The 72,089-nt window shown below is 43.1% G+C and overlaps 1 protein-coding gene and 1 pseudogene across 5 annotated transcripts; both read right to left on the reverse strand.

Moving 5' to 3' along the window:
• Positions 1–10,503: 10,503 nt before the first annotated feature.
• On the reverse strand, positions 10,504–39,258 carry TFAP2B (transcription factor AP-2 beta). 5 transcript variants are annotated; one of them, XM_067752731.1, is made up of 10 exons: positions 38,953–39,258; positions 35,766–35,792; positions 34,153–34,611; positions 29,309–29,369; positions 21,831–22,050; positions 20,175–20,293; positions 17,906–18,047; positions 14,769–15,028; positions 13,644–13,706; positions 10,504–12,420 (listed from the first exon to the last, which is right to left on the reverse strand). In XM_067752731.1, the coding sequence occupies exons 1-9, from the start codon at positions 39,031–39,033 to the stop codon at positions 13,645–13,647; spliced, it is 1,431 nt and encodes a 476-aa protein (XP_067608832.1). In that variant the 5' UTR covers positions 39,034–39,258; the 3' UTR covers positions 10,504–12,420; position 13,644. The 5 variants fall into 5 exon arrangements, 4 of the variants coding, with proteins under 4 accessions (XP_067608832.1, XP_067608834.1, XP_067608833.1 ...); XR_010946779.1 differs by having other exon boundaries at positions 13,644–15,028; positions 38,953–39,257; XM_067752733.1 differs by lacking the exon at positions 35,766–35,792 and having other exon boundaries at positions 10,504–13,706.
• Positions 39,259–64,579: 25,321 nt separating this feature from the next.
• Positions 64,580–65,255, reverse strand: LOC137233015 (large ribosomal subunit protein uL1 pseudogene; annotated as a pseudogene).
• Positions 65,256–72,089: the final 6,834 nt, after the last annotated feature.

A 72,089-nucleotide genomic window follows, 5' to 3' on the forward strand; every position in this document is an offset into this window, starting at 1 on the left:
TGGAGAAAAGACTTGCTGAACAATTGGCCAGTGTAAATACAGATTACAGGGAGAGTTCATAAACTGCTTAAGAGAATACACTGTCTTTAGTATTCTTGAGCACTTGAGGAGCACTTATTTACATACAAATAACTGAGAGTATGCTTACAGAGCAATCTTATTATTAACCAGAGTACTCTTAAGAATTGCTGAAAGGATTCTTTAATTATTTCAAGTATGCTTCTTCTGTATACTTGAAAGAGGTAAAGCTGCATCCTTTTAAAATATTCTATAGTTCCAACTTCTCACAAATGTATACACCTTTTTGTCCAGTTGATATAAATTAGTATGTGTTAAAATATGTATCATGCTATTATACAATAAAACACTACCATTGTCGTTTTTGCATATCAAGTTCTGTAACAAAACTTAGTACAGTATTTGTGAATTTCTGTGGTTCCTGTAGATACAGCCTCCTGTTAAGTATGGCAGTATGGAATGATAGAAAGAGCATGGACCTTATCTGCTCTCCGACTACCTGCAAGTTGACCTTGAGTCTCAACCTGAGCCTAGGTTTCTCATCCGATAAAATCAAGAGAGGTGCTTTTGCATCCACTTTACATCTCCAACTTGTTGCGAGGACCAAATTACATGATGTTACTTAAGTCAATGAAAATACTTCATAAGGTGGAATGCAAATGTTACAACTATTTTATCTATATAATGGATACTTTGATTGAGAAGGAAATGTTGATGAGGCATACCATGTTAAGATATGCAGATATAAACTTCAAATTCATTATTACCTGAAAAATATACTGTGTCCTAGCTTGGGGTGGAACTAGAGTAAAAGAAATGGAAACAATCTATAAATATCAATACATACTCATTCTATTTACCATCTAAAGTGCATCATTAGGAGTTGAAACCACCAGGAATTTTAGCAATCTGTCGAAAACTTTTAGATTTTAAAAATCTGAGCTACGTTGTGTAGGTAAGGGTTAAACAAAAATTTCACAAATGTACAGGGTTTAGGAAACACAGGGTGGGTCAATGCAAAGCACAGATAAAACCATGTCCAAACCGAGAGCCCTTACAGCCTTGTGCATCTGCCCTAACCTAGCCAGGAACTAGCACAGTGGCTGGCACAGAGAAGGCACTCAACAATTACCTGTCATACTAAGATGCCTCTTGGCCAACTATCAGATAACCCTAGATAGATCCACAAAGGCAGGGTCAACATACTTGCCTTCCAGGACTAAAGATTGTACATTTCACAGGTAAAGGCCCATGTCTGTCTTGTTACTGATGTGTCCCCAAATTCTGCAATTTAGTAATTGCTCAGCAAGAGTTTGCTGAATGAATAAGAACTACATGTTTCATGTAAGTTGACTAAGACGTGGTCTTTACACTTGGAGTTTATCATATGAGGTGGCCAGGGAGAGACTTTCATAATAGGACAACAGGAAGTGTCCTGTTATGAAGTTAGTGCTCTGAGAGCATAATGCATTGATTGTTATCTCAGTTGTACCTTAGAATCACCTGAGGATCTTTTGAAGCAATACCAGTGTCTCAGATCAAATCCTCAAATCAGAGGATGGGGCTTGGACATCAGTATTTTTTTAAACTCTCTCTGGGTGATTTTAATGTGCAGCCAAGCTTGAGAATCTTGGGACAAGAAGTTAAAACAAGTAATTATAACAGCAGGTAAAGGAGTTAGGAAAGAAGTGCTTCTCAGATGAGGTGATATTTGAGTTGGGTCTGTTTGTCCCTATGATCCATCAAGCCCAGAAAAATGCTAAGATTTCTTCCCCTTCCAAATTTCCAACACAGCGTCTCTTCTCTAGGGAGTATGAAGACCTGCTTCTCCCACACTGCTTCTATAGACTCTTCCAAGTTATAAATCTCAAGGACTGAAAGGGGCATCAGTGAGGCTTCAGAGTCCTAAAGTCACACCTCCCTGGAGGGTAAGATTCAATACCTCAGTCTGGAGCAAGACTGGAATAAAAGGCAGAACAGAGACCTTGTGATTCTCAAATGGATGAATTGGCTAATAGTGTCCACTTTTCTTCACTTTGGGAGTTCTTCACATGTGATCATATTAAAGGTGTGTGGTTTCAGATTTAATCGTGACTGGCATGATCTGAGAAGTCAAAGCATCATTTTTATCTGCCACAAGTTTCAATCATGTTCACACTGAGTTCTGTTAACTTACACTCACTTTTATTTAAAATAAGTGAAGAACCTGGTCCACCACATCAGGAGGGAAAAACAAGGGAGTTCTTTATCTTATGAACCTGACCCTCCAATCCCAACTAAGTTGGAGGAACAATTTTCACCTTCCTTTTGTAACTAATACAAAAAATTGTAATGCCAAGAGAGTATCTGTCGTAAGGGATCTGTCTTTAAAATACTGTACTTCAGTCCCATGGGATCAGAATTTTTTAAGGCCTCTTCTTCAAAGCTACTGAAAGATATGTTAGAAAAACAAGTTGACACTTATTTAGAATAAAAACCAAAGTCCTAAGATCTTTTGTAGAGGAAAGAGCACTTTGAAACTGAAGTTCTAATGGCAATCTGCCAGGAGCCACACGCATGAAACTGGACAAGCCATTCTCTAAGCATCTGTAAGATGAAGTGGTCAGGCTGATGTCGTTAAAAGGAACTTTTCCATGTTAACATTTTGTCCTACTTTACATTCAACACATTGACAATAGTTTCCAAATGCATCCAAGGCAAGCAAGAGACTATCCTGAGGTAAGAAAAAGCCAAGCCTCCCCCTAGTGCTTTCAACATTTGTTTAGCGATTTCCACATTAAAAATCCTCTGAGGTTTGATCTCACCACCACCACCTTTGGACAGGGCCTTTTTTTGTCTAAGCATATTAGCACCAAGGCAGTTCTACCCTGACCAAGTTCTGAAGAATCCTGGAAGATTACATCTATATAACTTTTATGAGTATAGGCAGCCCATATGGACTTTATTGGTCCCTAGAAACTTCTTCCTACACAACTATGCTCATTTAAATGAAAGAGCTACAGCTCACGTGCTTTATTTCTCTGTGTAAGGTAGGCTGTATGTGAATAAAAGGAAAGGGCTGCGAGGCAGTAGAAGGCAACATACAAAAGGTACTGTTACAATTACTGTTTTCTGTCTTATCATACTTATTCAGGGACTATAAAGCAATGAATAAAAAGGATACGTGAGTAGAATGACAGGGCGGGTCAGTTCTAAAGACAGTCATACTTTCAGGCCCACCACCAGTGGATCCAACAGGTGTATTCAATACAACTGCATTTACAGATCTAACAGAGCTGGAAAGAATTTATGACCTCCATTGCTTGTGTAAACAAACCAAAAAAAAGGTGCTTCTGGGGGAACATAAACTTTCCCTTCACATCTATATAGTTCATAGGCCCTTCTCTCATATTAATGAGATTTTAGATATTACCTATAGGATCTCTAAAACCCTTGCTATATGTATTTTTGTGGCCAGGTACTTATAAAGCCAAAGACTTGTCAAGGAACCAATTGGACAGAAAGGGAACTTAACGTGCATTTGATCAGCATCATGAATTATCTTATTAAACCAACCCAGGGTATGAATGACGGCAGGTCCAAAGGAGAATTAAAATCACCCACATCTTCCCCAAAGCTGAGAAGGGCCACAAAGGACCTAACTGATTATGAGGTTAGAAATTATGTTTTCAAGCTCCCATCTGGAGGCATGTTTGTTTCTTACCGTGTGAGTTTGCTCCTGAGTTCTTCAATGGTCTGTTCTGAAAGGGTGAGACTGACTGAAACAAATGCCTCTGTCTTCAGGACTTAAAAAAAAAAATCATTGAAAACAATGTAGGGATATAAATGTCTGTGCCCACAGCCAAGATAAAAAATGCAAAGTCTGGGCCACCTTGCCTTTAATTTTCTAACTGCTGTTTTGTAAGGCTGTGTCATGCTTCTCAGTTCAAACACGCTTTGGCTCTTTATTATTCATGGACCTTTTTCCCAGTCAGTGGTGTTGAATAATAAAACAGCCCAGGATCAAATGGGCCAATTCTCCACGCCTGACACCAACTGCTACTGTTCGCTGGGCTCTGCCAAGCGTTGCCTCTGATAATGAGTGGGATTTGGTTAAACAGTAAATTAATGAATAATGAAATATCCAGGTTGATCAGTTAGAGAGCACGCTTGCTTTGCCCTGGGCTAAACGCTTGGGGCAGAAATTACTCTCAAAAGGCACTTGCCTGGCTGCTGGTCTGGATAACTATTTTACAGGCTATTGCTTGACAGAATGCTGGGGAGGGGGGAGCCAGTGGGGGAGAGGAAAGGAAGAAGGACAGAGTTATTAACAGCCAAAAAAAAAAAAAAAATGAGAGAGAGAGAGAGAGAGGAAGAATAACCTAGTTATCACCTTGTAGGTTTCTAAACTGCATGTGTGATAACAAAGTCACAAATATGATCTGGAGAAGTCTGAGTTCTAAAATTCCCAACACATGTTTAACATCAAGGAGGAATGATGAATGAAAACAGTCTTCTGCGTGTGCCTGTGCACATATGAGACTAAACGCAGAACGACTGCCCTGCAGACACATGTTCCTGGGTACGCGTTCGAGTGAGGACATGCAGAGAAGCCATCCAGTGTCTAGTTGACAGGAAAACAATACCCTCATTTGAAGGCTTCATCCTCTGATTCTTAGACATACCCCTTATACGAATTTTAGAATATTAAAAATAGGACTTTTCCAAAAACCTCCATTAGGAAAAATGTTTCACTGCAACTGAGATTCTATATCTGTGTATGTGCATGTGTGTGTAGTTTGTCACTTTTCAACTTTAACTTCACGCAAGAGTCTTAAATTGTTATGTAAGTTTATGCATGTATTAGTAATAGGTTTGCTCATTCAAGATCAGATACATGTCCTTTACAAGAAACAAGCTTTGAATCATCAAAAACCCACAGCAGAGTGCCACAGGGACACCACATACTGAGAAAAACGTGTTATTTCACTCGATATTTGTTTTGGAAATAAATTTCTCTAATTGGTTATCTCTGGAATATCTTATTCTTTCAGAACTTGAGCCCCTTTCAAATGGCCTCAAGATGGGTGGACTTTGAAGTTTTACACGGTGGAAGCTGAAATACTTCTCAATAAATTAACATGTGGTAGGTGTTTGTGTTTTGTCAAGTTGTTTGGGTTTGGTTTGGCTTTAGTTTGTTCTTAGGTGTAAGAGAGAGAAGGGCTTTCACAAAAGTAGGAGGAAAGTGAGGATGTATTCAGGAACCTCATTAACTGTTCTCACAGCTGGAAGTAAACTCAGAACAGTGCCGGGGAGAGGTGGACATTATCTTCTTCTGGTGCAGAGGTGACAGATGATAGGACTGTAAGAAAAAACTGCCCACAGCCTCACTGAGAAAGGAGCAATATGAATCACCTACAGCTTCAGTGTACACGATTACCACACTCCACTCCTCAGGGCCTACAAAGCAACAAGGCCTAACGGCTGCTACTCCCCTAGTTTCATCCTGCAGACTAGTATCATAAAGTTTTCACCTCTCCACACCAGCATCCAAACCCCTCCCCCAAGAAAAAATAAAATGCTCTAATTGTCTTTATTACTTTCAGGCACTAGCCACCAAACACAGATGTTCACTATTGAGAATTAAAGGAAGGGTAAAGGTCACAGGGACTCAGATCAGCTTGATCCTTCTTTGGACTATTTGACCCCATTGTCTAGAATGGCCCTTATCTTTGAAGAAGAAAAGAATATTTATATTGCACATAAAAGGGAATGAAATCATTCAGTGGGCCCATTTTGTTGGCAAGGCTCAGGCCTGTGCCGTACCCACCCCTTCCCTAACCCTAACCCCTTCTTAAAAACAGCAAAAGGGAAAGTGCGTGAAACAACCCATAAAACGAGTCAACTGTGCTTCTGCCTCAAATCTTGGTAGTTTCCTATCTTTAGGAATCTCTGGCCAAAAGAATTCTCTTGAATGCAAGAGCCCTAATACCTAAAAAACAAACAAACAACAAAAAAACCTTTCCTGGGTTCCTTAACACATAGGACTCCCTTGGAAAAGAAAATTCACACTGGTATATGTTTTTTTGTGGATGTTTTTGTAGTCCTGCTATTAGGGAATTCCCATATTGTGTGTGTGTGTGTGTGTGTGTGTGTGTGTGTGTGAGAGAGAGAGAGAGAGAGAGAGAGAGAGAGAAAGAGAAAGCCCTAACTACAACCCCCAAAAAAGGTCTCATACCTTGTTTCTGGTAGAATCATTTATCAATGAGTTTAACATATACACAAAATTCAACCTAGTCCAAGATTGATACTTTGATCTCAAAGTTAGCACTAGCACCTTTTTTGGGGGCGGCAGCGGCGGGGGTAGTTGGTTAATGGAGCACTAAGATTTGGTTTGGTTTTACACTTGTTTTCTCTGCATTGATTGGCATTTTCCCAGCCATTTTGTACAACCCCTCCCCACCCCTTCCCAAACCTACAAGGGTGGACCGTTTCCCAGTAAAATCCACTGCTGTGTAGAAGCTATCTAATATCCTGTTTCCTTAGAAACTCAGATGATGGTCGCACTCACTTTGCCCACTTGAACAGCCACCGGCGCTTCCAGGTCATCAGGTGTTTCCGAGCTGCCCGGCCTCTACTTGCGCATCCGGACGCCAGGTTCTAGCGTTCAGGACCTGATGGTTCACGCAGGGAGCGCTAGAACTCATTGGGGTGACTTGTGTCCGATTTGGGTCCGAGTTTCCCCAAAGACTTGCAAGCGTCCCTTCCACGCCTCTGTACCCCAGTGCTCACGTGCCAGCTTTTCTCCAGTCATTTGATAAATGTCTGTACAAGAAGGAACATTTGACTGTTCCAGAGGTCAGATTCTGACCTCCCCAGAATATTCTACGCAAACACGCCCTGGACGTGCCCTCCTCCCGGTAAAACGCGTGGGCTAATGACAGCTGACAGCCACATCCTTGAAACGTTTGCTAATACGTCAGCGAACAGGTACGTCCCGGACGTTGACTGGTAGTCCAGACACAGATGACTGCCAGGCCTGCCCTCCGAGCGGCCTGAGCAGGTCACGCTTTGCTAAGTCCATTGGCTATTATGCTGCTTTTTAAAATTTTTAAAGAGCATTTTTATGCAGAGGCCTCTCCCGGCAGCATGTGTGACCCCTATTTGAGTCTGGACGCCTCTCGCCTGAGTCAGCTCCAGAAGGCTGCAGCCCGTCCGAGAGAAGGGAAAAAGCGAAAAGCAGCAGAGTGGGAAAGAACAAATAGGTTCCGAACAAATGGGCCAAAAATCGCCGCTTGACCTTGCTAGTTTGAGACCAGCGGCAGCGTAGAACGTGTTGAACTTGTGTGACAAAAAGGCTCCCTCAATCTCAGCATAAACAGTTTGAAAAAAAAAGAAAAACGTTGCCCACGCCGCAGCCGTTTGCAAACTTAACCTCCAGGACGCGGAGCGAAAAGCCTGACGCGCCGACCGCGCCCTGGGTAGTCGCTAGGCCCGGAGTTACGCCCCGGGGCGCCGTGGCGCGTGCGTGCGTGCGCGTGCGTAGGCGTCCGCGCGTGCGCGCTCGTTGACACTCGGCCCAGCCACCCGGAGAGCGTGCCTAGTCGCGGGCAGGGGCGCCGCGTGCGTGCGCTCCGCGCGGGCAGGGACGGCTTACGCGCGATACGTACGCACGCAGACTGGGCCAGGGTTGTGAATGGCTCAGCGCTGGTGCCTAGTCTCCGCGTTGCTGTCCGCGGTTGCGTCCTGGAAACGTGAGAAAAGGCGGTGGGAGTGCTCCAACCTGTGACCTGAGGGAGGGACCCGTGCCAAGAAAGTGGACCCGGGGAGACGTTTGACTGAACTCGCCCTCAGGAAGCGCTGGGATTATTTATGAGGCCTGATTTAAAAGTAGTGGCTGCCAGGGATGTGAAAAAGGAGCTCACCCCAAGCTATGAGAGAAGTTATAGTCGTAAGAATGCTGTTTATGACGGTATAAATCAGTGTGGAGCTTGTGATGGGAAATAACGGAGAGCATGAGTTTGGGATAGACACAAGGAAACAAAGTCAAGAAGGAAAATTGAGTTTTCGCCCTCCGTGTTCTGCCCCCGCGCAGTTCCTCCTTTCCAAGGCGCCCACGATTCCTGCGGGGAAGCTGGGGAGGGGTGAGCCCACCCCGTGGCGGGTCGGGTCGGTTCGGGTCTTCCCCAAGTTGAAACGAAGCTTGTTAGAGGGCGAGGGAATACATGTAAATAAACAACTCAGAAGATTTATGGGAAGGAGTTCAACTTTATAGGACTGTATTTATAGAGCCATTGCTGGTTCACTTTTTAAATAGATTAATGGGAAGCTAAAATTAATGGACTTGTGAGCTGCACATTTAATTTCTGAGGCTTCGACATGACAGACAACCGCCTTCGAAGTCCACGCACGGAAGGTAGCCTGCGTCGGGAGTCATGAGCGCCCCCAAGAAGACACACGTCCCATCGGGCCAGTATATCTCTGGTGGCTCTAAGCTCTGGCTGCCCGGGGTCCCAGGGAAAGGACCCCATGGGGCTGTTTTTGCAAATGAAGAGAAACAATGTGGCCTCATAAAAAAACAATCGGCTCTTCTTCCTCCTAGCATTATTTTTAATCAGGGCCCGTAAGCCGCTAATGCGGGCGGGCGAGCAGGCGGGCTTCTTGGCCACTGGAAGCCGCGCACCTGGGCTGGCTGCCTCCAGGTCACCTCCTCCAAGGTCACCCAGCGTCCCCGCGCTGGGCCTGTGGTCAGGGTCCACGGCCTAGCGGTTCCAGCTGCCGTTCTTTCCTTACTCCTTCTGCAGCCTGGTTAAGACAGTAACAAAAGGGCCGGCGAGGAGCTGTAACTAGCAGCTCTGGGCCATTTTGTTAGACAAGGCTCTCTCTGGCTTCGTATCTTTCCTTCCCTCTCCTCAAGTTCTTTCCCCACATTCAGGCCCCTCAGGATCTTGAGTTTGGGGTGACTGTCTCAGATCCTTGTCAAATGGTGGTGGAAAGAGGAGGTGGTCTGGAATTTACCTATGGAATAATAGATGGAAGGTCTGTTTCTCCAGAGCTGGTGTTAACCCTTCAGTAGGAAAACTTGCCATAGGGTATGGAAATTACTCATCACCGCCTTTGTATAATCCTAGTGGTAACCAACCCCTCACTCTCCAAAAGGCAAATGAAAAGGAAACTCAATGTAAAACATTTGAGCCAGAGACAAAGGCATATACCTATTTTCTTTCTAGATAAATGGATTGCACGCCCTCTTAATCACACTTCCCTTGTGTATTTTTTTCTTCCTTCTACTTCCCTTCCCTTTTTGATTCACTCATTTATAATTCTAGCCATGATACCCCCCCTTTTTTAGTTAATAGGGAAGCCAAGAAGTGGAAAATCTCACATAAAGCAGATTCCATTGTCCTTTCTGTCTTTCCCTATAGGGAAGTCCAACTGGGAATGAGTCATCTGAAAAACAGAAAATTGATATGGGAGGCATATTACTAATTACCTGAGTGCCAACTATATGCTAAGCACTCTCCTAATCCAGGGTTTTCGAGATTTAACTTTGCCAGTTATCCTTAAATATATACATGTTGCTGTTCCTGCTTTTTACAATTAAACTAGACAATGTTGGAAAGGACCTTAGGAGGCCCACATTTTACAGATAAAGACTGAGGTCCAAAGAGAAACAGTGACTCGTGCATACCGTTTAACAGCTTGGACGGATTTACTTTCCTAGCCTCAGGGAAGACACCCAAGCCTTGGGATGAAATACAGATTGAGAAGATGTTTGATCACTGCAGCCCATTAGGGCTGGGCTGCAGCCCATTAACCCAAATGAGAAAAGCTCTGGCTTCCCTGGGCATCCTCTGAGCCTAAGGTAGGAAACCTCCTAAGACAGCCTCTTTCCTCCTCTGGTCAAGGGAGTTTTCCTCATTTGTTTACGGAAGGCCTTGCACTGCTGGTGAGGTCAGGGTTGGGTTCAGTCCTGAAATGAGCCAGTTAACTCCCCCAGATCCCAAGGTGTGGGGTGCAGGAGCCCATACCTGGCCCTGTGGGCTTCTGTCCTGCACCATCTCCGTCAAAGACATCATGGCAGAATGCCATCCCACCAGCAACATGAAGGGAGCATCATCTTTGACTTGGACCCAGAGGCCCTTCGTTCCTGGGACACGGACTCTTAATAACCTGGGAAGTAAGTAATTTGACAACCTCATTTTTTTAAAGGGCAATATAAACCAAGAGATGCAGTTAACGTGGGCTTTTATTGCAAATCCAGCTAGAAATAGGAGAGAAGAGTGTCAATTTAGAGTTTTAATGAATCAAAAACACCTAGTGAAAACAAAAGTGTCCATTTTTTCTGGGAGGCAAAATTTATTGTATTTATTGTAAGGAAAACACTGCCTGTGTTTCAATGATTGGGGGGGACAAAAAGAAAAAAATTCTTGGCCATAAATTGTTTCTGTCTGTAGAATTAAACAATATCTATACTCAAGAAACTGAAGATGAAAACACAACAAAAACACAACAATCTTTTTATTTATGTAAATCAGGTCAACACTGGACAATAAACCAATTGCTACCCATTACCATAACAGCTTGTCTATAAAGAACAGAAAAATTCAGATAGGATTCTACCTAGGGTCAAGCGGTTTGTTTTTTTTTTTTAACCACCCATTCACAGAGGTATAGATTCACAGATAAATAATCCCAAACTACCTGCTCACCATATTTACACATTCCCATTAAATTAAGCATAAATAAATATATACAAACTTAACATGGATACCCTCCAGAGCTCTTCTCGTGAAGAGTCAATAGATTGATATTTCTCAATTGTTGTTAAAAACAATGTTAGTGAATTAGAGACCAACTCAACAGAGGAGTCGATTTTGGCATTTCAAGAAGAATAGTGTTCATTCTACTTTTTAAAAGAAAACAAAACGAATTTTGTTATTTTTTTTTAACCTGATCATTTAACATACATCAGCACAGGAGGGGAAACACTGTTTGGGCTCTTGAGGCAACATCAGATGGTTTAAGGTTAATTCCTTTCCACAGAATGTATTACGCATACAGGATATCAAATGTGAGGACAAACTCCCTATAAACACTCTAAGTAGGGACGAGTTGCCCTTTTAAGTAAGGCTTTGTACCGGAGGAACAGTGTGTAGATAAGTTTGGGGTATTTCAGGTTTTCCATTCGACCGAAGTTTTCATAGGATATAAAATAGTTGCTTGAGAAAAAGTGGTTTCCTTGGCCAAAGAAAATAAAACAGGCAGGTCTTTGAAAGGTTCTTCAGTTCTTTATGTAGGGCTGGAGAAAGCTAAGGATGTGGTGCCAGGGAGAAGGAAAAAAGAAAGCGAGCTAACTAGGGGAGAATCCTCGCCCAGAACAGCCCTTTTCTTCTCTCTTTGCTTCCAGGAGAGCCACAATACGTGCAAGAGGAGGCAGGACTGGACAGAGAATGGTCAGGAGACCTTTAGAACCTCCAAAGGAACTTGCAGAGTGGAAAGTGTGAGGGCAGCGCTGCCACGTCCTGACTCTTGCTTTCTACCTTTAGCTCTTTTGGTTTGGGACCGGGCACTTAGGAGTGGGCACGCGGCTTGGATACAGTGTCTTAAGAGTGCAGGGGTGGGGTGGGGGGAGAGCTGCAACTCACCTGTTTAGTTTGGAAACAAGAGTCAAAGGGGCTTGCTTTAAAACGTTTCCCTTGACTTAAAAGGCAAACTCTTGAGTTAATCCCACTGTTTATTGATTTATGGGCCCAAGGAAACCAAATCTTTTAATAACTCAATTATCAGATAAACGTAGCAGGCCTGGCTAACGAAAGCAAGGGGGCGGGGGTCGTACAGGAAAGGAGAAGTGGGGGAGGGAGAGGGGGCAGTGGGTTCTCTCCACGTTGCGTGGAGGCGGGGTGCGGGGGACAGATGCTAAGCGCTCTGCTCAGCCCGGGCGCCAAAGGAACGCCCGGAGGAGGGCGAAGGGCGACGAAGGAGCCTGCGTAGCCCAGTAAGACAATTCCTACCCCATCACCCGCCTTTGGGAGCCTGAGGGTGGAGAGATTTCGTACCGGCAAAGGCGGGGGAAGCTTCCGATCCCCTGGACATTTCTAGGCCACTCGCCCTCGGGAAGCACGCGCCCGGGGCGGCCGCTGGCAGCAAGGGGCTCGGGCAGCGCTGAGACCCCTCCCGCCTGCAGCCCGCGGGGCGCCGCCCCATTACCTACTGGAGCACCGGGCTTTCTCGGTCGCCTTAGCCCTTAGGCTGAGACCGAGAGCGGGAAGGGCCCGCGCGGCCCGCGGCCCCTCCAGCGGCTGATTCTATGTCCTCAACACGACTGGGCGCGAGTGGCCCCCACGCTCTCGGGACCTGCACAGTAAGAGCAAGGCGCGTCCATCGCGTCTCTCGCACGTCACACGCGTGGGGCGCGTTGCCCTGCAAGGAAAGGAGACGATGGTTTTCAGTGCGGTTTCTCCCGGCCTTTGGCAATCAGAATACGTCTAATGCAAGCGGCCAGGCCCTCGGACAAAGGCGCAGGCTTCTGAGCTGGGAAGAGATGGAGTGTCTACACGCTCCCTGAGGTCTAGTTCCCGGCCTTTGCACTCCTGTCAACTCATCTATGGCTGAGCCCTGAACACCCAGAGGCCCCCAAAGAAGCTGACGTGGATGGGCTGGGGTCTGACATCAGCCATTGCTTGGGCCCTCCTGGTGGTCCGAAACCAGCTCCCTAACTCAGCCCCCCCCCATTAAAATGTCAGTGCAAAACTCAGCAGGTTCCTAAATCCGACCCTCTAACCTCCCTCCTCCCCAGGCCAAGGCCCATGGGGCAGCAGACCTGAGAGTCCCCGTGGGTCCTAACTGTAAATCCTGCAGAACAAACCTCTGGATCTTTATATTCAAGGGATGCTGCAAAGGTCCTAATGCCTACTTTGTTTAAAGAGATGCGTCCATGCACACTCTATTTAGAGACCTAGGTCATCCACTCCTTCGCCCCTGGGGATTTCCCACTGCTTTGGGGATGGTGGGAACAATGGGTTTCAGATCTTATTTCAAGATAATGCTCAGGTGAAGCCCAAGAAAGGAGCAGGGCTGCCAGAAGTGAGAGATATTAAATGTATGAAACTTTATCCACTGGGAATAGTCCCAGTGTATCCAGACAGTACCATTCAAAGCTGAAATACATCTCCTTTCACTTTGCATTATTTTACCATTATTGCCAAAAACAAGTGCACGTCTGGGAGGGGAAAAAACGCCTCATTCATAAAGCATCTTGTAAGAAAGCAGTTGTTGCTGAAACACGGGAGATTGCACCACCCCCCTCCCCGCGACCACTCGACCACTAGCAAAGCTGCTGCTTTCCCCACAATCACCAAGGAGCCCAAGGAAATGGAATCCGCTTTAAAGGCAAGGCAATAATGTTAAAATATTGGGCTCCAAGAACACTTACTCCTCTCCCCTAAAATTCATTTAGCAGCTCCCCACTTCCCCGGAATTCTGTGTTGAGGTATCTGTTAGCAACTAGACTCAAAGCTGCTTCAATCTCTTATTGGCCACTTTCTAAATTATTCCCTTTGAGCTTCTTTAAAGAAGTGCACCTGCAGAATTCTGACACACAGGCTGTGATTAAAAAGGGATCGGAATTTTTTTTTTCTCTGTACCTTATAGATTGTGTAGGAAGCCCAAGTCCTCTTTGAAGAAGCTCATAAACCATGCGGGCAAAGCTTTGGAAAACAGAAGAGAATGAAATGGTACATACCCCTCCGAAGGAATTACATACTAATCAACGTATTCATATTGTGTTTGGGTTTTACTATTGTTCTTAAAATCGGTAGATGACACATATGATAACAAATGCAAGATGCTCTGTAGGCAGATGCTGGCAAGGCTGGGAACTAGTAACGTTTCGGAAAAGAACTGATGAGGAGTCTGAATCAACTTATTGGTCCGGATTTTCCTCGGCCGGGCCGCGGGAGCCTCTCCTCGGCCAGCCGGCCCGAGAGCTGCAGCCACCGCCTGCGTCCCCGCGGGCCTCCCGCCCCGCCCGCCCTCGCCCTCCCTAATTAAGCAAACGGCCCGGAGTTGGGCCCCCTTGAGTTAAGGACACAGGGCGGGGCGGGGGCGGGGTCACCAAGGGGACCACAACAGCGCACCAGAGGGCTAACCACACGCCTTTTCATCCCGGAAGATTCCCGTGACAGCCGGAGGGAGGGAGGGCAACGTAGAAAAAGGGTGGCTGGGAGAGGGGCGAGGTGAGGTGGAAGGGCGGGGACTGCCAGAGAGTTTCCTAAAAATATATTAAAAATTTAAAAAGTTCGTGCGTCTCAGTCAACCAGCTCTCAAAGCACTGACACCGACACGGTTTCTCCGATTTTCTTCCAATAAGTTAGAGTTTTCTCACGTTTAGTCTTATGTTTATTTTCCAAAGGGAAAAAAAAATCATGGTTTTCTTTTTATTATCAGTATTACTAAGCTCGAAAGAACCGAAGTGGAAAATCCGGACGGTTGTCTCCAAGTGTATCTTGAAATAGACACTGAGAACCGATACTGTTGCTCCGTGGTACGCCTCAAGTTTTTTTTTTTTTTTTTAAGTTATTTAGCTTTGTTTTTTTTTTAACTTTGATTGTATGTGTATTCTACCTAATATAATTCTTCCAAAGCCAATCCAATATTTTTAGAGCTAAAATTAAATTTTTTTTCTGTTTTCCTTTTGTATTTAAAACATTTTTCCTTTTTTTAAATTTTTCATTTCCTGTGTTTCTCCTCCTTGTCGCCAGTTTTACTACCTGGGCCTTCCCCAGACGTGTGCCTGTTAGTGGTGGTGTTGTTCAAGAACATCTTGTCCATGCCTTTGAGCGCCTCGGTGAGATAGTTCTGCAGGGCCGTGAGCGCGGCGCAAATGGCGGGGGCGCCGAAGCCGTGCGTGATGAGGCTGAAGTGCGTGAGGCAGCTCTGGATCCCCGGCTCCAGGATGGGGCTGGGCCGGCTGTTTCCGATCGGCGTCCGGTCCTGAGCGAGCAGATCTGTAAATTCTTTACAAAGTTGCCTGCAAAGGGGCAGGAGAGGAACAACAACAATAAGAAAGCAAAACAACAACAACAAAAAAACACCCTCAGTGTCGTTGTCATTGACATTCTAAAGGAGACGCTCACAAGAGCCCAGGGGCGCCCAGTCATGGGAGAGCCGGAGAGCGAGGCTAATGTGGGCGATTCCGCTCTGTTTCCTTTCCCAGAGTTCTCCCTTCTAGAGCAGCTGGGACTGGAAGGAAAGCGGGGGTGGGGATTTTAGGCACCCCTTCCATCCCAAAGCCTGGCCTCTCCCCCCGCCCCCTGCCCGTCTTTCCCCCTTCATTCCAGGACTGCATAAACCCCGCTTTGGGAAATGTGCTATAGGCTTTAGCGTTTGATTTGCAATCTTCAGTAACTTTTAGCTCTTACCTGACAGTTCCTCTAAAAGCCCTTTCCCCCTCCTCTCCCCTGCCTCTCCAACCTCTTGGTGATCAGACTCAAAAAGCCGGGAAGGAGTTAGGGCCCTGGGCCACAAGCCTGTCCCTGGCACAGAAGTAGATTGCTGGAGCCTTGCCTGGCCCAGGGCAAGCAACTGTTTATTCCAGGAGAGAATGCCGATTCCATTCAAAGCAGAAAGCTGTTTACCTGCAGCATGTGAGAAGGGAAGTATTCCCACCACCACCACCCCTTTTTCCCTTTCTTTTAAAGTACAGGCTACTGAAGATCTTTGTACAACAATATTGTTGTCCATATAAAAGGATTCCCACATTGTTTAAATAAAACCTAAAGGTAGATGGTTAAGACTCCAGGGAGGGTAGATTTTTATTGTTGAAGGTTTTTATTTCAAGGCACTGACAATTTAGAGGAATCTCCCAGCCTTAGAAATCCTGCGTGCCTAACTATGGACTAAACTTATTTGAGAAAATTTTAATATAGGAGGTGGACAAAAGGATTTTAGCCCTGAAGGTCCAGTGGCTTGGTTCACCTTGTGGTCAGAGGTATGGCATCCCAAAGGTCATAGCCTTTCACAGGCTGGCAGACTTCTGCCAGCCTGCCTCCACCTGGTCTCCAGGGTGGTGAGAAAAGAAAAACTACAGAACGCCAACCACAGGCCTCCCTGGGACAGTCTGACACTTGGTGACACCTGGCCTGGCCAACAGGTGAATAGGGCAGATACCTGGAGGCCCACGTCAGTGACCCTGGGGCACCTTTTCCCAGGGGATTACTCCCGGGAGGAGAAATGGCCAAATTAGATGGGGAATACCTCCTCCCCAACCTGCAGCAGCCAGAAAAGGTGTTTGGTTTTAAGGCTGATGGGTAGAGGACACTACCAGGAATCCTCTCACTACTCGTTTCTCTGTTCGAAATGCATACATACATCCTCCCAACCAGGAAGAAACGGGTAACAGTTCTGACCTAAATAGGGCAGTTCTTAAGTCAGACATACCTCAGGATCATCTGTGGGGTTCAAATACACACATCCAGGCCTCCACCCTCACTGATTCCCACTCAGGGAGCCTGGGGCTAGGTCCACAAATAATTATCTTGAAAATGCTCCCCAGCTGATTCTGATACTCCCCCCAGGTTAAGAAGTGCTGGCCTTAAGAGAAGCCACAAGCACTCCTTCGGGAAACCACAGGGTTGTTTGTGGAATCCTGTCATCTAATTTAGCCACTTTAGTTTTATTTTTTCCCCAAAGTACCTTTACTCTTTTATAAAGCACCAAGAGTTCCCCTGCCACTAGCCACCAGGGCAAGGGGTAAGAGGGCGATTTACTGATAAAGATCTATTATATTGCTAGTTGGTACATCAGAGGAAAGCCTTCTACAAAGACGGTGGGTGCCAGGTTTTGATCGTTGGAAGAGATGGTTAAAGGCTTTCCTGAAGTTTGTACTCATTACCAAAGTGCCAAAAAGGAAATGCTGAACTGAGGAGAACAAATGCTTAGAGTCAAACATTTTAAATCTTCAAAGCCCAAACCAGGGTCTGTAAGCAATTAAAGTTCTGGGACATTAATATTTTTTGACCCTGCGGAAAGGGGCAATCAAATTCCAATCACGTCTCAAAAACATCTGGACAAATTTGAGCAAATGATTTTTCAGCCTTCCATATATTTCTTTAAATTACGCTGTCAACGGAACAAACCGCGTCCTCCAGCACTAAATAAATGAGCGCCGCTGTTTGGGCCGCGCCTGCGAGAGAAACGTGCTGGCGCACGCAGCGCCGCCCACTGCAGGCCTGAGCCGGCCATAAAACACCAGGAATATGACATCGAAGCCAAAGACAGGAGTAAATCAAATAAATAGAAAACCCACTGTAAAAGTTCAAATGAGCTCTAGACCTAAATTTAGCCAGAGATTTACTATTTTCCCCTCTGGAGTTGTAGTAAATTTTACGTCTGTGGAAGATGCCAAACAGCAACGTTGGAAAGAGAGTAATTAGAGCTGCGGGTAGAGATGGGTGAACGTGGGTGACATATAGACACCCTGAGCGAGCACGCGTGGCTGTGTGGATAAGACAGGGAGATGTGGACCCCACGGAGAAATATGCATCCAGGGATGCAGGAAAGAACTGGAACAGGGACCCAACCGGAAAAGGTCTGCCTGCCATCCCCAGGGTTGGGGATGTGAATTGTAAAAAGCCTGGATTCGGATTAATAATGCCATCCCTCTCAGAAACTAGGAAATAGAGAAAACACACAAATACGAAGCCCATAATCAACGCTGAGGGTTGGGTGCGGAGGGGGGCGGAGATGGGAGGGTTCCCTAGCCAGCCAGCCACGGGCTTTCCACCACTGAGCTGCTTCCCTGCCCCACCGAGGAAGTCTGCGCTGCCGCTTCCACCGCCTCCTCCCAAGCGAGGCGGCTCTGCAGGTTGGGAGTCTGGGATGAGGACCACGAGTCCAGGACACTCACTTGGTGGCCAGCAGCATATTCTTCCGGGAGTGCAGGTCACTGGGGTCCGTGTGCTGCCGGTTCAAATACTCAGAAACAGCTTTGGCGGGAAACTCCGTTTCGCAAATGTACCCAAAATCCCGAGCTAAGTGAACAGCCTCTCCTGAAAAGACAACCGCAGAGGAAATAATCAGCACCCAGTCCCTGACCATCCCAAGGGCAGGAGGCGTTCCCTGGTCAATTCTGTTATTATTTACAAAAGAGGCCAGCTGTTAAGGGTTAATAGCAAAGATGAGACAGATGCCCAAACTAAACATGGTTCTCAGACCGTAATTGACGTTGATGGAACAAACTTTGTTCCTGCCGCTCTTTCCAGCCTCTCCCTGATCATCCTTCCAGCCAAGTCCTAGCTAGACATCCCCTGAACAGCTTCAGGTCTCCCACACCCCATGCTTTGTCTTAAGGGAAAGATGGGCAGGCATTCAGGAACCACCTTACAATTGCACCTAGATAGACAGTGAGCTGCATTGTCAAGCCAGATTCCCCCTTTCTTTTTTAAAGCATCTGTTACACCTGCTTTAAATAAAATTTAAAAGTCTTCCTATCTTTTGTATCTTCCTATAATAACTAATATATACAAATATAGATCCCTGTGTGTCTATGTCCACATATATTAAAGAACATGTAAATCGTATATGGATCCGTTTCTATCCAGCAATGAAATATTTAATCTCCTTGTCAGTTTCCTGCCATTAGGCTTCAGGTTTCTCCTCTTCAGAGGTTCCTGCCATCATTCTCTTACTTAAGGACTTTCTACTGCACAAAGGTGACACAGCAGCTATAGAAAACCTGGACAGCTGAAAGATTCCTTAACTTATGTGGAAGCCCCTTTCGAATAATGCATTATTGCCCTTTAAAGCACAGCCTTCAGGGTTCAAGGGAAGATCCCGACATGAAAAAGAGATATGTTGAATTATCCCATAGCTACGTTATTTTAAGGAGCATGACTTACTTTTAATCATCATTAGCATAGTAACCAAAGACTTCAGGTACAGTGCTTACAACAACTCATAACACTGAAAACTGCCAAATGAATATTGGCATTTCAGTGCATTTTCCAGTTTCCTTCCTTTTCCACCTAAATCCGTCTTGGGCTGAAATTACTTTGACTGCTTTTCAAAATGAAGATTGTGATATTAGCAGTGCCTTAAAGGGCAAAAAGTAAAACCCCCAGGCTAAAAGTCAACCACTAATAAATGTGGTCTAGAAATTTAGTGACCGCTGTCCCTGGGGGTAAGTTTGGGTCAGGCAACTTTGCCTTAAAGATAGCAAAGTGCATTGCCTGTAAATGTGATGACTTTATGGTTGCTGCCTAAATATTCTAAGATCCCCTCCTCTAAAAACTAACTCCCCACAGGAGTGTCATAATATCACATCCATAAAAATAGAAGAAAAAACGAAGACCTACTGTTAGACTCTAGAGAAAATTCTACAACTTCCTCCATTAGGTCCATCTGGCTCTATTTCCTATCCCTTCCACATCCCACAGATTCAAATGCAGATCCTCTTGTTCTAGACTGTGGAGAAGATCCTGTTTATTACATACCATAAATATCATCCGCAATCCCAAAATGATGAGCAAATTAGAGTGTGTTTGTTATAAGTATGGGCCTTTAAATTCACAGCTGAAGATCATACACGACTCCGCTCCATGTTTCCTCACTCCCCACCCCATATTTTTCCTAGATCACTGATCTTATAAAGCTGTATTTCAATAACAATAAGTCCCAGGTAATCAGCAGGAGATAGGGGCCCTGAGAGTGACACGAGTTTTAAAATAACCATTAGAGGTCATGAATGCAATAATAGTTTCATAAATCGACTGTGTTTTCTACTACTGACGACTCAGAGGTAAAATCTGGGAAGGAGAAGGGGTATAGAATGCATTGCTTCTTACAGAGTTACTGTTGCAGGAGTTCATACAGAGGGTGTTTCAGGCACCATGTCCTGCACCTGGCGGCAGAGACGACCCCTACACTGGCTTGGAGACTAGACCTGAGCACTCTCCAGAGCTCAGGGACCCTTGCATTGTCCCTTGGCCTCTGGACAATTGCCGCTCCCTCTAAGTAAAAGGACCTTTGAACTTCTCTCAAGCAATCGCTTGACATCCAACTCAAAAGGGCACAACAATTGCAATGATTTCCAGTTAATCATAAAACATGTAAAATGTCAGCCTTCAGCTGACAGTTAAGCTCCACCACTTCGTGAAATGGCCAAACGTCTTGCTTACCTTCCACCAGGGAGGTGAGTAACGTGACATTTGCTGCCTTGCGCCTGCCCGCGGGTAAATTCAAACCGATTTTTTCTAGCCTTTCTCGCAAAGATCTCCCCCCATTTTTCGATTTGGCTCTGAAATTGCAAGAATTAACATTCTGATTAACCTCAGAGTGTTCCTGAAACAAAGTTTAGACTTAGCAATCTAAAGCCCAGTGGAGCTTGAAGAGGTTTTAACTTGAGGTTAGCACTTATTTTTTTCTTCCTTTTGGTTATTTGCTGATAGTTTGCTGAGGTTTGCTTAATTTCTGCAATACAGAGCATAAAAAAAAATTGAGTCGTTTATTTTCTTTATCTGGTGAGAAAAAAAAAGATACCAGATGGGAATAATTAGGGTGTAGGTTGTCGGTCCAGAGAAGGTAGAAGTTGCACATTCACAAGCTCAGCTCTTTCCTTGTCATGGAGCCAGTGAGGTGAGCAGAAACCGGGCAAGTACAACCTTGCCAAAAAAAGGGAAAGAACTGTGTGGTCCAGAAAGGAGAAGGCTTGGCCTGAAACAGATGGGCTTTGAGAGGAAGAGGTCAAGAGTTGCTATAAAATGGAATTGGGTTAAAGGGGGAAGGACACTAATGACGATGGTAATCATAATAACACTAAAACTAGCATTAGAGAGAGTTTAGTTATGGGATAAGCACTTTATATTGATTATCTCACTTAATCGCATAGTAAGTTTCATACACCCACCATCAATGCCCAGGGGTGACTGAAAGAAACTTCCACATTGTGGGGCTCAAAGGACTCAGTTGAAAACTGAACTACAAAGTAGACCAGAGCAAAAGGACTCAAAGTGAGAAAAGTCTGTGGGTCACACCCTTACTGCTTCCCAACGACCCTCCTTTATGTGCTAAGGTCTGAGCAAAACTACAAGAAATAAACAGTTACTCTGACCTCTCTTGCTGTACTGTTCACCCAGCCACTTTTAGGAAAGAAAGGGACTTTCAACCCCCAAGATAGGCTAACTTGAAAAATTCATCTCATGCAATGTCACTTTCATATCAGGGACACTAACCAAAGGGTTCAGGCGTTAGCAGGGACTTTGGGGGAGGCGTTGAATCTTAAGATAAAAGCCACCTCCTTCCCCAGTCTCCACAAGGAGTCTATAAGATTGTCTTTCTCCAATATCGGAGAGCGTATGAATGGCCCCAAGGAATAATTGTCAATACTTCTAAAGTGGTGTCATTGTTATTACTGGTGGTGGTACTGAAGAAAGGAAGTCACACAAGTCTAGAACAGAGCTTTACAAACTGCGGGGCACAATGCATTAGTGGGACTGGACCAACTTAGTCGGCTGCCAAGTGCACTTTCAAACAAAGTAGAGATCAGAGTACATTGCAGGTACGAAAGGGGTTGCTCCATGAAACTCCTGTTTTAGGTAAGCTTAGGTTGTGGCTCCCATTCAAGGTAGAGAATGCCCCGAAGGGTCCTGGGGATGGGAAGAGGGGCGCCAGGTGCCGGGCAGTGAAAGTGGAAGGTTCCCAGCCCGCAAGGTGAGCGGAAGGGCGAGGCGGAGCGTGCGGGGGCGCGCGGAGCCCCTGGCGGCAGCTGCACGCACTTAGGGATCCGGTTGCTAGGCAACCGCGCAGTATCAAAAGTGGTCGATACGGGGGGTTACCTTCTGAGGACGCCGCCGAGGAGAGACGCATTGAGGCATTCGGGGGGCGACAGCCGTCTCTGAACTTCCCCCACAGTTACTTTGTATTTTGAAGTTGAACTGAGCAGAGACAAACGGCCGGGGACCGAGCAAAACACCTCACCGGTGTTGACAGACATGCCTCCCAGGAAGCCATCCTTATTCATCATCAGAGAAGTCACAGATTTGGGAGGAACCGGAACTAGAGAGGGAGAAAAAAAAAAAATGCCATAAAGGTGACCGGGTTTCGATCCTGGTGACCGGCCGATAGAATGTGTCGCTGAGTGCGCAGGGGCGAGGCCACAGGGCAGGAGCCAAGCGGAAAGCTTCAGGAGGAAGTGTTTGTTCCCGTGGTTCTGCGGTGCGTTCAGAGCACTGTGTACAAACAAATGCAAAAGCCATCACTCCTCTGGAAACTTACCCCATGCGTGTGGACATGTGAGAGTCGCTTGCCACTGTCCCGCTCACTACACAAATCAAGAAAAACAAGCAACCCAGAGTTTGGATTGTGCTGTGAAACCTGGCAAATTCGATCCCATCACGTGCTGGCTGTGTGACCTTAAACATCTCACTAAAGTTCTCTGAATCTTAGTGTCCTGATCTGTCTCCTGATAATCACATTTGGTGCTGAAGCCTGAAGGTGATCACCCCATCAATGATATAAAAGAGTAATACCAATGGTCTTTATGGGAACCCTTCCCTCCTCTCCTATTGGACACAAATCTATGGTCATCACTGGCAAGGATCAGGAGGGTGGGCACCATCTGTCACCCTGCCCAAGAACAGCCAAGTAATAATACCATTAAACAGGGGAGTTGGGCCCCAAAGAGCTGCTCATTTCTCTACAGTGGATCCCATTCTTTCCAACATCCTAACAACAGATTCGTTTAGAAATGAACCCAAATGCTCCTCTCCAGTGAAAGCAATTCTGCGGTGACATGAATTTTGTTTACAAATTAATGTAAAGCACCGGCTGGTGATTGTTTGGAGCAGTTATGATTTACAACAGGTGCCCTGATCAATCAACCAATCACTCTAATTCATGTGAGCAGCGGTCTTGCCTTGCCCCAGTTGTTTCATTTCGGCAAGTAATTGATAACAAACCGCACTCAAGGTATGTTTTATGCGGAAGTTAATAAGAGCTGACAGCTGGTTGCCACTGCTACCCAGGCGCATTCAGTCTCTTCAGCCTGTATTTCTGTTTAATTGTGTTTCAGTGTCATCTGCACCTCAGGAAGAGGCGGGGCTTGATAGAACCAGAGGCTGGCAATGAGCTGGGAATGAGGAACAGTGAAAGGTCAGCCTCCCAGTTCCCTGACAGTCTCCTTCCCTTGGACTTCTACACTGCTGATGCCCATTTGTCTTCTGCAGGCTCTAGAAGCCACTGGGCAGGCAACATCCCCTCCTGGCTTGCCCTACACCTTAGCTACTTCCATTGGGATCTGAAGCCCCTCAAGCACTATTTGGTGATCACCAGTCCAGGGGATTTATGTAATGTTTCTGGCGTGAAAAAGGATGCTTCCATTCCCCCTCTTTAATAAAGACTCTGTCTCATTCTATAACTCTAGGAAGAGAAAGATATGCTCTTTCTACCATCTGGAGCCTAGAACCCCACACACCAAATAAGTTATATAACCTCCCTTGTCTAGAACAGACTAACCACCCTGAGGGTTCTTGAAACAGCTTATTCTCTCTACCACAGATCCTAGCACTCAGACCTCCATGATTATTTAGAGACTCCTAAAAGCCAGGTAGGTCCCAGATCTTTTATTCACTATGAATTGCATTTGGCCCTTTACAAACACCTGCAGAAAGGGCCTTCTGAGGAGAGTGGATGGGAAGACTGAAGCATTCCCTTTTTCTACTTCTTAGTAGACATTTTGGGATTTCTGGATCTGTCTACAGAGTCTGTCTCAGGGCAGATGAATGATGTGAGGTACCAGAGTGAATCTTCTGCCCTGTCACGGTGGTGGTGGGGAGTTACAGAGGGGGCTTTCTTATTTCTGATTCTCCTGATCATAGTCTCATCAGTGAAGTGCTTCTCATTTGAGAGTGAACCAATGCAAACTTGAAGTGTATTAATTAAATTTGGGTAAAATACGGATTTAAGTGACTTACTTAAAAAAACAGTGATTGGGGTGGGAACACCCTGTCATTTAATTATCTTGCACAATATCCACATCTATTTTAATATGTCTTTTTTTTCACTGCAGTCCTGATTTCTATATTTCGGATTCATATTCAAGCACTATAAGCAAATAATATATAATCATGGTAACCCTGGAAAAACTTTTCCCCAAAATATAGACAGCCCTTTGTAGTTTTAACATGGTATGAACTACAGAAATAAAATGTATAAAAAAATCTCATCTTTGATATTCAGCAACATTTTAAAATGTAAACACTATTTAGAAAGAATATTTTAATGGCTTGCCCTACACCTTAGCACCAAGCTGAAAATAGTAAGTTCAGTTCCTATTTCCCGGACTGGATAACTGAGTATCTCCTGAGAACTGGAATTCTACCTGCTTTTCACAGTCCCAGGCGCCAAATCTCTTGAAAACCTAGGTCTATAGAGACATTCTATAACCTGCCCTCTAATTTCACTATTGTTAATTGCCTGATTTACCAGACAAGAGCAATTTCCTTTGGGGAATGTATATCGCTCCCTCCCAAGGGCTGTACGTTTTTGCATATACATTATCACCTAAACATCACCCACCCAGTCAGCTCCCCTCAGCACTCTGCTGTCTAGGGGGAGAGGGAAGAGGAGGGTGGCGTTGTTTTTTCCCCTCAAAGACCAAGACTATTAGAGCAGAGGTGCTTCAGGTTATATTTCTATTTTCTAATTTAAGTATCAATCTTGTTTGCACCCTCTACTCTCCCGTCCTCAGGTTCTAAACCTCTCTCCCACCTGGGCCTTTGCACTGGTCCCCTAAACTAGACTTTACATATTTCTTGTCCCTGCGCTTTTCTAAGTCCATCCTACTGTTAGCATCTACCTTCCCCACCACTGTCACACATGCTTTCCTCAGCTGATTAACCCCATATTTTATCCTCTTTGTCTTTTCCCTTCTGCTTTCCTCCAGCTTATCAATAAACCCAGGGAGCAACAGGGCCCGGTTGATTTGTTAGTAATTATGAGTGCACTGCCCTGCTCACGGAACCCAGAGATGACTAAGATAGGTTTAAAGCGACAGCAGGAAATGGTAAGGAAATGGAGCATAGCAAAACTCAGCGTGAAGCTTTCAGTTCTTTACATGTTTATAATTTTCTGTGCATACATTAAAACTGAGAGGTTTTTTTTTCTTCTTCAGTTCTCAGTTGGATAGCATGGCCAACTTCTGGACGTAACACCTCCCAAATTTGCTCCCCTCTCTTTAAACTTGCATTATATGGGAGGAAAAGACAAAAAGGTTTAAAAAATGATCAATATTTCATTACAAGGACTGGAGTTTTATTTAAGAGAGAGGAAGGAAAACTGGAGAAAATCTTATTCATTAGTGGACTCTACAGAGCCCAAGTGTTAATAAGTTAGCTCTTCATCTTTACTCTTTAAACTTAAGTATGAAATCACAGCTTTGAGATCTTTGTGTTTGACTGGAGGCAGGTCCTCTGTGGGTCTGACCTGCTGGTGGGAGAGAAGGAAGAAATGAACCCATCTAATAGATTGAAGCATAAGTCCCTCTGTAATGTACCTGGACTTAGATGTGGAAACTACACCAGGAAGCCACAAGAGGTAGAGCATTGCTTGAAATAATTACTTCTTACCAGCAGATCACCGCTTTCCTCATACTTGCATTGTTTCTCATCTACCTGTTGGCTAAATGTTATTCCACGTGTATATAAGAGCATGGGTATAAATGTGAGCACTGAAATCCTGGAAAGAAAAATAAAAGGATTCCCACAGAGAAAGCTGGAACTTAAAAAAAAAAAAAGTCCAGTGTTGTCATCCTTTGGGGGCAAAGCCTTCAAGAGGCTGAGTTAGGTCCCATCACTTACTCAGTGTGTGGGACCTTGAGAAAATAATTTGTCTTCTCTCTGTCTCAGTTTCCACACTGGGGGGTGGGGATGGGAGTTGGAGAAGAGTGTCTAACCTTTCCAGCTTTGAAATTCTATGAACTCCCACCAATCAAAGTGCTTATGTGGGGAAGGGGCCAGACTAACGGGGAAAAAAGTGGGAGAGAACAGGAGGGTGGACTGAAACGAACCAAACAGGATATCCCCAAGACCAATGAAAATGCCCCACAGTCACAACATTTGGACCTTGGACTCCAGCCACTCTGGCCTTTCCAAGAAATCCCAGCATCTTTTCTGCTACCTAAGGTGTCAAGCCGATTGCATCTTGGCCTCTAATTGCACCAAAAACTTTTTCTGAAAGCCTAGGTGAGCCTCCTTTAGGTTAGGCTGTCGGATGGTGGCAGTGATCATTTACGTGAGCTGGGCACCACCCTGTCCCCTCCCAGCCCAGATTCCTAATCTTAATGGAACTGAGAGTTAAGAATGATTTTTTAATGTCTCGTTGGATTTTTAGACTGTTAATGCACCGAATCCTTCTCATTATTACTTTATTGATTGCTCGTGGACCAGCCCCCTTCAAATCGTATTAACCACCCTCTGCCGGTTTAGATTAGGAGAGTTTAAAAAGCACCTTTCATTACTCCCCCCACTCCTGCCATGGAGTTGAGACTCGCTGGCTTAATGGGAGCTCTAATGGGGCAGCTAAGAGGAGAGGGGCCCCCGTCCCTGCCGACTGCATTAATAGCTCAAAGGGGGCCAATACAGAAAATTAGCCGTAAACGAGCTCTGGAGATCTTCAAATGAAAGAGCCATTTATCACGCTGGCTACCTTCACTCCACTCGTTTGCTCTCTCTACTGGGAACAACTCATTTCCTCTTAACTAAATTACTTCAGAAATGTCAGCTAAGCCCAGATAGCAAACATAACAAGAGAGCTCACCTACAATCTATGGGGTGATATCAACACGGGTGAAAATGGGACTGGTTAAATTTTAGGAGGGAGACCTTCCATAATTAGAGAGAGAGACACACACACAGAGACATATATCCTGTATGTCTAAGTCTTCCGCCTCAATACATCACACAGAAGCAGAGACAGCTAAACCTGGGCCAGTTGCTGCCTTTTTTATTAATAAGGTAGAATTTTTTAAATCTCTCTAAAAGCCCATTAGAAAACAAATAAAGCAACCTAGTCCCTTGCCAGTTGTTGAAATTTAGAATATTTAGTTCAGGAAACGTTCTCACCTCCTCTTTTATGAAATTAATCTCTGGGAGTCATCCCTCATAAATGTGGTGGAGGGGCAAAGACGGGAGACCAGAGGGCAGGGAAGGAGCTAATGAACCCATAACCTTATTTTAAGTGATTCACAGTGATCTAGAAAAGTAAATCAACCACTTATTCCTCTTTTGCCCATGGCTCTCTAAAGATAAAAATATATTAGTATATTTTCATCATGTAATAAAGCAAATACTTGAAATATTAAATAATAGAATTGACCTCACACTTTATATTCATACCACACTCCCTAAATCAATAAAATGACTGGGGTGCCACTTAGACACTTTAAGCTGCACATTTTTAAAAAAGATTCTGGAGGCCATAAAAAGTACTCTGAGCTTCCAGAACAGAACCAGTGACAGTCAGCATTCTCCTCTTCTTATTCCTGGAGATACCCATATACATACGTATTCACATTTCACTGACAAACATATACAAGCCCTGAAACCAAAGCATCCCACATCTAAGAATATTTTCAGCTCCATTTTGTTAGGTAAGCTAAGTTCCAAATATTTTTATTGGCCTGGCTGTTAAGAACATTTCTGATTGGTCATCAGTTGGGCATGCCCTACAGCCAGCCCCAACGCTGTTTCTAGGATACAGAACCCTGAGCTAAGGGGTTCTAGCTTTCCATGAAAAGGGACGGGGAAACTAAAACAGAAAAGAAACCAAGAAAGCCAATGACGAAGCGCCTCTCCTCCTCCCCATACCCACCTCCCATCAACCAGCAATTAACCAGAAGAGAAGACCCAGGAGGAAATGGTGAAAGTGAGCTGTCAGCGCAGTTGCAAATCAAAGCACGAGCCCGAGTGTCCCAGCAAACCCAAACCCCGGCATTAAAAACCCAAACGATACTATCTAAAGAAGAGCAGGAGAGATGTTTGGAGCAACACTTAAAATAGTTTTGCCCCAAACCCTAGTAGTCTTCTTGGGGATATTACGTTCCAAAGCCAAATGGCATCATTTCAGGGACAGCTTCCGCCTCCCACCTCCCACCTCTCAAAGCGACTTTTTCTGCTTTTGTGAGAGAAGAAAATTGAGGACACCTCACCCTGTTTGGAATCCTTCCTTCACAACCCTCCTATTCTACCGGCTTGATTCCGCATTACTTTCTGAAGCATCTTTTTCTCTTTTAATTGTTTTTGTGAATGTCCTCTGGCTCAAAGGAATCAGAAGTGACTGCAGCTAGGGATTGTTGACACCAAACAGAAGGACAGGCCTTGTCCAGCATCGATAAGAAAGAGTTACAGTAGTTAAAATTGTAGCTCCAAATACCAGTTCTTGTGATCATTAAAGATTGCACTGTTTACACATTCAAACGCCTAAATTTGTGGCATGTGAGTGACATTGGGGCCTTTCGGCAGGCAGCCATCCTAATCGCCAGGCATTCTCTCAGTGACTGTCAGAGAAGAGGGGGGAAAAGTTAAGCAGCTGCAATACGCCCGAAATGAGTTATTGTAATTACATTTAATTAGTTTAATTAGTTAATTATTTTGCTTACAGCTGTACAAGAGACTGCAAACATTTGTTAATATCACATGCCCTTTAACAGTGTGGGGTGATTGCACAGTCACACTAAATCATGAATGCACGTGTAGGAAGACTGAGAACTGTGCAGAGCCCGGCGCAGCTTCTCGGGAAGATCATATTTAGCAACACACTTGGCACAATTTTAAAAAATCTGAAGAAACAACTCATAAAACACAGAGAACGAGGAACAAAATTACCACCCCAAAAATCAAATACAAAGGCCGAGAGAGAAGGAGCTACCCCTAATGGCATAGGGTTTTTAGCTCAACAAACTCCAGTTATCAATGAAATAATTATAGCATATTTTTTGAAAGCAGTGTCTCCCAGCCAGTTCCATACGTGATGGTAGTTCAATTATTTACAATGTATCCAGAATTGCTAGCGAAGGTACTGTGAGAAAAATGGCAATAGTTTCTGTTCCTCTGTCTCTCTCATCCGGGTTTCTCCCTGCGGTCCCCCACCCCCATTCCTTCTTCCCAACAGGCATTTTCATCCAGATAGTCGCTGTGCTATGATTGTGAACAAACATTTGTGTCTTATAAAATAATGAAATCCTTCAAAGTGAAAACTCATCATAAAGACATGAACGCAGAGGAAACTTTTCTTACTTTGCGGGGGGAAGAATCCATACCTTTTTTTATGACAGACTGGTCCAATAGATTCATGCCGCTGTTATTGGCATCTTCAACTGACTGTGAATATAAAAACATCACTATTCAAATCGACTGGATATTAAAGAATCACACTCATAAATCATGTCATTCCAAACTGGAGTTGCTGTTATTTCCATTTATATTAATTCACAAGGGAGGTTTTATTATTATCATTATTACCTCCAAATGGACACAGAAATGAAATACACCCAAATTATAAATTCTTCCAATGGAAGAAGAGGAAAAAGGAAACTGTGAGAGACATCTGGGATGCAGGATTGGTTTAGTTATTACGTTAAACATAGATATTACATAGACACATAAACTTTTATATTATTTGCTCTTATGAGTTGTGAAAATCTAGCAGCACTGAAAGATTTTCACCAATATTAGTCAGAGCAGTTTCTGTTTTCTATGCTATCCCAGTGCATTTAACCCCAGAGTCATTTTACAAATACATAATAGTTTACGTTATAGGATTTTAATTAAGGTCTGAGCAATTTGGAATGGAATGCGAACAGCAACACATAGGAACACGTCTGCAGGCTGTCAGGACCGCACACCCACTGCAGTTCACACACATCCCTGTGCTGGGTGAGCTTCCTGCCGCAGGACAATCGCTTGGGGGGACCTGCACAATCTGCTCCCCTCCCAACCCTGCCACCTCTGCTACCCAGCAAGAAGCACACCTGTTAGAAAGGCAGTAACTACAGACACACCAACACACACACACACACACACACACACACACACACACGGAGGATCTCCCAGTCAGCACCTGGGTAATGGCAAAGAACATTCACCTTCCTTGCCATTTTCATCCCAGAGAAGGAAAGTTTCGACCCTAGTTGTTGGCTGCATTTCAGAGGGGAAATAGCTGTTAGAATGATATTCTTACTGTCAGGATGCACCAGAACAGGGTTCTAGCCGTGCATCCCAGGGCATCCAAAGGCAGTAGATTCCCTCCCCCTACTCCCAAGAGAAAATCAATGCTAGGCCTTTCTGCCACGTACAGCTGCTTTCCTTGATCCTTAGGCACCTACGTTTGGACTAATCTGTCACCCACTCTACAGAGGAGTAAAAAGCAAAGGGCTTGTAAGGGGGGTTGTGTTTAGACAGCACTTCCCACCCACTCAAGCTGCGTCCCCAGACAGGGCGTGTGTTCATCACAAGGAAGAGACTGTGTACCCCAAACAAGCAGCACATTAGAAACGAGACGATCTAATCATGGAGGGGTCATGTTCATTTGTTTCTTTTCGTTTTTCGTAGCCACTCTTCTGTTCTCAGAAAGATGGGGGAAATTGTTATTCTCCGTAAGGACCATTTTCCATATTGCAACATGCCATCTCCAACTTAAGAAATAGTACAAAGCTTTAAAAAAAAGAAAAATGCTTCATGTAACTTGTTCGGAACTCCCAGCAGACCCCACCATGCACACGGGCGCGCACACACACGATTCACGCCTTTTGTGCTCACGTGTCTACAGTGGCGACGTGTCCACGCAGAACAGAAATATTCGCCTGTGTCTGTGGGTGGGCAGACCCGCGATCTCACAGGCCCCGGACCGTGAGCGCCCACACCTCACCCTCACGTCGGTACGTAAATATGTATATACGCCTCATCAGCGACGTGGGGTAGTTGTGGTAGTTAATGAGAAGGCTCTTGTCTGATTTTCTATCTAATTACGGACGCCTGCTGGTTTTTTGTACAGGATATTCACGCAGCATGCTGGCGCTTAATCGTCACAGGGAGGATCGTAAAGATTTAATTAGGACTGCGTGCGGAAGCTCAGAAAAACGACTCCGACTCGTAATTACTAGACTTCTTTAGTTAAAAGTGATACCAGGGGTTGCTTTAAGACACTAGGGTGTGTTTGAGTGTGTGTGTGTGTGTGTGTAAGGGCTTTGACTTAACATCCTTATATGTTTACACTTAGGTAGTAAAGGTGATGAGAGGTTAGAGAGCAAAGATCGGAAGAAGGAAAGAGGTGTTCACAGCAACTAAACAAGCTCCAAACTAGCTGTCACTTCACGCTCTCTTTCTTTCTGATGCTGTTTTTCTGACTTTTAAACACAGCCGCCCCTCCCCACGTGCGCGCTCACACACACACACACACACACACACACACACACACACACACACACAATGGGTAGAATGTAGCATACCCAGAACCCAAGCAGCGATTTGCTGGCTTAATAGCCCCTGTGAGTAAATTGAAATAGAAATTGACAGGGTTTTATAGTTTCATTTAAAAAATTATTAGAAGCATTTGGTTAATTAGCTCTCCTCATTTGCTTCTCTCACGGTCGGGGCGGTGGCCCCGCGCGTGTGTCTGGGTCACACAACATCTCCCCCCAGCCCTAGGCCAGGTGAGCACCGCTGGGTGTGAGGGCCCCCGGCCTGGCGGCGCCCTGGGATCTGCCTGATCCGCGGCTGGATGGGGGAGGAGGATCCAGCACACACAACAGGCCCTTGAGATGGAACGAGTGACTGGGGTCCAGGCTGAGGCACCCCTGGTCCCTTTTACAGACAGGTGGGGCGCAGCCCACGCGTCCCGTAGCTGCAGGAAACGCGAAACGCCGAAACCGCCATCAGCTCCTGCAACTTCAGCCGCCGTCCCCCACCGCGTTCCAGATTCCTAAGTCAGAAGTGGATCCTCCGGGACTGGACGGAGGAGGCAGAGCCTCTGGATTCGAGGGTCTGGTCCTAGGTCCATCTCTTCCCCTGTCTTTCTTTGTCACCTGCCCCGTGTCACGTCAACCACACCCCGGCCTCAGGACGCCTGTCATCACGGCGGAGACAGAGATCGCCCCAGCCCCTGTAGTTCCCCTCCTGGGACGGGCGCAGAGTGTATCCCCCGCGACCCCTTGCAGTGAGGGTCGACCCGAGAAAGTCCCGCGGGCCTCCCCACCTCGCCAGACGACCTGCTGGGATGCATCTGGGGAGGAACGGGGAGAGGTGGGGTGGGCGGGGAGCAGCGAGGGCCCTGGGCCTGCGCCGTCTCTGCTCTGGGCTCTGTCCACCTCCCGGATCTAAGCTCCGGCCACAACTCGGACAAGGGTGCTCTCCCAAATGCACACCGCCCTGGCCCTGTTTTTCTCTGGTCCCTTGCATTTGACCGAACACTCCAAACCTCTCACAATTCTCTCTTTCAAAAAACAAAAAACTAAAACCAAAGAAATCTGTTCCCTCTTTGGGCGCAATCCTTGGGTTCCGTCGCCTAAACCACTAGGCCTGCCGAGTGTGGTGACACGGCCAGTGCAGCATTGCCAACAGCAATGCTGATGAGTTGATCCGCTTTCATTATCTAGCACTTTGAACCGTACCCAGAAAGGTTAATTTAAAAACTTTTCCCCCCAGACATATATTACCCCAATGCATTAAAAAAAAACACGATTAAATATTTCCTTTCTCATATGATATTCTGAAATGAGCATTATCTCCAGACAGGGACAGTTAAGCTCGGCTAAATCAACAAAACTATCATTCTTATGACTATGGGTAAATCCAGCCACAACTCAGGTGATTCTGTCATTTTTGGAAATATTAAATAACTGAATTTCCTTTAAAGCAGTAAGCCATCATAGACTACACACAGACAGCATTTAATTCTGTCCCCACATTTTAACTGTTCAAAATACATTTTCTTCAGCAAGGTAAAGAGGAAGGACTCATGCACCCTTTCCCTTTCCCATATTGTTTTCCTTTTCTTCAGAGGTATGTCCATAATGATGCATAATATATACAACCATGCCAATGAGACCGAAGGATCCATTGAATACCTTTCAACCATATTTATCTTTTCTGGAGACTATTTAAATTAGGGAAGAAAAGGAGACCTGCTCAGAATCACCCAGAGAGTTTTTATAAATCATTTCTTTGATGTTTCTTTGTTTAGTTTAACCAAGTATTCTCCACCAAATCAGGCTCCATTGTGTAGATTGAAGATGGGATAGTGAGTGGGTGGGGGAGTGTTTGGAGCCTTTTAAGAAACAAACATATGATGTCTCTTCAACTGGGGTGGTGACACTGGGGAGAGGGTATTAGTGGAAAGGAGGACTGGAGAGGGATATGGAGAACATTGCTCCACAGTCGTTTAATGGTCCATAGGGGGAAAAGAATCTCCAAAATCATATGTGTCCTCATGAATTCCCAAACAGAATTATGACTTTCTGGGTCTCTCCTCACAAATCTTCAATTTCTCAGATAACGACCCTGGAACTCAGTTATCTTGGAAAAGGGTTCAACAGCTTATGGGACATTCAAAGTAAGACCTGGCTTGGACAAAATAGCACGTTTTTCTTCCACTGTGCATTGTCATGCTTAACAACGTCTTTGCAAATCCAGCAAGAACCTCTATAGAGGTCCCTGCACCTCCATGCTGTAGCTTCAGGCAGTCAGGACTCCACCTGCCCTGTCAGGGGGCCCAGGCCCACTACTGGGCATGCAGAGCGGGTGGGTTGGGGAGGGCTCCCAGCTTGCTCGCACGAAGTGCAAGAGAACAGGAAGGAGTCGCATAGCTAAGGCAAGACAAAAACATCTAGCCTTGATTCTGATGATCCTAAACTAGCCAAACACACATATATTTTTCTTCTTCATTCTTTCATTTCTAGTGCTTCTGGCTTTCCTCATCAGACCTCCAGAAATCGCCACTAGAGAGCCATACACGTATACACACAGTTACGTACGTGGTGTCCAGCTGGTGCTGTTCTAAAGATGAAAACTACCTCCCCCAAAGGAGACACAGCTGTCCCTCCCCGCCTGTCCCCCCATACGGGGCATTTGTTATTTGTTTACTGTGTGTTTGTTTGTGTGCCTTTACCTGGACATCTTCCATCCCGGGGTGGCCGAGACCGTGCAGCGAGAGGCTGTCACCCATGCCCGCGTCCAGGCCGTGGTGTGCTGAGTGCAGGAGCACGTCCGGCCGGCGGACCGAGTGGTAGTCCCTCCGGGGGTCGAGGCCCGAGAGCTGGGGCAGGGCGGCCCGAGGCTGGGGCAGGAGAGAGCCGGCTTCTGAACCCACTTCTTGCCGCTGTCGTTGCCCCCAGGGGTGCTGCTGGGGCTGGTGCAGGGGGTTCAGGGAGTAGGGGTCGTTGACGTGGGAGTAGGGGTCCTGGCTCTGGTGGTAGGGGAGCGGCTGGTAGGGGGGCGGGAAGTAGGGTGGCTGGAAATCTGACGACGGCGTGTGGGACAGCGGCGGAGCGCTGGAGTAAGGTCCTTGGGACACCGAGCCCAGCTGGGAGAGCCGTGAGCTGTGACTCGGGACGCCATCGTGCCGGTCCTGGGAGCGGAGAGGATAAAGAGAGAGAGAAGGGGAGGAAAAAATACAATCGACAAATGGAGAAGCCCACCTACGGCATCTTCTTCTTCCCGAGACAGGGGACGCAAGAGTCTGAAACAGACCCCCAAGCTGACTCAGAGGGTACATGATTTCAGCAATTCCAAATGCGAGGCTTTGGGGGAAAAGGGGGAGAATCACCCACTTAACCAACATCTAAGCCCTCTGTTGGGGTGCAAAGCCGGCAAAAGGGGTGAGGGTAAAGTAACAGTGTGTATGGGGGGAGATTCTCAATTCCCTAATGAAAAATACAGGAGTCTGACATAGGGTATTTGCTTTTCTGGGTGTTTTAAACTATTTTTTCCTAACTCTTCCAGAGGCCCAAAGCATGACAAATAAAACTTCATACTATTGGCTTCGCTGTTACTCTTCCTAACCCAGCCGGCTGACCAGGAGCTCCCCGCACGACTTGGTCGTTCCAGGAGACCCAGGAATCTGCCTGATCTGAGTTTCCAGTCCCCCCTCCCTCCCCAAGAGGAATTAAATAATTTATGTAGTGTTTGATTGAAATGGATCTCATTCAAAATCATATCCTGAGTCCCTGTTAAAGTTGAACTGTGGTTCACAGGAGTTTTTCTAAGGTTGATTTTCTAAATATATCTATTGCTGTCCTACTCCAGGGAGTGAAGATGAAGGACCTGGGGTTGGGAGGGGGTGGGAAAGAACAAATAAAGGCCCAGACAACTTAGCGCTGGTCCTAAGTGGAGTGTTAAACTCAGTGAAAAGGGAGGGGGGAGGTGTGTGTGTGTGTGTGTGTGTGTGTGTGTGAGTTTCTCCCTCTCCTCTGTGGAAATGCCATGGTAAAGTCCCCATGGTTCTTTTTGGAGAAATAATCACCTAAATTTCCAAACTGCAATGGCAAAAAGTTTTTCTGTTCAGCCTCCCCCCTCTCCCCAGTTGACTCATGGAGCTCAGACGAACACACAATGCAGAGAAGCAGCTGCAGCCTCGTCCAATTATGGTGCTAAATTACCAAGCCAAAGGCGCTCGAAGGAAGACAGAGACGAGAGAGTGAGACGCACACACAAGAGACAGAGACAGAGAGACAGTAAGAGGAGGGAGCATGCAATTCTGGTACAACGTGAATCCGGACTCACCATGGACGAATAGGTGTGCACTAACATCTGGAAAAAAAAGCCTGGTTACTGCTCAAAATCAAACAATGATTTAAAAAAAAAATCAAGGAGTCCAGCAGAGAAACGAGCTGGACACAGGAGCCGAGCTTGAGGTGTTTCCAGGACAAGCCATCAAAAAAAAAAAAAAAAAATTTACCCCCCCACCAAACGAGATTGGCGTCGCCTGTCACACACACACAGAGCTGTTCATCGGTCTCTTGCTGTTTTTTTGGCTTTTTTCTTCTGCGGTTCTTCGGGCCTCCAGAAGCAGTCCTCTTCCGCCCGAAGCTGGGCTCAGACTGCTCGGCCGCCCCTTCCTCCCTCCGCTTGCCTACACCTCCTCATAATAATTGATATTCATGACTATTAATATTACACGAGTACTTTAAAGGGAGAATGGAGGACAAATGGAGCGTGAAGCAGCAGCGGGCGCAGAGCTCCCTACTATTGTAAATGACGTTCATTCAGTGGAGAATTACTAGATGTAATCAGACGAGGGGGCTGGCGAAGGCAGACCGGGGAAAAAGTTTAGCAGGAAAGAGGCAGAACTTCAATTAACTGAGCCGGGGACGCGCGTAAAGCAGCCCCTGCTCCCCTGGACCAGGCGGTGAGGGAGAGAGCATCGCTGGGGGCTTGTGCAGAACGTAGGTGTCCTGGTTCCTGGAGAGGGACTTTCCTACTGGGAAGAATGGATCGCCCTAGGTGCTTCCTGTGCAGATTAAAAAACAAAATAAAAAGGCGTTGCCTCCTCCTTTGGAGGGGAGAGCAAAGTAAACCGGTGGGCCCGGTTGTTTACAGTGACGTTTGCAGACTTTCACGCATACTGGAGATTATGCTTATTTATTAAAGGATAGGGGCGAGATGGGGGCTTTCCATCCCTCGTGCAGCCTTTCCCTCTTTAGTGCTCCTGCAGTCTGTGATTTTTTTTTACTTCAATTTAAAATATATGCAATCAATCTTCAAGTACACTAAACTTATCCTTTCCAGGCAAAGCCAGGGGCAACAGAAAACCTTTTTGGATGTTTCAGGAACCCGTTCAACTGGCCTAACTGCCATTTCTGTTAAAGTTCAACCTTTCTCCCGACTTAAATAGGCTCCTTCCACCGGGCTGCGGGTTCTCCTATATTTTTTGAGCAGAAAAATTAGGCAGATAGGAATACCTGCAGTATTTTCTCTCTCTCTCTCTCTCTCTCTCTCTCTCTCTCTCTCTCTCTCTCTCTGTGTGTGTGTGTGTGTGTGTGTGTGTGTGACTCTTCTCTCTCCCTCCCCTTTTATTCTGCCCTCTTTCCCTCTTCCACTCCACCCCTCCCTCTTCCTCCCTCCCTCCCTCCCTGCTTTCTTCTCTCCCTCCCTCCTTTCCCATTTAGCCAGTCTACCTTCCAGACTCTTAGAACGAGTTTTATCCTGCTTACTTTTCGGAACCCAGTGAAGTCCCTCGCTGTATACCCTGAGCTATTTACACCGTGGCCCCTTCCCCGCCCGTGCCAAGCCCACTTCGGGCGCTCACATTCTTTAGGACAGTTCGAGCTCCTTCGACTAGAGCATTATCCCGCCTGTTAAAGAAGGAAGAGGAGGCCGAACAGAAACAAACCCCACCAGGCGGAGGCGCGGCTCTTCGTTACAGTCAATACACAACCACAAAGAGGAAAGGAAAGCCCCAATCATCATTCCGCAGAAAGACGAATCTCCTCTCTCTCTCTCTCTCTCTCTCTCTCTCCCACACACACACACACGCACACGCACACACACCCCAAAATCAGGATTCGGGGCTGGGCAGAGCTGGGAGGCTCCAGGCGCGGGCGCCGGGCGCTGCTTGCGAAACGCAACCAGGCAGCGGCGGGGCGCGCGCGGGCTCCGCGGAGCCGCAGTCTGGGTCGCGGGGCTGGGCCGGCGGCGTCGGGAGGAGCCCGTTTCTAGCGTCCGCAAGGCGGCTCCCCGCCCGGCTTTCAGGAGTCGTCCCGGAGCCGGCGGGATGGCGTGTCCCCCGCGGGCTGGGGATCCTCTTTGCGTCCCATCGCGACCGCCTCGTCCGACCGAGCGCTTCCCGCGCCGATCGCCCGAGACTTGGCTTCTCGTCCTCCCTCCCCTCTCCGACTTCCCCTCCTTCCGACCTCCGACTACTGCCCGCTCGCCAGCTTCTACCTTCCCCGTCCCTTACTCCTCTGCCCCTTTCTCTTCGCCTTCCGCCAAGTTTTTCTTTCCCGCTTCCCTCCCTCGACGTCTCCTCGGAATCTTCGCTTCCCCGCTTCCCCGCTTCCCCTCACGCCTAATTCGGGGACTCCCAGGCTGGTGAGCTCGGAGCGAAGTTCCGCGGTCCTGGGCCGCCGTCCCCTCTCCGCCCGGCAGCCCGGCCCACGCGCAGCCCCGCCGCCCCGCCGCTCCGTCGGCGCCCGAGACCCGAGCGCACGGCCGGGGCGCCCCGCCCGCGGGGAGGCAGGCTCCCGCCTGGCTTCGGGCAGCATCTCCACCCGAGTCTCCCTGGCCTCAGCGGTAAAGAATGGTGCGCACTCAACCCGGGCAGAAATTTTCGTTAAAAATGCCAAGACATGGGGTGGTTTGGACGCCCCGACTCTCAAAGAAGCAAAACACGAGAAAAAAAGAAAATTAAAAAATTGTCGGCTACGGCTCCTTGGCTTGTGCTGTCTCTGCATCCATCTATCCATCTGTCCGTCTATCCGTCGACCTCCCTCCTTCTATATTTTCGTCCTCTACTGGGATCCGTTGGTTATCGATTTCAAAAATGTTATTGAAAATAAAAATTAAAAGCTCGAATCTGTTACGAAGTAGTCTTGAAAACCTAATTCTCTCCCACACTCAAAACGTGGAGAGCCTCTGCCTTTATCAGTCTCTATTTTCTCTGCCCACATTCACTAGCACCACTGTTCCCCATCAGATCCTAAAGGGGGGGGGGGCGACGAAGAAAGAAAAATAAAATAACAAAAAAAAGAGAAATCCGCTAAGTTAAAGTAGTCAGATTTCCATCTTAAAGTCCTTTTTCAGAATAGCGAAGTTTCCCCAAGCCAGCTTTTCCAAAAGTTGGAGAAAGCTGAGAAAACCGACCGGAAACCTACGAGCAAATAGCTTAAAAATATAGATGAGTTGGGGGTGTCAAGAAGCTCAAATTCTCTATCTGCAAAGCTCTAAGATGCAACCGGGGGTGTCGGCTCACCTCATAGATATCTTCGTACTTGACATTCTCCACGAGCTTCCAGAGCATGATGGCAGCCGGGTCTCTAGGAGGTGAGTGCATTCATGTGAGGAGCAGATGTCTGGCTTCTCAGGACTCCGCTGTCTGTAATGATCCATCTATAATTGGAAATGGGGGATACACACCAAATCCGACGCTCCTCTCCCATCGCAACTTATATCTGTTGTCTCAAACAATAGGCTGGAGAAGTAAGCCTCAGCTGAGAGAAAAACATTATTACACACACAGGAGTTAGATGCAACCCACAGACATATATATTATAAAAATCATAAACACGTATTTATACCCAGACACCCACATTTAGTTATATAAGCACCCCTGGGTCACACAGAGCCTACAGACTCTGAACATGCATTTAAAGGAGAGAGAGTCGGTCAGTGTGATTAATATAAATATAGACATTTAAAAACCTCTATATTGAAAATGATGAATCATTGTAGCCACTGACTAAAGCCTTTACAGTTCATAAGGAGAAACCAGGGTGCCAACAGTCCCTCATTTTCTATGTAGATTTTTAAAGGGGGACCATTACTGAGATTTTTAAACACAAAAGCTCCTCTTCTTGTTTGTTCAGCAGGAGGGTTTTGAAAGCTGGATTTGGGGATTTTAAGGGTGATCTCTCTGTGTTGATGGCTACACAACTTTTTCTTTTTTTTCACTGTACCTTAGTCACTGTAGAACAAAAAACCCGGCTCACCACAGTGACCATTTCTCATATTTTCCGGTCATTCTGCCCAACAAATTTGAAACCTTAAATACTGTATGAAGCACCTCAGTCTGTACTGCTTATGTTTAAGGGTTGTTTGTCTGTATTTTCAATGGATTTCATGCGCCATTCTTTTCTTGGCTGAAGTCTCCATTTTATGAAGGTTTTTTTCTTTTCTTTCTTTTTTCAGATGTAGGGAGCAACATACGTGCACAATAACACAATATTCATTTCAAGCCTTCTTTGCAGAGACATGGGACATTTTATATCTGCATCCGCTGTCTATAACTTTTAAGTGATTTTAATCATGGAGAGTCAAGAAATGGTCACCTGAACCTCTGGAAGGTTTAAGCAGAATGTTTTTCAAGGAGATATTGAAAAATACTATAGGGTGTGTGGGTTTTTGTTTGTTTTGAGTGTATTTTTTCTTGGTAAGGTGATTTGTATAGCTTTTTTATCCCCCCAAGAAAAGGAAAACATAAACATCAACAAGAACAAAGTTAACCAAACTTCGAAAATGGGCACCCTTTAAGGCACAGGGTTTCCGAATTTCATCATAAAGTGAATACTTGCCTCACTGGCCCCTTTTCCCACCCCCCCTTTTTTCTACTTCCTTCCAGGGTGCGGAAGGATTCCCACAGCCAGAAGGGAAGTCCAGTGAAGGCTCTCTGCCCCCTGGGGCAGAAAATAAATGACAGGAGGGAATGAGGAGGGACCAGGGCAATTTGGGGTGGAAGTTATTAAACCTGATAAGAGTGAATCTGCAAAGGGCGATTGTCTGTAAATCTCAGGACTGCTGAGCGCTGCTGTGCACTCAGAAGAGAGGGCTCCGGCCAACCACGGTGGATATCGATTCGATAAAAACCAGGGCGATGCTTCATATCGTGCAGAATGAAAAATTCTGCAGATTTTTAATTTAATTTTTTCAAAGATAAGTCAAATGAAAGGAACTCGAAGAAGGTGCTTCAGAAGGAACTTCAGAAATAAACCCTTTCTTCATTTCCTGTTTAATTTTTATGTTTTGCCTTTCCCTCCCTCCCTTTCCCTCCTTCCTTTTTCCTCCATCCCGTTTTCCTTCCTCCCTCCCTCCCTCCCTGACTCCCTTCCTTCCTTCCTTTTTCCTTCCTTTCTCCTTTCCTCTACGTTAAACATTAACAGCTTAAAGTATACAAAATCTGTACAGATTTTCCACTAGGAGCTTGAGCGAAGATTTCCTTCTTTGCTCCCAGAGCTAGTCTGGACATGGGGAGGCATTCTTCCTAATTTTGTTGTGTGGTGGGATTTGAAACGGCTTTTACCCTCCCTTTCCAGAACTAAAATCAGTTCCAGATCAATATTTTGCAAGATAAATATTATAGACTTAGAAACTCAGATTCTCTAGACAGAAATTTATTAACGGGAATAACTGTCTTTTCCTTTTCAAACCAATAACTCCTTTATCTTTTTTACCTAAAGATCATTCCAACCCAAATAAAAAGCACTTGGAAAAAATCTTAATTTTTTTCCCTCTGAATGCTTTTAACACCTTTTTCATCTCTTTTTGGTATATCATTGCTTAGTCTATAATAAATAAACTCTAAAACTTGAAACTAAAAGAAAACCTCAGAGGGATACTTTTATATTTAAAAAACTACTTAAAAATATATGTTTTTAGTGTAACTATGTAGCCATATACACATAGATATAATTTCAAATTTTCATATGTAATTTTATTTTATGGTGAAATAGATATTTTTAAAATTAGAAACGTCTGGAAATATTTGGTTAACATTTATGTAAACTCTTCAGAAAAACTGAAATCTGGTTTATTAAAAATGAAGCATAAATTTAAAAATATACACACATATAAAGAGCTACTCAAAGAAATACATAAGTACAATTAAAGTCCGAGTCAATTTTTCAACGTGGGCCTTGTTCAAAAAATCCTAGAAATTGCAAGGGAAATTTTTCTTAGGGAACCTTCCGTAAGTCATTGAACGGGCAACAGCGCCCTCTGTCGGGATTTTGTGTAAGCAAATCCTGCACGGCCGCTCGATTTTTTTTTTTCTTCTCCAGCGATTTCTTCCAGTTCTTGAAAACCTTTTATTGCTTAAGAGCATTTTAAAAGCTCAATTTTTATCATATCTACTAATTTTAGAAATAAGTGTTTAAGCATCTATAAAGTTCAAGTGCCTCAAAAAAATGTACAAATAAAATCTCATTCTTTACTAAGAAAAATTTCCTAACTTGAGCCAGCTTCTCTCGCTCTTAACTTTCTGTTGCATTTCGCTTTAACCTTCCAATCAACGTGAGGTAAGGAAAGATTTCCGCAAGGACTCAATAAATGCAAAACAAAATAAAGGCAAAGGCAAAAAACCCTCTGATTTTGAAGGGAAGATAAACGAGCAAAATATGTATTTTCATCATCATTTCATTTTCCACTTCGTCTTGTCCTATGCCCATTTTTTTGTTTTGTTTTTGTTTTTTCAGGGGTGGCACAGGCTTGCCTGAATATAAGCGTACTGGAGACATCCCAAGTAGTTATATTCGTATTTTCCCCTCTCACTTATATTTATTTCACTTATATTTATAATAGTAGACAGGCGAGTTAGTAATACCCCCCTTTTCTTAGCCTCGGATAGAGGGACTATTTTCCGATAAATGTAGGAGCCACTAATGGAGGTGAATGCACCTAGCTTGGAGCCCTCTGCTGGCGGTTTTCCGAGTAAGTTTCTAACTTTTTTTTTTTTTCATTTCACCGAAAAATATCATTATATTAAATCAAGGTCAGCTGTTAGCACTCTCTTGTCTCACTTCTTCTTTCTTCTAAAAAATCGAATTAAGAATTGTCTAAAGTTCTCAGACTTCCTTCCTTCCTCCCCCTATTCCTTACCTTGGCACCTGTGAGTTAAGGCTTCATGAGCTCTCTCCCTCTGCGGCTGCCTGATGGACTGCCTTTTCTCTTACACAATACACGGTCCGCCTGGATTTCCCTTTTCCGTCTTCCTAAGACACACAAATAATAAAATGGTAAACACCAAGACTTAGGATTATTGTCACAGTCAGGACCCCGACCCCTCTCATTATGGGCGGTCCTGTAAGCTATTTAATAGCCAGGGTACTGAGCTATACGATGGGAATGTAGGTGAGAATTTGTTACAACAACACAGTATGAAAGGAATCTATTCCATACTGTCACTTTGTAAAACAATTTAATTTCCCCTCATCAACTCAAGACACGAGCTGCGTGTCAAGAAAGTGAAGGCTTCCATCAGCTAGGGACGTGCATAATTTCCTGTTTAGAAAGTGTCTGTGGGAACCCCAGCCTAGATCTCCCGACTATGTACAGGTTCAGCAGTTTGCCCACGGCGCTGTGATACTGTCTTTCTTTCTTCTTTCCTTCCTCCCTCTCTCCCTCCCTTCCTTATTTCCTTCCTCCTTCCGAAATGAAGAAGACAGTATTTTTGGACAATTACTTTTTTCCAGAGTTATTTTTGTCCTGGATTCATAAACAGGCAAAGGAAGAGAGACGAGAGAGCACTGACTTGTGACATACCAAGATACTACCTCCACCTCTTACTCCTCACGAAGCACGATCGTCCACCAAGTCGATTAATAAGTTGTGACAGGAGCACGTTTCATTGTGGTAGTCTAACTCTAGTTTTCTACCGTGTTTCTATCTGGAAGCTTTCTCATGATCATATTTTGGGGGAATCTTGATTATGTACTTTTAACATCAATTTGGAAAAGTTACTGTTGAATGTGTGAAACTACAATTCGAACCCCTGCCCTTAGATTTATAGGGCTTTGCTACCACATAGGTGTCAGCGATCTGGGTATGAGACAACAAAATAAGAGAGACTAATGTTTGCATAAGGGGGTTTTAAAAAAATTAAACGGGGGTAGAATGATCTCCAGAACGACTCTTCGTGATCTTACAGATTGAGGCAAACATTGAAAAGGAAATAGCATTTCTTACTTTAACCACAATATTTAATCAAGGGCACAATTGTGAATTTTTAAAGTGAAATCCCTTGTGAGAATGAAAAGCAGTGTGACTATGGAAACTTCTACTTGGTCTTGAACTTTGAGGAGGAGAAGTAATTTTATTGCATATTTTAGATGTTCTGAAGTCCTCAGGCTTTTCTGTTTACTTGTGGGGCTGTGAAGTTGCCAAAGGGACAGTTTTCAAATTTCTATCTCCTGGAGATAAAGAGGTTAAGGAATGGAAGATGGGGGCGGGGGGTGGGGGGTGGGCTTGGAGTAAATGGTGCAAACAGCCAGAGAACAATTGTTTCCAATACCAATGGATACTTCACATACACAATGTGAGAGGTGCTCATTTTCCCTGGCGTGACCGATGCAGGAGGACAGGTATTTCCATCATTCTGGATATTTTCCATATTATTGACTTAAGAAGGGGCAATCTCAAAGGGTGAGAACACTAAACAATTTGGTTTCAAAATGCAACCAATAGACCAATACACATCGGAGAGGAAAAATTTGCAAATAAAGACATGGAAAAATGTAGAGCAGAAATCTAACCTTTAAAGCATGAATAAACACATAACGATGCATAACATCAGAGCTGAAATGTCTCTTAAGCACAAGGAACATTTAGGAGAAATTAGCATGACTTTGGAACTACTTCCTAAAACTCACATTCATGCATTTTGAGAAAAATAGAGAATGATGTGTATTCTATGACTCTCTTTATTTCTTTAACATAAGAAGATTCTTTCACTTACCAGCTGTGTTATCTTGGGCAAGTCCTTTGACCTTTCCATGTCTCAGTTTTCTCATCTATAAAATGAGGCGAATTTACTGGATGATATATAAGCTTTTTTTTCTTAGAAATAGACTTAATGAGATTTAAAAGCAGCAAATAGTAATGAATGAAAAGTTTAAAATGGAAGTATTTCTGTCTGAACATGTTGCAGCAAAACCTCAGCTCTCTGGGACCCTCTGGGGTAGAGTTTAAGAGAACTGACCCTGATCTTTTGATAAATACTAATCACACGCACACACACACACACACACACATTTTTAGGAATATCATCTTAGAAGAAAACAAAGGAAGGATAAGAATACAGCTTGAGCAGCTCATGCAGCCCAATGTCAAAAAACCAAACAACCCAATCCAAAAATGGGCAGAAGACCTAAATAGACATTTCTCCGAAGAAGATATACAGACTGCCAACAAACACATGAAAGGATGCTCAACATCACTAAATGCAAATCAAAACTACGATGAGATATCATCTCACACCAGTCAGAATGGCCATCATCAAAAAATCCACAAACAATAAATGCTGGAGAGGGTGTGGAGAAAAGGGAACTCTCTTGCATTGTTGGTGGGAATGTAAATTGATACAGCCATTATGGAGAACAGTATGGAGAATATATTAAAAAACTAAAAATAGAACTACCATACAACCCAGCAATCCCACTACTGGGCATATACTCTGAGAAAACTATAATTCAAAAAGAGTCATGTACCAAAATGTTCATTGCGGCACTATTTACAATAACCAGAACATGGAAGCAACCCAAGTGTCCATAGACAGATGAATGGATAAAGAAGATGTGGCACATATATACAATGGAATATAACTCGGCCATAAAAAGAAACGAAATTGAGTTATTCGTGGTGAGGTGGATGGACATTACTTCATACAGAGTGCAGTAAGTCAGAAAGAGAAAAACAAATACTGTATGCTAACACACATAGATGGAATCTAAAAAAGAAAAAAAAAAGGTTCTAATGAACCTAGGGGCAGGACAGGAATAAAGACGCAGATGTAGTGAATGGACTTGAGGACATGGGCTGTGGGGGAAGGGTAAGCTGGGAGGAAGTGAGAGAGTGGCATGGACATATATACACTACCAAATGTAAAATAGATAGCTAGTGGGAAGCAGCTGCATAGCACAGGGAGATCAGCTCGGTGCTTTTTGACCTAGAGGGGTGGGATAGGAAGGGTGGGAGGGAGATGCAAGAGGGAGGGGATATGGGGATATATGTATATGTACAGCTGATTCACTTTGTTATATAGCAGAAACTAACACACCATTGTAAAGCAGTTATACTCCAATAAGGATGTAAAAAAAAAAAAGAATACAGCTTGAGGGAAGAGGCTATCATTTTAATAGTTAGTACCTAACTAACGCTTTGAAAGAGATGAAGCGTCAAGTCTAGATGAGTGACATCTTAATATAGTCAAGAGTTTGATGTTTTGATCTTGAAATTATGATCAGTAACCTTTGATAACACATGCAAAAGGGAAGCAATGTCTAATAGCTGAGGCTGGAAAAAAACTTCATTTTTCAGAAAGAGGGAAGAAGAGGGGCTCTAGAAGTTACAGGTGGGGAATTACGCTATTGTTTCCTCAGAAAAATGATAGTTTAGGTTGTCAAAGTGGTTAGTCATGCAGTCTGGGAGGGAAAGAGGGGATATCCCAAGGCACCAGTGTGGCTTCAGGAAGAAGAGATCATTCCATGTTTCCTCATGTCCTTTGCTATAGATTTACTAGACTATCAGGCCCATAATGTATCTGGAGCTCATGGAGACATTTCAAAACTTTCTCATTGGCTCCCCAGTCTGAGCTGAGTGATGCCATGGTATGTGGAGACGGCCTGCCTTCTGACTCACGACATGGGCTTTGGAGTGGGACAGACATGAGTGATTGCAGATCCACTCCTTACTCTCTTGGATATTAAAAAATTACTTAACCTCCCTGACCCATAATTTTCCTGTATGAGACACTTGAGGGACTTCCCTTGCCGTCCAGTGGTTAAGACTCAACGTTTCCACTGCAAGGGGTGTGGGTTCAATCCCTGGTCTGGGAACGAAGATCCTGCATGCCATGCAGCCAAAAAATTAAAATTAAAAAAAAAAAAGAAAGAAACACTTGAAATATATTTCCATATAAGAGACACATTCATTATATGAAACATGTGCATAGCAATAATCATTGCATGGGCCTGTTCATGATGATTAAATGAGATAATACATAAGAAATGCTTATGACCTCCAGCATAAGGAAAGCAGTCAGTATGTTGTAGTTACTGTTACAACCACAGATTGGCAGCTATTTGAATAATTCTCTCCCAAAGAGGTTGATTGACGAATGGAAACCAATTTGAGGCAATTGTTTCAATACCTTGCTATGGGGCTCGTTCTTAGTCTTACTCTTTCTAATATTAAAGAAAAATGGTGACTCAGAAGAAGAATTAGAATATGTGTCCATTATTTTTCAGGTGCTAAACATTGGGGAGAAGAGTTAGTTCCTTAGATTACAGGAGGAGGATTCAAAAATGTTTTAACAGGCTAATACTCTGGAACAAATCCCCAAAGCTATAACTTAACAAAGATAAAAGTAGCAAAAACATTGTGTGAAGTGGAAGATCAGAGACTGATAGAGGTGAACATATGGACAGTTTGGGAATTCCCTGGCGGTCCAGTGGTTAGGACTCTGTGCTTTCACTGCCGAGGGCACGAGTTCAGTTTCTGGTGGTGGAACTGAGATCCTGCAAACCGCGCAGAGCAGCAAAAAAGAAAATATGTACCGTTTTCCCCTGCAGAAGGTCCTTGTGGTTTCTGGAACACAATGATCACATCAGCATCATACCCAACAACTTACTGAGACTGACAAACCCAGAGAGTGAGGGAAATCCCAGGTTACATTAGTAAATTTCAGGGGTGACCTGCTTAAGACCTCATTGATAAATACAAATAACCCTAAAAGAAAGCAACCAGATTAAAGAAAATCCTGGACACCATGTCAAGGGAGAAGGAGTTGAGGAGACTGGGATAGTCATCCTAGAATAGAGAAAACTTAGGGATGTGAACCCTGTCTTCTAATATTTGGGACTGGTTTTGGGGAAGAAGGTATAGACTGGGGGAGAAGTTGGCATTTGTCAATTTAATTTTACATTGCCAGCATATAGCAAAGTGGCTAGCCCAGATGTGCTCAAAACATTTTAGGTGAAATAACGCTCTTTTCCTGTAAAGATACAGGATAAAGATCAGTACAGAGATGTTACCAGGAGGCCGATTAAACTCAATGTGAGAAAAATTTTTTCCTAAAAATGTAAAGTGCTGGGAAAGGCAGCTTTGATTGTGAACTGACCATCCCTGCAAAATACAAGCAGAGCCTGGGCGACCTCTGTCAGGGGTGGTGTAACACAGCCTGTATAGCGCTGGGCGGGAGGTCCTTAATGAGGCCAAGGTATTGGGATTCTACTCCACGAGCTTAGCTTGACATTCTGTTGCAACTTTAGCAGGTTACTAATTGTAAAGGACTGGCATGGAGAGGAATATGTGGAAGATGCCATTATTTCTGCATCTGTATAAGTATTATCTGACTGCGGAATTACACACATTTACTGAGCCCATGTTTCCATGTACTGCCCATGTTATCTGATTTCTATTAGTAGAAATAACATCACAGTAATTATACTCAGTAGCCTTATTGGTCTGTCAGTCTCTGATTGTTTTGCTTCTGTCATTATCGCTTTTTTTCTATATTTAATTGGATTTCTGTAGGTAACTTTATAGAATTAAAAAAGGAAATTTATTTATTTAGGTTATGGATGAAGGGCACTTAGGCTTTCATTTGTCATCATTTTTGAGGGACGTTTGTTTGCTCCAGAAAAGTAATAAACCCTTTGCAGAGGATTTATCCAATGATCACACTCCAAACCAGTTTGGAGCCAGTTTCAAAACTCTTTAAGCTATTAGAGCTTTGTTGCTTTAAACAATAAACAGTAACGTTTATTTCTGGATTCTTTTGTGTAATCAAATCTTTCTGCTCCCCATACTACAGTAATACTGTGTCAATTTAACTCACAGAAAGGTATATATAAATACTTTTTTTTTTTTTTTTGCGGTACGCGGGCCTCTCACTGTTGTGGCCTCTCCCGTAGTGGAGCACAGCCTCCGGACGCGCAGGCTCAGCGGCCATGGCTCACGGGCCCAGCCGCTCCGCGGCATGTGGGATCTTCCCGGACCGGGGCACGAACCCGTGTCCCCTGCATCGGCAGGCGGACTCTCAACCACTGCGCCACCAGGGAAGCCCCTATAAATGATTTTAAACAATGACAACAACAACAAAATCTTTAGACAATTTAATGAGCACACAATAATAGAAAAGTCATTCTTTCTAAATCTTTCCTTAATTGCTTTCACTATTTTTTCTAAAGAAATTATGAAGTGTGTTCTTTTCCTGTTGTATTGTAAAATATTTTTATTAACTCCACCATCACAACCTAAACAAAGAGTGAAAAAATATTTTAAGACCCAACTAAGCATGGACAGTCAGTTTTTAATCATCTCTCTCTCTCACCAGTTTCCTTCACAATTTTGGTCAATAGATGAAATATTGGAGTTTTTGGCATGAAAACTCTCTGTAAGCTTCCAGGGAATTGAAATGGAAATTGGCATTAGGTCGTATTTGCAACTTCTGAAGCTGATGCTTTTATGGGGCCCATTATTTCAATAAATATTTACCAAGGGCCTATTTTTTTTTTTTTTTTTTTTGCAGCACATTATGCAGATATAAAGGCAAATCAGAGAAGGAAATCGCTTGGAAAGATTTTACTGTCTTATCAAAGGAGGTGAAATATTATAGGATGAGAAGAGTTTGTGATTTTGACTATGAAACTACATTAAATGGTATTTTATATTCTAATGTAAAGCCTTAAGTAACTTATCACTTTCTATCTAGAGTTTAAATGCCCGAGTTCAGACAAATTTTCCTTTTTTGCCTAGGAGTTTTGTTTTATTTCAAATAGAAGTCATGATTAGTGATTAGTAAATGAAATGCATGTGTGTGTGTATGTGTAGGGGGGAGGGTCTATTTGTTCTTCATCAGGCTCTACGATCCCAGAGTTTTCATTTCTTAGTAGGAGAAACTGTTCCCTATTCTGCCACTGGTGATTGTGTCTCATAAAGTCTCACCCTGAGCATCCCCAGATCTTGATTTACACACTCACTAGTGGAAGCCTACCTTCAGGGCCACATCTCTTATCACCCTTGGTCCAAGGAAAGAAAACAGCATTGGACAGTGAACCAAAGAGGAGGCTACTCCTGGCCTTGACACCAGTGTACTTACTATCTGGTCTTTCGACCTCCCTGGGTCTCAGAATCCAAGATCAGGATTCTGTGACTCACTGTGCCTGCCTGTTGAATGACAGATCAAGGAGACAGCTGGCTCCGGCAGTAACGCAGCAACTAGTCAGTTATTGGAGATGCTAAAAAGGATCTGTTCCAGGACTTAACAGCTTTACCAGCTTTTCTGATTTTCACAGATCTTGAATGCAAGCCTGACCTTAGATCATTCTTAACTTGGTTTCTTGGGACAATGGCTCTTTTTTTTAAATCAGTGGGCTTGATGTTATTTTTGCAAATACTTTTCATTTCAGTTCTAGTATGGCGACAGTACTAGAAAATGAGGAATATGACTTTAAAGCATGTTATAATGTTGGCTGCAAAGTGACCTATTACCCAAGTGATTCCAACAACAACAAAAATGACTTTGGCTACAAAAAGAGGCCTTCCAAATCACATTCAACCTGAAGGGAAGCAGCATATCAGCTCAAGCCTTTGGAAATCAGGGTGTTTCAAAAATTTTCCCCAAACATTATTTAGTGAGTTTAATTATTGTTTCCAGCTAACATTTCTTTCTTCAATAGAAGAAGAGAGCAATTACTTTTGGAATGATTATTATATTAATATATTTTCTAGTACCACTGACTTACATTCAAGAATAAATGCAGTTGTTCCCGTGAAACGGTCACATTTCAGACACTTGGATGGAATTAGCAATTTTTTAATGTAACTCGGCAGAAAGACTGAAAGGATGACCATCACTAACTTGGCCCTTTATTCTACATTTATTTTCTTCGGCTAATTAGATTGTACCTGTTTTGACAACTAACAATAATAATGCTTTAATTTTTTTTTATTTCTAAGTTAAAACTTTACTGATTTTTTTCCAGCTTTATCAACATACAATGGACATATGACAATGTATAATTTTAAGGCAAACAATGTGAATTCGATACACATATATGTATATTGTGGAATGTTTACCACAATAAGGTTAGTTACACCCTTCATTTAATGTAATTATCATTTTGTTGTTGTTATGGTGGGAACATTAAAGCTCTACTCATAGCAACTTTCAAGTCTATTATATAATATAATATAATAATATAATACAATCATAATGCAACTATAATTTCACCATACATTAGATCACTGGAACTTATTCAACTTTTAACTGAAAAGGTTTTTTTTGCATCAACATATATATATACATATATATATATATATACACTGTAGTATATACTATATACGGTATATACATATATACTGTAGTATATACTATATATGGTATATATATATATAGTGATAATGCTTTAATTTCTATTGTGAGCTCTTATATTCTTAAAATCTCTTCACTGTGACTGAGGTATAGCTTCCTCATTTCTAGTAACATAATGTTATTAAGTAATAGCTGCTGCCTATTGAGACCTCCCCATGTTTCATGCCCTAAGCTAAGGACATTAAATAGTTTAGCTCACTTAATTTAATCTTCACAAGGTCTATGAAAAAGGCATTTCAGATGAGGAAACCAAGGCCCAAAGAGATTAAGCAACTTTGCCAAATTGTCACAGAACGAGTAAATGTTGCAGAAAAAGGATTTGAGCCCACCCTTGACTTCAACGCTGTCCCCTTAGCCTTATAGCCATTCTATGGGTGCTCAGCAAGGTCCAGAGTCAGCTTCTCTCTGACCTCCTAGTGCCAGTGGTTTGGACAATGGAAAAGCTAAATCAGATGCAGTAGAGACAGAAAAAAGAAACAGAGAAGAATAAAAGGAAGAGAAAAAAAGAAATCAAATGGAGGAAAGGGAACAAAGATGAATAGGGAAAGAAAGTTAGAAAATGGACAGAAAGGGAGGTAAACAGATAGAGCCAGGGGTGGGCTGTTGACTTTCTGTCTAGGAAGTGGTCCTCAATGTGGAGATGATCTTAATGCCCCAAAGACATTTGGAAATGTCTGGAAACATTTTTTAATTGTCACGATTGGGAGTGTAGGGGGTGATACTGGCATCCAGTGAGTAGAGACCAGGAATGCTGCTAAACGTTAAACAATGCATAGGACACCTTCCACAGCAAAGAATCATCAAAAGGTCAAAAGTGCTGAGGCTGAGAAACAGTAGTCTAGGGTTTGCTGGTCCAACCACTAAGATGGGACATTTTGGAATAACTTTGTAATTTTCTAAGAGATTTTAAATCATAATCCTCAAACAAGTCTAGGGCACATAAAAGAAAGAAGCCTTAGTACTGTCAATCTCTTTTTTTTTTTTCCTACAGGATTTGAAAGAAAAATATTCTATAGTGTAGTTTTAGAGTGATACAGTTTATATTTTTAATATAAATTGAAAATATGTATTATTCCATGTAAATTTCAATTCAACTAAATCCAGCCAGCTCTAAGGAAGCAGCCCTAGGTTGAACAGTTAGTTCTAACTGTTCTGTGTGAGGACTTTGGGAGGCCAGTATTGGAGCTGGAAGGAACATAAGGAATCATTATGCCAGGCCCTTCATTTTACAGAGGAGCAAGTTAGGGCTCAGGAAGATGAAATGCCTCACCTGAGATCACAAGTGCTGGGCTGGGACAAAACCCCGGTTCTTCCACCTTCTAATTCTTAGTTTTTCACCTTCACCTAATTTGCTTCTGTAGTTCATTACTAACTCTCACGTGCAAATGACTTTTTAAGCATCTTTCTCTTTAATTCCACAGGTCTACTGATTAAAAGCATCTAAAGACACAAGCACGTCCCCTAACACACACGTTAACATTGGCACACTCTCTTAAAAGCTTTGTGATGATGGATACAATATTTGCTCTTTCTTCTGTGGAGAGAAATATAAGAATAATGAAGTACTGCAGTTGATAGAACCAGATTACAGTTTTGCCATGACTGTAGTTCATGAGCTTTTATAACTCACAGTAACTGATGAAAATACTAATTGAGTGTTTCTCTTCATTTAATGCAGTTTTCAAATGTGTCTGACTTCCGTATCAGTGTAACTTAACCACAGAAGAATGAGCTCAACAATGAAAATCAAATACATGAATGAACTGTGCATTTCTCTGTGTCAGAGCTCTAAGTGTCTAGGTGTTATCCCTAAGTGTCTAGGTGTTATCCCTAAGTGTCTAGGTGTTATCCCTAAGTGTCTAGGTGTTATCCCTGTCTAGGTGTTATCCCTAAGTGTCTAGGTGTTATCCCATGTACTGCACTAGCCGCTGGATGATCTGGAAATGAGAAGAAATAGAAGTAGGATTCCTTTGTCCTTTGGGAATATGTATTTAATTAGAGAAGCAATGCATACGAGACTGAAACCCTCTTATATATGTAAATGCCTGACCCAGGGAAACGGGTAGGAGGGAAAGCTAGTACTAGTCAGAACATGATTGTATTCATAAAGAATTTCTAGGAGAATGTAGATGTGCAGCTAAAACTTAAGGGAAGCAAAAAACCAAACAAACAAACAAACATGAACAAAAAACAACTTAAGGGAAGCAGCAGAGAAGGAAAAACACAAAGAGAGGCGCAGGAGGAATGTGTGCCAGGCATTATGAAAATATAAAGACACCCCCTCCCAATGGCAACTGAGAAATCCTGTGAATGATACTGGAACGTGCCCTTGATTGATCTTTTCCCATGGTTATATCTGAAGGTGGAGCTCTAAAGCTAAGGAAATGATTCAAGATGACTAATTCAACTCGACACTCCTGAATTTGGGACCTGAATGAAGACTTCGTGTGTAAGCCAGAGGCAGCCAGAGCTGGGTGGGGCTCCAGCAGGGGGACTGCGCTCTTCCTGGATGCAGAAATGCATGTCCATGCCTCCAAAGTGCATTCAGTAGTTTGTTTCTTCATCCAGCTAACGATCTCACTCAGTGGCAGGAAAAAAGAAAAAAATATATATCTATTTTCCCGGTTGACCAGAAATGTGCATAGGATGGTGGATAATTGGCTTACTGATGTGGTCAAATATTTTTGTTCAGGGGTGTAACTCATTCAAACCTTATATATATGAGTTGATTTTTTAAAAAGCAGCAATAATACCACCTTTGGTTTCATAACACTACTTAATTACTTTAAAATTATTTTAGAGACATTGTAACAAAATCCTAAAACCTAGGTGTGAAATTTCATTATGTGGTTTATTAAAACTATGTTTAAAAAGAATGGTTTTGGTTAAAAAATATAGTCTACTAATTTACTATAATTTTGGGGGGGGAGCTACCTCTAGTTGAACTAATGCAACAGAGGTCTGGTTATCTTTTTTGTTATGTAAGGAAATCAGGAGGAATGGCAAGGTTCAGGGACACCCTTGGGCCCATGCAGCGACTTGTATCATTAGGGAGTAGACCATTCTTTTGGAAAGCAAATCGGGCTCTACTTTTACTTACTGATTTATGTTTGCTTTTACCTCTTTGATTTTTTTCCCAGCAGTTCTCACGTGCCTATTCCCTGGATCATTACTTTTGAAATCTTTAAAAGAAAGTTGTTATAAGCCTTTGACATTCCCTATCCACAAGATCTCAGGTTAGGAATAAATTATATTAAAAATCATATTTAGGCAGTCCAGTGGTTAAGACTCCACGCTTCCACTGCAGGGAGCACAGGTTCGATTCCTGATTGGGGAATTAAGATCCCACATGCCACATGGCGTGGCCAAAAAAAAAATCATATTTAAAAGTTTTGTATAAAGGGGATTTGTAATTAAAATCAGACATTTCAGATTAATCCCTGATACGAAATGAATGAAATATGGTGAAGGAAGATAAATAGCAAATGCTGATAAAGAAAATATTTCTTTTCATTAGCATGTAGCTTGGGTTTCATAAGGAATGAAACTTCATATGGCTCTGAAAATTTGAACTTTGGCATAGTTTGCTATTAGACAATGGGAAAAATATAGCTTTCAATTTCTATGCAAATAATAGCAATATTATACTTGGAGCATTCATGGGAAAAGAGAAAGAAAATTTACTTTAACAAATATTTTAAAAATATTTTGGGCCTTTTAATTCAAGTGAAAAAGTCTACACCAGCTTCAAGGAATCAGATAAAAAATAACATAATAAGCAATCTTTTTTCTTTTCTCCAAATTCTGGGACATTGGATAGGAACTAAATTTTCACTTCAACTTTCCAGATTATGGGTGTACATATTTACATCCAGAGAAATAGTGAGAACATAATTGGTTAGATACAAAGGGTAGAGGAAACGATGGGAGCCTTGACACCCAGATGTGATTACAAATGAAAAAAATATACTTGGAGTTGTCTTTGTAGCACTCACCCTTTTCTTGCTCATGAAGTAAATCATGAAGTAAATAAGGTGGTAGGGGCTTCCCTGGTGGCGCAGTGGTTGAGAGTCCGCCTGCCGATGCAGGGGACACGGGTTCGTGCCCCGGTCGGCGAAGATCCCACATGCCGCGGAGCGGCTGGGCACGTGAGCCGTGGCCGCTGAGCCTGCGCATCCAGAGCCTGTGCTCCGCAACGGGAGAGGCCACAGCTGTGAGAGGCCCGCGTACCGCAAAAAAAAAAAAAAAAAAAAAATAGAGGTGGTAGAACTCAGTCCTTGTGATCTAATGACACATGGTTCATTCTGCAATTATGACAGATAGACAAGGGGAGAATGCAAGGAGAGACATTTTGCTTGAATGTTTTGGGCATATTACTAGACATAAAAGAACAAAATTAGATTCATGTTATGAATTTTGGGTAGGAATAGCACAGAAATTATGTGTTCTCATTGCATCCTATCAGGAGGCAAATGATGTCAGCCTCTGTCATGGTTGGTGCTATTAATGCTGATTGCTTGGCTCCAATGGTGTCTGCCACGTGTCTCTACTGTAAAATTACTCCTTTTCCCTTATGAGGAGGGAACACGGGGCACGTGCAATTTGAGAGATATATGACAAAATAATTGCTCATGTAATAAAAGAAAGATGGAGAAACTGTTCCATATTAAAGGAGATTAAAGAGATAGGACAACCGAATGCAGTGCATAATTTGATATTCTCTTTTTCTTTAAAAGACCTTATTGGTATAATTAGCAAAATCTAAATAAGGTTGTAGATTATAAATAGTATCCTATCAATACTAAGTTCCTGACTTTGAAAGTTGTGTTGTGGCTATATAAGAGAATACCTTCGCCTACTGTATATAAAATAGATAACCTAATAAGAACTTACTGTATAGCACAGGGAACTCTACTCAATACTCTGTGATGACCTATATGGGAATAGAATCTAAAAAAGAGCAGATATATGTATATGTATAACCGATTCGCTTTGCTGTACAGCAGAAACTAACATAACATTGTAAATCGACAATACTCCAATAAAAATTAATTTTTTTAAAAAAAGAGAGAATACCTTTACACTTAGGAAACACACACTGAAGTATTCCAGGATGAAGCAGCATTATGCCTGCAGTTTGTTCTCAAATGGATATATAAAAAGCAAATGAGGTAGAATGTTAATATTTGTTCTTCTTTAGGTTTACAGAGGGAGGCTGAGTCAAGACTTTTGTGTCACCTTTGGATCTTCCCAAATAGTTGCAGGTGGAGGACCTAGAGGTATAGTGATGACAGGTTTCTTCTGGTGCACAAGGGGTACATATATTTCTCCTCTTCTTCCAAGACTTCAGAAGTTCACTAAGTCTGGAAAAGGAAGGCTTCTGATCCCTGGGAGAGGCTGACAATGTCAGGACATGCCTATTTTTGAGGGAAACTTACAGCAGACTCAGTACCTAGCTTAGACCCTCCTAAGACAGCACTGTTGGTGTCTCCCCTTCATGCTTGAGACTTCCACTCTATTGCATTAAACTCTCTGTCTGGACTTTAAGGCCTCCAAAATGTTTCTCCATGCCCTTCATAGGGCTTATTGTTTCTCTCAGTCCTTGTCAAGCAATTTTCATAATTGTACATCATTACATAATTGCACATTTCATAATTGTTACATCATTCCAATCCCCATTAGTGACTTTTGTTACTCTCTTCCCAATTTCAATATTATTTAGGAACCAGTCCAAGCTTTACCTTCTCCTTGAATCATCCCCCAGTAGTTAGTGCTCCTTGATTTCTCCAACTGCAGTTAAAGTCAGCAGCACGCAGTTTAGTGATTAATCATTATATATCTCATGGCATAGCCATCTCCTTGCACAAGATTAACACCTCCTTGAGGGTAGACAATACATCTTACCCCTACTGTATCCCATAAATGCCTCCTCTATTCTTTTGTGTACATGGCTTTCTGTATCCTTGCTATTTTAAATTTCAAAACACTCAAATGAGGTGGATGAAAGGTATCTTAAAAAACAATTATTTAATAGGAAGGAAAGCCATAAGGCTAAGAGAAGTGAAATGATCAATGGAGAATAAATTGCACAATAAAGATTCGAACTCAAATCTTGTTTCCTAGATCTTCCATTAGGTAACACAAGTAAGAATGCAAGCTCCATGAGGGCAGGGACATCAGTTTGTTTTATTTGCTGATACATCCCCAGTGCCTAGAAGAGTGTCTGGAGCACAGTAGGTCCTCAGTAAACATTTACTGATTAACTGATGGGAGCTTTTGAGCCTAGATAATAATTTGCTCTTTATTTAAAAAGACCATATGGACAAATAAGTGTTGGTGAGGATGTTGAGGAAAGGGAACCCTCCTGCACTACTGGTGGGAATGCAAATTGGAGCAGCCACTATGGAAAACAGTTTCCTCCAAAAATTAAAAATAGAAATATCATATGATCCAGCAATTCCACTTCTGAGTATTTACATGAAGAAAATAAAAATACTAATTTGAAAACACATATGCACCCCCATGTTCATTATAGCATTATTTACAATAGCCAAGCTATGGAAGAAACCTAAGTGCTTATCAACAGATGAATGAATAAAGAAGATGTAGTATGTATATATGTATACACAATTGAATATTATTCAGCCGTAAAAAAAGAATGAAATCTTGCCATTTGTGACAACATGGATGGACCTAGAGGGTGTTATGAAAAAAGTCAGATGAAAAAGAAAAATACTTTATGATTCCCTTTTAATGTGGAATCTAAAATAACTAACTAAATAAACAGAAACAGACTTACAGATGCATAGAGAAAACAGGTGGTTGCCAGAGAGCAGCAGATGGAGGGGGGAGGGTGAAATAGGTGAAGGGGATTAAGAGGTACAAACTTCCAGTTATAAAATAAGTCATGGGGATATAGTGTACAAGATAGGAAATACTGCAATAATTTTAAATTATGGTAACTAGACTTATGGTGGTAACCATCTCATAATGTATATAAATGTCAAATCACTATGTTGTACACTTGAAACTAATATAACATTTGTACTTCAAAAAAAAAAAAAAAGCTATTTTCCCATATATTCAAGAAGGTGTCAGAAGAAGTTCAGTCTATTTAATGGCAGGAAGCAAACAAAAACACAAGGTATGTATAAAAGAAAGAAAAATATGCATAAATATATATGAAGCACCTATTTCTCTCACGTTCTTAATTAGCTGATAAAATAAGACTTCAAAAACCAGGTTAGTAAAATTGCTATTTTTTGTGTTTACAAAACAAAGCATATTTTTAAGACACTAAAAGATCACTTATAAAAAAGGAAACATAGTATATTTTGAGAAGTGAAGAATTCTTAAATGTGACTTTATCGCCATATAAATTTGTATTATATTTACAGGGGTAGTAATTTAGAGTATTTTTTAAGAAATAAAGATACCACATGCAGTTGGAATGTACTGATTAGTACCATGGAAACTCACATGAAGTTAAGTGGAAATCCCCTCAAATTTTCCAACTTAGAGTCATAAAAGCCTGTTTCACCAGAGGGTTTATGAATGAACCACATAATTTCGTGGCTCACAAGTAAGGCGTAGTCATGGCACCATCCCATCTGTTACATAGTTATGCAGGTTGGAGCCACAGACACATGAGGAAAGATTTGAAGGATAACATTTTGATCCTTTGGAGGAACCACTTCAGCTGGTTAAGGCAACCAAGGAGTGTAAACATTCTGTACAGGGGAGGACATTATGGAATGATTAATGGAGTAATCTGGGCTGAAGACATGCCTGCTGAAAGGAAATAAAACACATCTTTCCTAAAGCCATTGAACCTGCAGGGAGGAAACCTCATTGCCCAAGAGACTCTGTGAGTCAAGAATGACAACCTAATACATCTCTACTGTGGTCCCCGGATCTCACGTTGCTTCTAAATAATGACTCATGAGAATGGATTGATTTTCACTTGTTCTATGCATTTGGGACATGTAGATTCTTGTAATAAATACCAAGTTCAAATAGGGTGGGCTGGTCCAGGTCTTGGTAAGTCATGGGATTACTCCATTAGTTAAGATGTGAGTGCTGGAAGTAGGAAAACCCCACCTTCATAGCCGCTCTGGTTGCGAACATCATCTCAGCTAGGTCGGAGAAAGGGAAACCGTCTTATGGCTGTGTCTAACCAAGTTGGTCACGAATAAATAAGGGGGAAAGAGCTGGGGAAGCAATAGCACATGTAAAAAGAAGGGTGTTTCTCTCTCTCTTCCGATTCTCTACAGGGGCTCCAGTTTCTCCTAGCTGTTCACATGCTCTTGGGTCTCCACCCTCCAAATGGAGGGTCTAGGAAAGGTCATTTTTGGGTTTTCTTCTAGCCCTGAATTCTGCAGAAAGACTCTGCAGTGGCTTTATTGAGTGATTTACTGCTGTTAGAAACTGGATAAATGTCAAGTAGACATTATGTCAGGTAGACATTATGTCAGGTAGACATATGTCAGACATTATGTCATACCTTATGTCAGGTAGACATAAGGACCAAGTCGTTAAGGGACAAAAATACCAGCAACATTTTTTTTCAGCACCTACTAGATACGAGGATCTGTGCTCCACACTCTGTATACGTTTCCCCTCATCCTGCCCCAAATCCAGCAAGCTGTGTCTCTTTACTCTCATTTTATAAATGAGGATAATATAATTCAGGGAAGAGACTGCATGACTTACTAACTCTGGGGCTTAAGTACGTGAAGGGGCTCTTAAACGCGGTGCATACTACACAAGTGTTTGCTCTAACAGTTATTCAATGTTTTGTTAGAGCCAAGATCAAATTCCAAGTTTATTTGAGTCTAAAACCCATGCCTGTTCCCTGTCTGATGATGGGATAACACCCTTGAGCCAGTGTTCCAGCCCAAACACGACCCCAGTGAGTCATGGATGGAGGCATCGTTCAGAAGGGAGTGTCAGCAGTACCTGTCAAGGGAGGATACAGCATGTTCCCAAACTAAGACCTATCAAATTTTTAAGCCATTATATTTCACATAACCCTTCTGGAAACTTTGAGTTAAATCTATGCTTCTGATAATTCTATGACATTAAATATAGCATCCATATTTTAAGAAAATTTACACAGAAGCACACACAGTTTATTTGTCACCCTCAGTGTGCTCAGAATGTTGGAGTAAAAACTTTAAAGGTGGGTGATCTAAGGCACAGTGCAATGCAGCTGCTTATTAAATGTTGTATGAAGTGCTCTCATGGACTTCACATAAGTAAATGGAGATTTGACAACAATTTTCCTGTGTCTAACCTAGATCTTTCCCCTCTCCTGAGCATCTTCAGCTTATCAGTTATCTGTACATTGGTTAGGAGCATCTCCTTCCACATTCCCTACTTGTCAAGTGCTTACCATTTAAAAAGTGTTATCCTAGATTTATTTTGCAGGTTTATAGAAGTTTGACTTAGACCGGAAAATAGATCTAGTATAGTGGCAGAATATGCTCAGTCTTGTCTCTGAATAATAGTCTATCTATACACCTATCAATTATCTATCATCTCTATCTATCTATCATCTATTATCCATCATCTATCTACCATTCATCTAGTATCTATCTATCTATATCTAGATATCCATCAATCTATTCATATATTGTCTATCTATATCCATATCCATCACCTACATTAGATGATACATTAGCTGTCTGGTGATAACTAGTAGTTGAAGGGATTATGGAGAGAACAGCCATTTCCTCTCCAGTTGATGGGTAATAACTCCATCTTCCAGCAGAGGGCAGTAGAATACGCTCTCTTGCTTATCAAGGCCTTGGGAGCTATTGCTGATATTTGGAAAGGAAGTATACGTCTGAAGACAGTAATGTGAAAATTCTGGGTGCAAAAATTTAGAGGAACAGTAAGGGTTACATTAATTCCTGTTATGAGAATGAGAAATTATTTTTTATTGTAACTTTTTTCTTCTTCAGGGAATTGGTAATTGGTGCATGACTCAAAAACATTCATCATGACATAACCCTGTACTTTTCCTGTATCTTTGTGAATTATCTTCTATATTTGCATAATATTTCATCCATTTTGTATTTCCTTGTGAAATGAGTTATAGGGAAAATAAATATAATCCCTATGGTTACTAGTTTATTTAGTAAGGTAAATCTGTGCCTTATAGTTCCTAAAATATTTAGTAGTCAGATAAACCTGTGCCCTATAATTGCTTGTTTGTTTACTAGTTATTCAAGAAACATTTAAAAATAACTTTAAAAAAGTTTTGGGGGCAGAGATCGTCTTCCAGAGCCCCGCCTCTATAGATGATTTTATCCCAAACCTTGTGTATTTATGCCACTCCTGTAAGTGTGTGAAGATATGCAGGAAGTTCCCTCAGTTTTTTGATCTCACTGCCTGTTTGATCATATTTTCATTCCCTGTCACCTGCATGTACACATCTCCACCATCCACAAATATCCCCACCGCCCTCATCCCTTCTTCCACTGCGGTGATCACTGTCGGTGCCAAGTTTCGATTAGGAAGACAAAGTGCAAGGAGTTAAGAAAATGGAACTGTTCCCCTAGATCACATGTGTTCCCCTGGAACACGTCTTTTATAAAGGGCAGTAAACAGAAGCATGATTATCCCCTGCCCCAGAAGTAGACACTATTTTATCTCCCACGAATGTTTACAATACAAACAACCTCCAAGAGCTAGTTCAGACCAGAGTAGTCAGTGCAAAAGAGAGAAACACAGGAGACTCATGGAGAACAGTCTTCCGACAGATTTGTCTTTGTTTTAGTCAACTTAAAACCTGGGCCACAATATTACATGGCCAAAATAAGACTGAAGTTCATCTGCTCCTTTGATTAGAAACAGTATACCTAGACCTATCCTTAGTGGGTCTGTACAGGTGAGCTTTTGTGACTAGCTGGCCTCTGTACATTAGATCTGCAGAGTTTAGTCCTGCCTACAGACATGTTCTGAGGGGCTGGGAGGTTTGGGGTTTTATATACTCCCTTTTATTATTGCTGGAAGTTTGTTACACATTTTAGCAAACTTCAAGGCAGCATTTTCTGTTTATGTGGCATTTATGTGTTTATATAAAAAGATAAGAACAAGGTAGGATAAAATATACCCAGAAATAGGGGCTTCCCTGGTGGCGCAGTGGTTGAGAGTCCCCCTGCCGATGCAGGGGACACGGGTTCGTGCCCCGGTCCGGGAAGATCCCACGTGCCGCGAAGCGGCTGGGCCCGTGAGCCATGGCCGCTGAGCCTGCACGTCCGGAGCCTGTGCTCCGCAACAGGAGAGGCCACAACAGTGAGAGGCCTGCGTACCGCAAAAAAAAAAAAAAAAACAAAAAAACAAAAAAAAACCTACCCAGAAATAAATTTCTCCTCAAAAATTAGTTAGTAAAATTGTCAGAGAGAACGGACTGGTGGTTGCCAAGGGGGTGGGGGGTAGGAGAAGGATGTATTCAGAGTTTAGGGTTAGCAGATGCAAACTGGTATATATAGAATGGGTAAACAGCAAGGTCCTATTGTATAGCACAGGAAACTGTATTCAATACCCTGTGATAAACCATAATGGAAAAGAATATGAAAAGAATGTATATATGTATAACTGAATCACTTTGCTGTACAGCAGTAATTAACACAACACTGTAAATCAACTATACTTCAATTTTTAAAAATTGTCAAGGTGGTAGCTATTAAGGAATTGCCACAGAGAATTTTCTGGCTGAACTTTTAATTAGATATTAAATTGGGCATCCTTTTTGATGACTACTTTACTCTGCCAGTGCCTCTAAGTGGTTTTTAATCATATAAATAATATTTTAATTATTACTTTTAATTCTAGGACTCTAGTTAATTTGAAATTTAATGTTACAATATTTTCATACAACATATATTTCATTTCTTATGCAATAATTATTATGAATTTAAAAAATGAGAAATGATACACTTGTCAAACATACAAAACAGCCATTTCGGGGGGTTGCATGGATAAAAGTACTTTAAAATACCAAAGAAGACAGGACCAATGGCTTAATTAGGTAGGCATAGGATTTTTTTTTTTTTGAAAAAAACCTCACACTTGAAAGATTCATTTTGTTTAAAACCATTGATCAATCCAAAGCAACATTCAACTTCACATATTGATTATACCCCATATCTGTCCTCTTTTTTTTAAATAAACAATTGTATGCTAAATCTAGATGACTCTTACCTATTTAAATAGGAGTGGCTTTTTCCCATTTTATCTCTAAAGAAGGTAACGTGGGCATTTTTATACTAATGTCATCAATATTTATATTCCTTGATATCACAGGAGCATTCATAGTTTTAAAAATTAACACAGCGTGAACTGGAGTTCTTTAGGCTAGTCTCAGTATTTTTTGCTTATTTTGTGCATCAGTTGTGGGAACAATCTCATTCATGTGACAATGTTAAACTTTACGGGAGCCCTGTGTTCTTGGGAAACAGCAATGGTTAAGAAATCCTCCCACTCTTCTATGTGCAGGGAAATGCCTTACTGACAAGAAACATTTTTCCCCATATGACTTAGATAAGAGCCAGATGTCCCCTTGCTGACCTTTGGCAATGCCAGACACACACCCTCCACATTCTCATTCCTTGTCTCATAAATGATGGGTTGAACTGTTTGTACCCACTGACTAATCTGAACAAAATACCTGACTTGATCAAACTAGAGTGAAGCTGGTCTCCTTCCCCCAAGCCCTTGAACTCTGAGTTATGCTCATTCTGAGCCAGTGTACAAGCCTTCCTTAACCACCCTTCTGAGAATCAGCTGACCCAAAGGAAAGACATTCCTGGATTAACTGTCCTGCCACTCCACTTATTTCCCCACACCAGATTCCTTCTAGCCTTGTTTACTCCCCATCCTGTATTAAAGAAAAATCCTTTCCTGCTGGACCGTTGAGATCCCACAGATCTTCCAGTTGGGGGATTCTCCCTACCGCAATAGGCCCCCTTCCCTTCCTGACCCCTTTGAATGACCCCTTTGAACGAAGTTTCTCCTTAACTAAGCCCAGATTAGTTTTTTGTGTTTTTTTTTTTGGTGGTACGCGGGCCTCTCACTGTTGTGGCCTCTCCCGTTGTGGAGCACAGGCTCCGGATGCGCAGGCTCAGCGGCCATGGCTCACGGGCCCAGCCGCTCCGCGGCACGTGGGATCTTCCCAGACCGGGGCACGAACCTGTGTCCCCTGCATCGGCAGGCAGACTCTCAACCACTACGCCACCAGGGAAGCCCAACCCAGATTAGTTTTTGTTTAACACATGTTTAGTCTCCTATACTGTTCTTTTCATCTCTCTGAAAGGAAATTGTTAACCTTGTTTGTATGGAAAATTAAGTTCAGTTCACAGGCATTTTCAAAACACTTGACTGTAGATGATGATGGATGTTAACTAGGTTTATCGTGGTGCTCATTTCACAATACATACGACTATTCAATCATTATATTGTACACCTGAAACCAAGATTATGTTTTATGGTTTTTGTTTTTAATGGTGGGAGTATGGTTTATTAAGCTGTGCCTTAGTACGGGCACTGGGGCTTGCCCATGGTCCTCTTAATGTACAAAGCCCGGACATTCTGCCACTTTGTCTTGAGCAATGACACCAGGAAGTTGACAACTAAGTGGATGTTGAACACAAGCTCATCGCGTGTCATCTTCAGGTGGCCAACAGCCACTGCCAGACACAGCACCTTCTTCACATGGAACTTGACTGTGGACTTCACTTCATCAACTTTGGCCACCATGTTCTCATTGTGTGTCAGCAAGGAAGGGAACTTGCCGGCCTTATTCAGGCCTGGGCCCAGGATTCGTGGGATCTGCTTGATCAGAGACTCTGAAGAGAAGAAGGCATCATCCTTCTTGGCCAGCTTCTTGACCAGTTGCTTATTCTTGTTGACTTTCTTCAGTGCCTCGATGTCTATACGCGGAATATTCACAGCCTTTGTCACATCACTACGTTGCTGGTCCCCCAGAACACATACGGAGAACTTGGGACGGGAGTGGATTTAAGCCGGACGGTGCCTGAGAGGCATTTGTCCTTCTGAGGGTCATAGTTCTTCAGGCAGATCTGAAGCTACACCGTCTGCAAAAACTTCCAGCGCTCGAGCTGGTTCCCCTGCAGCACTTCCCGCACCACCTCGTAGAGGGAGTCGCCGGAGACTTTGCTGTTCATGGTGCCTCGCGCTGCGATAACCGGAAAAGAGCAATATAATGCTATTTGTCAATTATATCTCAATGAAAAACAAAACAGAAACATGCTTGACTATACTTTACAAAAATGGTTGGAATACATATAAAATGTCAAGTTCACTTCCCAAGGAAGCCATATACTAAAGATAAAACATGACGTGGCAAATACCCAAACATCAGTTGACTGCCAGATCCACTATCAGCAGCTCCTTCCCGGAAATTCGAAACCTCGACTTCGAAGAAAGTGGCTCTGACGTGATCTTTATGTGGGTGTCTTCACTGAGGGCTTCAGCATCCCTGGTTTTTGAAAATGAAGATTATCATGCTCACACCTGTTTCTGAGGGTCAGGGGGCCGGGCAGATACTAGCGTCGCCCCCTGGGATCTTGCCAACATTCTTTGTCCACCTGATCCTACGGACATGCACCTGCTTTTTTTTTTTTATCAATAATAAGATTTTAAAACACTTATTTCCACGCTCCCAAAATCACTCACCTGTTTCCAACGGGAAATGAGCCCTAAAAAGAAAGGAGATAAAGAGTTCTAAAGGGCAGATAGGAAGAGGTTTTGAGGACTGAAAACCCCAATTGGTTTCATCACTTTCTGTATTAAAAACCCTCACTGGCTGGGGCTTCCCTGCTGTCGCAGTGGTTGAGAGTCCGCCTGCCGATGCAGGCGACACGGGTTCGTGCCCCGGTCCGGGAAGATCCCACATGCCGCGAGTGGCTGGGCCCGTGAGCCATGGCCGCTGAGCCTGCGCGTCTGGAGCCTGTGCTCCGCAACGGGAGAGGCCACAACAGTGAGAGGCCTGCATACCGCAAAAAAAAACAACAACAAAAAACCCCTCACTGGCTCTCTATTGCATTTAATAATGAAACACAGGATCTTCAGTTGGACCGCAGGTCTGGAACATTCCTGCAGTCTCATCCCCACTCCCACCCCTGACTCACCTGCTCCTAACTCACCCCATGGCAGCCACACTGACCTCTGACAGCTCCTACAGACGCCAAGCTCTGTCCCTCCTTGGGGTTCAGCACACGCAGTTCCTCCACCAGGAATGCTCTCCCCTCCCGCTTTGGACTGGGTAAATACCATCATCCTTCAGGTCATATTCTTTTCCATTCCTGGGGTTTGCCTTATCTCTTCTTATCTAAATTAAATCTTTGTCATTTTGTCTTCATCATCACACTTAACGCAATTTGTCTATTTGTTCATTCATTTCAAAGGTGCCGAGGCTGAGAAACTCTAATCTGCTGAAAGAATGTCATGCGTAGTTCTTTTTCCAAGGATTCTTTTGAAAAACGTTTTTCCTCCCTTAATCTAAGTTTCAGAAATAGTTGTATTTCTGCCGACCAACTGTTTTGGCTTAGTCTTAAGCACAAACACAGTGAATTGAATAAATGCTCAATTTCCATTTTGCTATTAGAGAAAGCTCAGAGTTAAATTTGTTACTTACCTGTAGTACCGTAAATATTCATAACTCTATTTTGTTTTAGCCTTATTTCTGGCTCTATTTTATACCTTTATCATTAATTTGCCTTTGTATTTCTTGCTGTTCCTAACATGTAGTATGTTATTATTTGTCTAAGTTTCTGAAAGCTGTATTAAATCTTATTTTTGAAGAATCTAGGGGTATACATGAATTAATGCATAAAATAAAATACCATATTTCTAGTCAAGGACTCACTAAAAAATAAGTACATAAAAAGAATTGCTGTATAGCCAGGAAATGAGCATTAATCTCTCAGGTCTAGGACTAGAAATTAATATGAATCTTAAAGAAACAAGACCAATGAAAACAAAAAGTTGAATAAGATTTAAAGTTCTAGGGCTGAAATTATTCAGAATCTTCTATTAAATGTTTAGCATATGACCTGCATATACTAAGTTCTCAATAAATATTTGTTGAATGAATAAATAGATGAATAAATTTGATTAGCTGCCATTCTGATAATGACTGTGAGAGGATTTTATAAGAAAAATTTCTCGGTTCAAGAAAGTCTTTGTTATTCACTATGATCTGTTGCTGATAATTAGAATTTTAGCTTGACCAATTTGTAAAGAAATGTGGAATTCCCAAAGTTACTGTTATTTGTTCTAGGAGTTATACGTCCATGTAACAATTAAATACATGCTTTCATACAGGGTAGCAGGCGTTAGAGGGAAAGCTTATATACAGTATGCTCTGAGCATAATACTGTTCTAAGGCAGTCACAGGCAATCTTCTCCAAAACGCTTTCAATAAAACCATGATAACAGTCTTCTGTCTCGAAGCCTTTATAATGGCTTTATAACCTCTAGGATAAAAGACTATAATTTTCAATGGAATTCTGTCATTCATTAAGAAAACAGAACTTATCTTCCACTGTAAATGGAAGTTAACTAATTAGAGACAACATTTAGGAAGCCAGAAAGGAAATGCAGCGTCTCCATACCCTCTCCATTACCCCAGAAAAAAGAAAACATCTTAACTGCTAGTAAATAGGCTTTAAATAGATAATTAGGATAATGAGGAACAATAAGTATTTATACCCATTTCAGTGCTGTTTGAGGATATGCTACTTTGTACCAAGAAGGCTTTGCTGTCCATGAGACAATAAGTTGTCAGTTTTATTTTGCATTGCTCTTTTATTCAAAAGCTTGGTTTTAGCAACATGCTTACAGGGTTTATACATTGGAGACTGAATATGACAATGACTTTCTGTGTTAATGCAGGAGATATTTTGCACCTATCCCTTTTCTTTCTGGCACTGTGAATCTGAAAACACTTCTGGGGCTCCCAGTAATTTATGATGGTCTCTTTTCTTAGAAAGAACCTTACATATTTTCTCTATAGACCTTGGACAAGTCCTTGAATTTGCCTCATTTGCCCATCATTCGTGTCTTACCAGTCATATGCCAGGTAGGCGCTGGGCTAGTTGCTGAGAGTACAATAATAGGCAAGATATATGGATTCCCACTTCAAAACCTAATGATGTTTAATACTAACAATTCCAATATTTGCAATAATATTAGCAGCTAACATCATTTGGGCCCTTAGTATGTCTCAGGCTCAGTTATTGTTTTACATGGACATTTTCATTTAACCCTTATAACAACCTAATGATGTGAATACTTTAATTATCCTCATGTTACAGTTATGGAAACTGGGGATTATCTGTCTGATAGGAAAGATAATTGAGCAAATTATTGTTAAAAAGTCTTTAATAAGTGACATGATAGGGATAAATGATGGTATGAGGGCACAAAGGAGAGAAAAGCAACTTGGTTTAGGGAATCAGAAAAGGCCTCTGTGGTAGGACCAATTCTAAAGATGAACTCCCATGATTTCCCACCCTAATCCCCGGGGACTCTGAATATAATGTGATATCACATTCATAAGCATATTAACTTGGGTGATCAAGGAATTTTTCAGAAGTAATTAATGGCACTAATCAGTTGATGCTGAGTTAATCAAAAGGAAGATCACCTGGGTGGGCACCATCTAATCCTGTGAGCCCTTTGAAAGCAGTTTTCTCCAGCTGGTAGCTGAAGGAAAAGTCAGAGAGATACTTGTGATTTGATGGGCTGTCACTGGCTTTGAACATGGAGGGAAGCATGTGATAAAGACTTGAGAGCAGACCCTGGGAGCTCGGAGTGACCCCTGGATGACAGCCAGCAAAGAGATGGGGACCTTAGTATACTACAACCACAAGGAAATGAATTTGGCCAACCATCTGAATGAGCTTGGGAGTGGATCCTTCCCATCCTGGCTGCTTTCTTGAATTCAGCCTTCTGAGAGTCTAAGCGGAGAATCCAGTTAAGCCTGGCTGGCTTGTGATCTATAGAAATGTGCACAAATAAATGGATGCTGTTTTAAGCCACTAAGTTTGTGGCAAAATGATATGTAGCAATAGAAAACTCATAAAAGTTGCACCAAATTAGTGAATTCAAAGTTGACACCCCAAAGATAAACAGGAGCCGGCTTGTGAAGGAGCTGAGGTAGAACATAAGGTTTCAAGCTAAGAGAACTAATAAGCTAAATCTTAGATCATGGAGAGTTTCAGGAATTTATAAAAGGCTTGTGTGGCTGGACCATGGAGTGTGTATGTGGTTGGGAGGAGGAGGGAATGTGATGGGGGAAACAGAGATACTAGATACAGCTGGAGGAGGCTGGAGAAGAGTGCAAACACCAGGTCAGAAGGATGTTGTAAATCTTCTAGAAGAGTTTGACTTTATTGTAAGGGCAACAGTAAGCCACGAAGTGTTTTATTTGTGATGTGCAAATCAGATTTGCTTTTCAGAATGATTTTCTGTGGTGTGGAGAATGGAATAAAAAAGAGCAAGGCCAGAGGCTGGAAAAACAGTGGAGATATGGATTTGGAATTCATCAGTACTGTGTTAGGGTAGGCTAACAAATAGACCCTCCTACCCTCCACGCCCACCGCCAATTTCAGTGGTTTAATGTAGTAGAAGTTTAGCTTGGAGAAATGTGCACTTCTCTTCCATATGGTCATTCAGGGATCCAGGTACTTTCCATCTTGTGTTTCTGGCAACTCTAAGACAGTGGTTCTTATCTAGGAGTGATTTTCTCCCCCTGGAGACATGTAACAATGTCTGGAGACAATTTTGATTGTCACAATTAGGAGAGATGTTACTGGCATCTAGTACATAGAAGCCAAGGATCTGTTAAACATCCTACAACACACAGGACAGCCCCTCACAATGAAGGTCCAGTGGAGCCAAGGTTGAGAATTCTTGCCCTAGGGCCTCATTGTCATCTCATGCAGCAGGAAGAAGAGGACATAACATGAAGGAAAGTAAGGACAGGGCTGGTTTTTATTGGTAAAATCTGGACATGGCAAATATCACTTCTATTCCTCCAATGGAGAGAACTTAATCATATAGCTACAAACAGCAGGAAATGCTGAGAAATTTAATCTGGGTTAGAGGTTAGCAAACTACAGGAATGTGTGCTCCAATCCATCCCAATGCCTATTTTTGTAAATAAAGATTTATTGGAACAGTCATGGCCATTTGCTTACATATTGTCTATGGCTACTTTCATGCTACAATGGCAGAGTAGTTGCAACAGAGATCATATGGCCTGTGTAGCCTAGAATATTTACTATCTGGCCCTTTACAGAGAAAGTTTGCCAACCCTCGGCACAGGTAAACACCCAGGACAAATGCCCAATGGACTTTCATCAGATGGCTATTGGTCTTTGCCACAAGAAAAGACATGATAGTTGAAATTATACAAGAAGATATTGCCCAGGGAGAATGGGCATGGTAGGAAGATAAATGATACTAATATTTACGCATACAGTTAGCTTTTTTTTTTTTTCGGTACGCGGGCCTCTCACTGTTGTGGCCTCTCCCGTGGCGGAGCACAGGCTCCAGACACGCAGGCCCAGCGGTCATGGCTCACGGGCCCAGCCACTCCACAGCATGTGGGATCTTCCCGGACCGGGGCACGAACCCGTGTCCCTTGCATCGGCAGGCAGACTCTCAACCACTGCGCCACCAGGGAAGCCCTACTTATTTTTATTTTTTTCTGCCTTTTATGGGGGGTTATTTCAAATTTTCTTAAGTGTCTTGGTCCTTTTGAATCCTCTGCGATGCACATGGGAAGTAGCTGAAATACAGTTTTTAAAAGTAGTAGGTATGAATGCCTTTGTGTCAATTTGGATATATGAGAAATGTCACTTTATTTTATATATATTTGAGCCTTCATTTTAAACGTGGCAGAAATTTTATCTCAGTCCATTCAGGGTCCTCTTGGTTTGCATCTGTGTCCCAGAACTGGGTGGAGAAGGTTTATGTACCACCAAACTGTGTGGGGGACCATGTGGCCTGGATCGCCATCTGTGGACGCTGGCAGCTGCAGAGATGCCCACCTTTCTGTATTGCCTTTCTGAAACTATCTTTCTCATAACCCTTTGCCAGCAAGCTTCTAATTAGGTTCTGACAATGGGAGATACTGCTCAGAATTCGAAGGAAGAGGAGACAGAAAGATGCTCCAGATATTTCCGATTCCTGTCCCCAACCCTCCAGCAGAATAGGAAGGTTATGGCTCTAGCCTCCAGCTTCTTTGCAATCCCAGCGTTAGCCAAACTCTACCCCCTCAGAGGTACCACCAGCATTAATCTCAGACATTCAAGCAACAACTGTGGGGAGGGGGATGCCCTCTTCCAAGCTCCCAGATTCAGGTAACCTCACCTCTTTCCTTTTGTTCTCTCATCTATAGGGTGGTCACTACTTTTTCAAATTACTAGTATTTGGGTGATTCAGTGTCTCATTTTCTCCTCTTTCAACTTTCTAACACCTGTTTCACCTGTTATCTTTATTAAATCCTCTCTCTTTGAAATCCCTAAAAAGGTTTTTGTCCTCCTGACTGGACTCCAAGTGGTACATCTGAATATCCCATCTGGTCTTTGATTGTCATGTGTGTCATGTTCCTCCTGTGTGTACGTGGGTCCAACCTGCATTGCTTGCGTGCTACCTGGGTTGCTTCTGGGTGGGCCTGAAATATCCTTTTTTTTTTGCTATATCTCTATGGATTGCAGGAATAGCTGCTTCTTTGTTTTCTGCTCCCACACACATCATCCTGGTCTCTCCAGGCCATGTTGAGAGAATCTCCTTTGGAAAAACCCTGTGAGGTTGTCTGAGAACAATCTGCCTAGACACACCCCACATAGACAGCACCTCTGCTTCTGCATGATGCTGGGTGGGCTTCCTCCCTGGACCTTCCTCTGGGGTGAAGACGTGGTTCCCTCCATCACCAGACGCACCCCCAGGATGTGGCCCCTTCTCAGAGAGATGCAACGATAGCTACC

This window comes from Pseudorca crassidens, chromosome 10 (genome assembly GCF_039906515.1).
Source record: "Pseudorca crassidens isolate mPseCra1 chromosome 10, mPseCra1.hap1, whole genome shotgun sequence".
Classification (NCBI taxonomy): domain Eukaryota; kingdom Metazoa; phylum Chordata; class Mammalia; order Artiodactyla; family Delphinidae; genus Pseudorca; species Pseudorca crassidens.

Bases quoted from the DNA above. Each gene is read 5' to 3' on its own strand.
- TFAP2B (XM_067752731.1), bottom strand. From the start codon at position 39,033: ATGCACTCACCTCCTAGAGACCCGGCTGCCATCATGCTCTGGAAGCTC. The intron at 18,048-20,174 runs GTAAGCAAGACG...TTGTCTTTTCAG, and splicing joins ACTCACCTCCCTGGTGGAAG to GAGAGGCTGTTCACTTAGCT. The intron at 15,029-17,905 runs GTGAGTGTCCTG...GCCCCTTTGCAG, and splicing joins AATATGCTGCTGGCCACCAA to GCAACTTTGTAAAGAATTTA.